At 30.2% G+C, this 66,132-nt stretch overlaps 3 protein-coding genes across 3 annotated transcripts; all 3 read right to left on the bottom strand.

The window, feature by feature from the left end:
* Positions 1–26,053: 26,053 nt before the first annotated feature.
* Positions 26,054–27,629, bottom strand: LOC148299686 (lewis-type alpha-(1,3)-fucosyltransferase-like). The gene has a single exon (XM_088275817.1). It carries the CDS (start codon positions 27,285–27,287, stop codon positions 26,124–26,126), a length of 1,164 nt encoding a protein of 387 aa, XP_088131943.1. The 5' UTR covers positions 27,288–27,629; the 3' UTR covers positions 26,054–26,123.
* A 2,180-nt stretch (positions 27,630–29,809) lies between these two features.
* On the bottom strand, positions 29,810–31,479 carry LOC148299685 (lewis-type alpha-(1,3)-fucosyltransferase-like). Its single transcript, XM_088275815.1, has one exon. The coding sequence runs from the start codon at positions 31,477–31,479 to the stop codon at positions 30,319–30,321; it is 1,161 nt and encodes a 386-aa protein (XP_088131941.1). The 3' UTR covers positions 29,810–30,318.
* On the bottom strand, positions 29,810–33,555 carry LOC148299684 (lewis-type alpha-(1,3)-fucosyltransferase-like). Its single transcript, XM_088275816.1, has one exon. It carries the CDS (start codon positions 33,553–33,555, stop codon positions 32,407–32,409), a length of 1,149 nt encoding a protein of 382 aa, XP_088131942.1. The 3' UTR covers positions 29,810–32,406.
* Positions 33,556–66,132: the final 32,577 nt, after the last annotated feature.

Here is a 66,132-nt window from a genome sequence, read left to right as displayed (position 1 = left end):
GCATATCTGGCAGACTCTATAAGAGAAGGAAAGGGGATGAGCCTTCCGCTTCAGGTACCAGTCCAGGGTAATATTGAATTTATATCAAAAGTGAAAAAATCACTTTTATTTATTTGATATTGAATCCGGGTCCTCCAGAACGGTAACCGAGCGTGAAAAAATACTCTTATTAGGAATTGAACCTATGATTACTAGCGCGGTATGAAATCACGATAATTTTACCATCATTAGTCTGCCGCCAAAGTGGTTAGCGCATTTAGTTACCGTGTTGGGGTCCAAAATATAATTGTGATTTTTCACTGTCATATTTATTTTATATTATCCTGGACTCGTACCTGAAGTACAACTCTCGTTTCCTTCAAGTAATAAATTATTAATATAACAACACATCAATGCGATGCAGTGCTCTATGCAGCATTGAAAATGGAAAAATAAGAATAATTGTAATTCAGATGATGAAAACGCTAGAATGTTTATTTAACTGTCAAATTATTATATCCTTCACCATCTAGATTAGCCAGAAGACAAGAAAATAATCTACTGCAATAAATTGATTTGAGAGTACAAGTTTCGTAATAAGCTCAATCGCAAAAATATTACTTTATTATTCTAAAAGTTCAATTCAAAAAGTACTTTTGGTGAAAATGACATAACAATGGTGACATACAAAAATAAAATCTTCGAAGGGAAACATTTTTATGCTTCATGCAAAGTTTATGCCTTTAGATATGCGCCTACTTGGGTTCGAAAATCTCTGTTGAGGCAGGGTATGATTGGTCATGAAAGGAGGGGTGAAATATTAAGGGATGTACGAACATTACATCAACGTGACAATTTTCAGTAAAAGATTGAAAGTTGTAGAAAAATTTTGGCGAGTTTAAATACCAGAAGACAATAAAGACATTAATTTTTAAAATAAATGTCTCGTTAAATAAAACGAAATTATTACGAAGAAAAGAAGTCGTCATAAAAAGTGTTTCATCATATGACCATTTAAAGCAAACAATCAAAATCTTATGAAATGTGTTTATTGTAATATAAATGATTGTATTAAAAATAATAATAACTAATTATAGTTATACAAATCGTTATAATGACTTTACTTTTAAAATTTACTAAACGTTAATCATTGAGCATTATTTAATATACTCCTTGATATTTCAAAGCGTTACTGATTAGAATGTTTAAAAACTTGTATCGCTTGTTCAATAAACATCATTAGGCGCTCGTTTCACGAAACAATTTCCTGAAAATAAATGAAAAACTTCTAAGTGGTAATTCACCAAATTTGCGCCGTAAATACTGTCGTCAACTTGTCCTTTGTCGTTGGAAGAAAACACCCTAAAACGGGCGTAAAGTTGATATTTATTAATATTTCGGCGAGTGCCTGAGAAATTTTAGATTCAGTTTGGAAAGCCAATGAGTAACAAAGAGTCGGTGTCATTTTTCACGATGCTCCGTCTCTCCCGAAATGAGGCCTCACTAATTGGTGACTTGCTGAAAACTGAAAAAGTGTCTGAAATTCAAAAGTTAGAAGTGACGCCGGACGGCGTGGAGCGCCGAGACGCCTGGCAATTCTTTTTTATGACACCGAGGTAGCGTTTTCTGTATGACTATCTCTCAGATTTTCTCAAAAAATGAATGTTTTGACGCAAGATTACGCTATGGAGGCGACAAAAGTCATTTTGCTCGCGAAAATTTTTCAACGGTAAAATTTTATTCGAATATTATTATTCACTCGGAAAAATGTTAAACAAAAGCTCACGTATATTTCTTGTAGATTTTTATCATTTGGTTTCAGAGTGAGACGGGAATTTCTATTTATCATAATATTGTAACCAAACACGAGAAATAATTTTCGTGTTTTACGTCAGCAAAATAATAATTGTATCCGTCGTGTTAGGTTATGTTTTATAATAATTCACCTTCCATGTGAACACGTCAAGAAAGCGCACGAGCATACGCCATCTACGTAATTTGATCAAATTTTTCAATCGACAAAAATTTATTTTCCGTAAATTAATTTATCCATTGTATATTTTCCCATTTAATGGCGGATACATTTAAAAATTAAATCAACAATTAAAACCGTGTGTATAGTATTAAAAAGCATGTGATGTAAACTGAAACATTTTTCTCTGACTTCGCCAGTTAAGTTTTATGTAGTTTTCTCATCATCAAGATAGATGTGAAGAAATTCCCATAAATAGCCCACAGACGACCCTCATACCTAATCCTCACGCAAAGTGATTTTAATAATTGGAAAGAATGAAATTCCTTTTTCTAAATGAAATAAGTCAAGTACACTAAAAGTAAAGCAAATTATAATTGCAATTCCAACAAAAAATGAGGGATTTTAACCGTTATCATCCAAAACCATTTTTTCCAGATATTGCATTTTCACCCTATGAAAATGATGTCCCAATATATATATTTTAGTGCTTCAGGGAATGTATTAAGCACCTACGTGTATGTTTTCTATACAACTAGTCAGAGCATTCAAAAATATTATTTACTTCGGAATGAATCTCACCTATGTCCAATTTTTTTTCAATGCTTTAAATATCACAAATTCTCATCTAAGGTCATCTTTTATTTTTTTTTAAAAACTAAAAAAAATGTCTTTTAGAAAAATATATTTTTTGTTCTAAGCAAAGTATGTATTTTTTTTTACTTAAATTCAGCTAAATATTTTTTTTACAAAAAAAAACGACAGATAGAAAATTCATGCAACATTAATATTTTACAAAAAGCAGAATTGTAAACGTTAAACATGTGTTTCATATCATCAATTAAGCTAGCAAACAAAAAATAATTGTTTAAAATATGAAATAAATTTTCTTTATTTAAAAAAAGGTAGAAAAATTCAAGAAAAATGAAGTTTATGGACAGTTACGGATCAACAAAAATACATTTATGATTCAAAAGTATTTTTTAAGATATTTTACAATAGCATTTCACTCCAAGATGGGTATTCAAAATACGATTAAGCACTCAAAATAAAGTGAATATTTCAGACGTTTCATGAATAATTCGTAATGTATATAATTGAACGTCATTTACAAATAATTTATAAATTAGAGATGTTTCAAATGACGAAGCATGTATCGTATAGGAATGAAGATGGAAGTTTTACCCTAAATAGGGGTTGGAATGGTAAATAGAATAAAAGTATGTTAAGTGATAATTTAAACCAACCAAATGCCTAGTTGATAGCCTTAGAATGGTTAGACTTCCAACTTATTAAAAAATTAATAGACGCCTCGTTTTAGTTTTGTCGCCTAAAGTAAATTGAATACATTGAAAATTTATTTAAGCTCGTGATATGTGGCTTACATAATTTTTTTATTGCGTTAAGAAATTTTAAAAAAGCCGTAGTTTGAGAATGTTATAAAAAATATTACATAATAATACTCTACGGAAAAGAGCATGCGTCTGCTCGATTTTTCCTACTTTGTTAATTTAATTTGGGAAACGACGCGGAAGAAATTGCGAAGAAAACTTTTTGATTAATAACTTATACAGATGTAAGATCTTTTTGGTAATGAATTTCCGAATAAAACGAACAAAAGATAAGAAATATCGTCAAAAATTATCCAATTTAAAGGAAGTGACGTAAAAATATATACTCTACTGAGAATTGTAGAAACTTAAATTACTCAAAGAACAAAGAGACGATACGAATTATTCATCTAGTATATTTATCTTATCGCATATAAAAGATGGAATAAATATAAAATTTTCAATGTCATGATATATCAGTTATTATTCAGAACTGACGATGGAAGCTTAGCTTCCGAAACTAGTAGTCTTTAATGAAACTCAATTGGTATAAAAACAATTGTTTCTTTTATTATTTATTCATGATATGTCAATAAATTATTATAAATGTCATGTCGATAAAAAATAACAAACGTTTTTTTTAAATCAGAAAATACAGGACTTCCCCATACAATTGAGCAAAAGAAGGTGTTCGTCCACATACATATTATTTAAATTTTAATACAAAAATTCATTTCCAAATTCATCCTACTTAAACCCTTTTTAAAAACATAAATGTAGTCATAATTAAAATAAACTACCGTAAAGTGGGTATACATTGCACCAAAATACTGCATTTTTTCAAAAAATTGTCTATTCAGATCAGGTTTTTTACTTTTTCTGAGGTTTCAACTATTGCAATGTAAAAACACATATACCTGTAACATGTCTGACAAATTTTTAAATTTTTATCTATTTTGCCTATATTTTTTTTTAATATTTATATTTTGGTGCAAAGTATCCCGGGGTAAAGTACAACTTTGCACCATGATATTTTCTCTACACTTTTCGTACTAGAATCCAAATTGATGCAAAGTAAAGGCTATCCTACAAGTTTCGTTGCACCTTATGAAGGGTTTTGGCTCACAGTTCGCTAAATGCAGATTATAATATTGTATAATTATGGAAAAATAAGACAGTTGATAGAAATTTAAAAAAAAATATTGAAAAATCTAACAAAAATGATTTTTTTTTCCAATACTGAAGGTTTAAAATTATATAAAATAAAAGGTGGATATTAAAACATATCGTACTACATAGGTAATAGGAATTAAAATTAAATTAGGTCTAAATATGGTCAAGTTCCGGGACGGTAAAGAAACCCCTTTTGGATTGCATTTTCGGTTCTTTTATGGAACCCACTACATCCTTCCAAGAATATTGAAGAAAGTCATCCTTCATCGGCCACTTCCACGATTTGAGACTCTCCTGCATGGATTTAACAGCTCTGTCTTTCTTTATTGTCAAAATCTGTCCCGGAAATTTTTCTCCTTCATAATGAAATACAACATATTCTCCCACCTTCTTTTTTACTGGTCCTAATGAAACGGAAGAACAAATACGATAACTGGTTTCAGTCATCGTTTTTGTTCTTCTCCCTCTTCCTCAAAGCTTCCGTGTGAACTATTATCAGTTAATGCTAAATATGCTGGAAATTTCGATGCGGAAGATGGGATCATTGATGTAGTTGGTTCAGGTAGCATTTGTGTCTCGTCAACGTTCATTTCGACATTTGGATCGTGAGCAATGCTCTTACCTGGTTCTATCGGTATCGTTTTCCTGCGTTTTAAGACTGAATTCTTTGGGTTGAATCTGTTTTCTTCCAAAAACTGTTGAAAACTCTGGCGCACGTCATCGTCATACGCTTTTAATGGCAACCGATTAAGCAACTGACTAGTTTTAGTAACAGTCAAGGTTTTATGTCTTTGCAAAAATGATCTTATCCATTCAGAGCCTGGTACGTTGCTCTTGAATATTCGTATTCTTCTGCCAAATCTATTCAAATAGGCTATAAGAATGTAGCGAATGTTAAAAACACTCACTGGGAAACCGTACTCATTCATGTCTACTATGCAGTTTACGAAAGATTGCTCTTCGCCCTTGTCACATATCGGAGGTTTTCCCACAGGTTTTGTGTGCTGACCTTTGAGCTTATAGTTAATCGTCTTTCTGGGGATTTTTAAAATTTCTTCAGCCTTTCTTTGACTGATTGTACTATTTCGAATGGCCTCCAAACACTGCTCCACTCTCTGCTGTTTGTGTGTTCTTGACATTTTTGAAAAAAATATACCATCAGGAATTAAGTAAGTACACAAAACCTATAGATATTTAGCAAAAATGTCAAGTTGTATTAGCCGTTTTAAGACTTTTCATCAAATTAATTAACTATGGCCTTTTGTAGATACTTTGCACCTGGTGCAATGTTACCCCAAAAGTGGTCAATACAAGTCAGTTCTTAAAAAAATATTATTTTTACATAAACTAGACAACGTAACTAAAAAATACAGCATTTGAGAAAAGCAGGGCTTACCTACCTACGATTTAGAGACCACTCACTTGTTGTAACTTGTTTCAGTATACTGATTACACTGGATTTTTTCGGACACAATTTTCAGACAGAAAACTTTCTTTACATTCGGACAGGAAAAACGCATTGAAGCAATAGCGACCGACTGTTACTTCTGTAAACCAAAAAGTAAATTGAAGTGCCATCTATCAGAAACAAAAGAAAGTAGAATGAAAAATGACATGTATCAGAGATGACCAGCTCCACAATTTTTTTACAGAAGGTGGTGCAAAGTATCACCCATGGTGCAAAGTATACCCACTTTACGGTACTTGAATGGATTCAATATAAAATTATTTTCATAAAAAAATTATAGAATCATGGGTTTCAATCCTGCGCTTCATCAGTAGTCCAGGCTTTAGTGTGTAACATCGATAATATTTATTTTGACCCCTACCCCCTTCTGAAAATCGAACCTAAAACGCTAAAAGCTGAACACCATGAAGGCGGACTAAATAATACAAATGAAATAAAAAGGGAAAAAGTATTAAGTTGTTGTTTTACTAAATAGTGAAACCAGAAATATTGGTTAAACTTTGATACATCCCCAAGATTATTTTAAATTCTTCGAGTAAATTAATTGAGTCATCGATGGTCTTCATTCATATGCATCAAACACGTCTCTCGAGAGGAGGAATCAAATTAGGGTAAATTTGACCCCATAAACGGCCTAGAGGTGGGGTCAAACTGACCCCTAGGTGGGTTAAATGTGATTGCAAGATATACTATACAACTCGTAGGTTCACAGAGTGGATTGAAACAGGGATGTAAATCAAATTCTACTCCATTTTGGTAGAAACAAGAGAAGATCAATAAGCAAGTCGTAAATGTCACCCTTTTGTGAGCGTTTGATATTTTAATACCATTTTAAAGAAGCATTTTCAATCTCAAGTAAAGAAAAATATAATAAGAAAAATGGACATAAGGAAGAATTAGCAATTATTCTACTATTTCTAATTGCATTTTTTATTGATGGAACTAAAATATTTTTTTTTCTATTTTTAATTAAATTAGTAAAAGTTTTATAATTAAATTGCTTCAAAAGATGCAGAATCCATCAAAATACTTGTCAGAATAGATTGTACGAAATAGTGGTATTTATCAAGTTTAACTTAAAGATAGATTTAGACAAAGTAACAGACAAATTAAAAAAAAAACCCTTATCCGCACCCAATGGTGCATAGGGCACTGCGTCATATAAACGCAGTGTTATCTTGATCGTTTACACATGAAGGAAAGGTGAACAGCCTTCCGCTTCAGGTACCAGTCCAGGGTAATATTGAATAAATATTACAGTGAAAAAATCACTTATATTTATTTTACCCCCCTTGGGAATCGAACCCGGGACCTCCAGAACGGTAGCCGAGCGTGCTGACCATTACACTACGAAGGCGGACAACAGACAAATTAATTCATGAAAAAAAGTTTGTATTATTAACGCTATCAATATTTCGAATATGTTCAAATCTCGATTAAAATATCAAAGACATGCATATTGTACATACACGACTTCAAATAAATCAAATTGTTTAATTTTACTTTTTAATTTGTCTATAGTTGTGCATATACAATATCCATGCCTCTACGATTTAGAGTCACAATTTTATTATATTTTATTATATTCAAAACATTGATAATGTGAATGCTACATTTTTTTTGTTTTATTTGCACCGATAAAAATTTACAACAGAAATAGTGAAATTTAAATATATAGGCAGAATGCAGAAATTATAAACATTTACATAATTGTATAAACTGATCGTAGATATTCGATGACAGGTCGTAAGTACACGTAGAGGCCCAAAAACTCTAAAAAAATTGGTCAATCAATCGATCCTTCATATTATTCACGTAGACTGAAATTTCATAATTTCAGAGGTTTACTAAAAAAAAAATTGAGGTGAATGTGGTTAGTATACGTAATAGAAGCAGAAGACGTCCGAAGAAAACCAATCATGATAAAGTAGTTCAATTGTTTGAAGGTGGTCAGGTCAGGAGTCGGAATAATCGGCTGGTATGTATGTTTGCAAAGACAGGTTGGTATGACGTTCTTTTCTCTCTGCCTACCCCTGCAGTGGCATGATGACTAATAAAATTTAGAAACTTGCGCTTTCTTTTGTTTTCTTTCTTTTTTATTTAATATATTACTTGGTATTGTAAGTATACAATTAGAACTATTGTAAAACTATTAAAATAATACGGGAAACCGTAAAATCATGAAATATATGTTTTTCTCATACATTACTTTAAGTAATACGTGTTGAAAAATCAATTCATAATTAAATTACCGTAAATCTCCTACAATAATACCAGACATGTATTCTCACACTTTATAAGCAAGAATAAATTCAAACAACTCGACACTGACTAGAACACTGAAGAAGGGTGAAAATCCATTAAAAAGAAGAAGAAGAAGACACCTTCAATAAAAATCCAAAGAAACGTCAGAAATATCACCTAATCATAATATCTATCTTATAATCTTTTTCTTGAACCATCTTCCTCTCTATCCTTAACTCATTATATTTATTTGCTTTTCTCAATAAATAGTATCATCAACATACATTATTGTATTTATCAAATCATTTCTATCGAACTTTTTTTCAATTCATGTTTAATTTCATCTCACTCATGTACACAAATACTATCTACCCACTAATTTCAAACAGCCATATAGGTAAAGTAGTAAACCTTGGCCACAAGTATTATTCTGTTTTTTTTGGTTGGTTGGAAGATATAGTTTCATAGTAAGAAGCCCGCCTATCGCCTTTATATTTATTTTTTAATAAATCACCAAAAATACTGAAAAAATAGTCCATTTGCGCATATTTTTAATCGTTTGATTTACAATTGTAATAAAGTACAATACAAATTTAATATATTTTATTAAACATTTTTTAATGGCACAATTTTTTTTTCAACATCTTAACACATATGAAAAAAAAATAGAATTCTGGATATTTACAGAGTTTATGAGCTGTCATAGGCTGGTTAAAGTTGTACTTCTTCATCTTTTCTGAGATATAAAAAAGTTAATATAACTCCGAAGTAAAGAAAATCCAGGTTAGTGAATAAGTATTTGGACACACTCAAAACTTAGTGGAAAAAATCGATATTGTTTATGGATTCAAATTTAAATAAATAAATCTACAACAGAGCATCTTTGATTCTTTTTAAATGCTTGCATCGAAGAATTAATAAAATAATAATATGCTTGGAACAGTATCTTTATAATTCATCGTTCATTTTGTGTAATACCACTTTACAAAAACACTAAGTGAACGATGAATGATAAATAGAGTTTTATATCAACATACCACAAAACTAACAATGCTTTTAATGAACAAAAAAACATATTTGTAGAAAAATAAAACACAAATTGATCATCTTTAAATAAAACAAGATTGGTTTTCTAATGAAACTTTGGTTCAAATATTACAATGTTTTTTAGAAATAATTTACATCAAATGCTTTGTTAAAATTGTTGAAGCATGTTTAACTGGTGTTATACTAAAGTTTCAAGAGTTGCCGACGGCGACATCAGAAATATCAGCCGTTATCAGTCAGTCGGTCAATATTAGGTTAATCACTTTATGTGTTAACAGACATGTTTTTAAATGATGACTAAATACCTAATTAATTTATGGTTCATCGTAAAATTTTACACATACTATCGTAAAAGTAAGAAAACATTTTATTTACATAGAACAGGTTAAAAAAACATTATTTGGTAATGATATAAATATGTAATACTTTGTACCTACTAATATTAAATTTTGTAAAGAAAGATAATAATATGAATAAAATAGATTATTTTATGTTAAATATCTATACACAAAATATTCCGTAATGCGTTTTTTAAGCATCATAAATTGTTGAATTTGTTTCATAAATTCGACATTTTTTTATTATTAACCAATGTTTACTAACCAATGTTTTGTATGCATTATATAAAATATAAAAAGTTTGATGTATTAAATATTTACATTTTATCGGCCTTTCATATTCAGTTTAACTATGCTCGAAAATTGGCTTGCAACATTCTACCTTTATATTTTTTTTGACGCTAGGTTATATGATCAAATTAATTTTTACCTCTCGAATATATCTCTTTGCATCCAACACAAGTTAAGTTAATCACCAAAATAATAACAATTATTCACTATTTTGCCGCTTTTTTCTTAAAGCTATCACTCGATTTAATAAGTATTTTCACTGATATTTTTATTCGAATTGATCGTTTATTTTGCACGTTTTATCAATTAGATCACAAATGTTCGCGTGTCATTAACACCACTCAAAACCATGTGACAATCAAGTTATTACAAGTCATTACGGATTAGATCAATCACCGAATAAAATCGCGGCTCTAATTAATTGTCAACCGCCGGTAAGGGGGGTGGAATTAGGGGAGAAACGAAGGTAAGAGCCTCCCGCATATAGCATTATTACGTCACTGAAATCGGGCACTGATTTTCGTAATTTCGTCCACTTTGCCACGGTTTGAATTAGCAGGTTTTACGAGCATGCGCACTGGGGGTGAAACTTCACAAGGGATGTTCACCAAAGGTTGGACGGCGAACGACTGAGGGTGTGCGCACAGTATCCCGGGCTTTCCCCTCCCCCTTCATCCGCGCGGTCCTCTTTCCTCAGCCATGAGGACGAAATTCCGGGATTTCGAACTCCTTCGAAGCCTCTTCGGAGACACTTAACGTTGTGACAGGTTTATATGTGATTAGCGTAATATAATGTCGGTCTCCTGCAATTTCTTACCATCTTTAGCAGTACCAATTTAAGGTCAGATCGAGTGATGCGAGCACGCTTCCTCGAAACGTTTTATAAAAGCAATTTGATACAACGCAGAGTTCTCCCTTAAGTATCTAGAAAAATCCTGTATTTTTTATTAAATTCTCAATATCCACCCGAGGGTAAAATAATGATAAAATATTATAATCAAATTATGTGAAGGATGAAATGTCTCTCTACATGTAATAATTAATTTCATTATGAGTGTAAAAGATAGGTTAATTTTACGGATCAAAAATATATGACCTGACATCAAATGAACCTAGGTTCGAAATTTCCAGTTACACCTCTGTTACACTCTAGAGATAACTCTAGGGAGATATACGCTGTTTATTGAATCAACGTATTTTCGAAATGATATTATGCTTAAAAAACTTCTCATCATCTCCTTTTTGTTCAGCGTTTCAATTTCTCACAATAATTTTCTCTGAGTTTGTATGTACATATTTATATTTATATGTTTACATATGTATATATATATATACATATATATATATATATATATATATATATATATATATATATATATATATATATATATATATATATATATATATATATATATATATATATATATATATATATATATATATATATATATATATATATATATATATATATATATATATATATATATATATATATATATATATATATATATATATATATATATATATATATATATAATATATATATATATATATATATGTATATATATATATATATATATATATATATATATATATATATATATATATATATATATATATATATATTTATATATATATATATATATATATATATATATATATATATATATATATATATATATATATATATATATATATATATATAAATATATATATATTTACATATATATATCTAAATATAATAAACGATAGTGATTTTAGGCTGTAATATTTATTGTATATTACCCTGAACGGGTCACTGAAGCGCAGTAATAATCACCTTACCTTCATATAAGTAACAATCAAGATAACACTGCATCAATATGATGCAGTGCCCAACTCACCATTGGTTTTATTTTATTGCACCACTAGTTTTAACATTAGCTTGACGATATTAGAATTACGGAAATCGAAAAAAATAAACACAATTCTACTAAAATAATTCGAAGAAAACCGAAAAGTATCAAACAGGATTTTAGACTCCCACAAGTTAAGGATTTATTAGGTTTCATTAGGAATGTTTTTCTTGGAAGTTAGAACTTGTTCAAAGAAAAGGGAACTTAAGAAAAATCTAAGCCAATGCCCATCAAATATATGTTCACTTTCACTTTTGTATTTTAAAAGAAAACTATTCGAGAAAAAAACATATATGTACGTTTACAATATATTGTGGGTGTACTGGCAAAACACGTTAACTCAAAAAAAATTGACTTCAACATGCATATTTTAAAGTTTACAACGGTGTATAAAGTAGCAAAATACACTAAGTAGTTAATTGTGTCATATTAATGTAGTTTATGAGTAAATTCAGGGATTATTTAAACAGGAATTTAAAAGTAAACGTTTTTTGCCAATATACTATATAATCATACCAGAGCATGCTTTATTATTATTCTTTTCACGAGGGTTACACAATGATGTAAACAGAAATATATATATTTTATAAAGGTTATCCTTTACTGGCACTTAAAGCGAATTTGTTCATGTAATTTCCGATCAAGGTAACGCTGCATCACCTAAAACGGTTCTTTTTGCAATATTCGATGCATATTAGGGAAGAAAGATAATAAAAGGATAATGATCAACATATTTTTTTAATTCTAACATCAAATCTAATTGGATTCATATAAAAACTCCCGAGAAATATGACACCAAATTATGAAAACTTTCTATATTAACTGTACTTTAACAATTTTCTAAAGTTTAATACTTATTTTCAGATAGCGAATTACTTTTTATGTATGTATGTAAAAACATAAATATTATTTCATTTTCAATGTCACGATACCCTAAATAAAACGCCAAAACACGCAATTTCCTGGTTAATAAGAACACAAACTAAATATTTTCTTTCGTTCAGTGTTTTTATTTTTAAAATACTTATTTGGTGCTTTTAAAAGTTTGAATTAATTGCCTAACCGCAAAGTCTTCTTGAATTAAATTAGCTTTAAGCTCGGTGAATCATACACAAGCAGACGTACTTTATGAATAATATTAGCAACATTGGATCGCGCAAAGATATATGGCGTTCCATCCCCTCTTCTTAACACTGCGGAGAACCAAATATACTGCAACAACAGTAGTGACTAGAATGAAAAAAAAAACAATTTACAGATCGTAAGATCTGGTAATATTGTATTATTTTCACCTATCAATTTATTCAACTATCAAGATAACACCGCGTTTATATGATGCAGTGCCCTGTGCATCATTGGATTTGTATGAGGATTTGAAGAAGATCTATGGCGCTCAGACTTGTGGAAATAGAACTTATGTAAAAATAACAATTAATTCCAATTATTATGAAATCAGAAATCATTATTCAGGCTTTGAAAATTAGTAATAATATTTTTAAATAGGGCAATGACAAACTAACCTATTTAGACGTATATTACAGAGAACGAACATGTTTGTGTTAAAAAAAAATCCGAGAAACAAATATTTGGGAGTGGATGAACCCCTTAAATGTGAACGTGTTGACGACATTAAGCCGGCCAAATAATTGGTAGCGCGTTATACCGACTATATTTAATACATTCATATACGTATGTACTGCAAATAGTGCGAACCAAGTTCTTATCAATTATTACATCAAGCATTATATTGTACATAATTAAGCTATAAAAGAAAATATAAAAATGATGTCGGGGCATATTAATGTTATGTGCATTGATAATCGTTGACGTATTAACACAAGGTCAATTTTTTAAGGAGATATACTTATCACATACCTAATTGTAATTTTAACTTTTGAGTTTTTCCAAATATTTGTTTACGAATCTGGATTATCTCCAATTACAGGAGTTATTTCAATGTTATTTTTTGACAAACAGATTTAAAAATAAAATCATTCCATAGATGTCTCTAGTGAAATTTTAGTGGTTTAAGCACTTTGTTTCGAATTTGAACAAAATATATAGGTATAGAAGTTCCAAGAATTTGAGTTTGGTTGTCAATCGTGGTAAGAATTGGTGAATATTACACGTGTGTAAAGTGATCACTTAAACTAGCCTATGACGGTAGTATGCCCCGTAAATACCAAAACTTCCATATTCTTTTTAACCATGAGATGTCAAAAAATAATACTTGTAATTAGTTTTGTCTGTTCTCTTTAGGGAGTTGAATCGTAGACCATGAAGATCAGCATTGTGAACCGGTTAGAGGCATTCGAAATGTGGTTACATCGCAGAATGCTACCCATTTCATGGTCCGATATGGTTAGCAGCGTGAATGTGATCCAAAGAGCAAGAGTAGGAAACAGTTGCCGACTGAAATCAATGTCTGGAAGGTGTCCTATCTGAGGAATGTGCTAAGAGGAGAGAGAATCATGGAAGTGTGAGGTGACATCTAGCGAGATCCTTATGAAATAAATTCATGAATCTTTTAAATGTTTATATAAATACTCGTATATTGAGGATGCTACGTGCTTTGTTTAATCATTTTTTAACCAGTAATAAATAATTGTAAACAAACAGTAATAAACAATATTTTGAATACCTCTAAATATGTGTAAAAACACTGTATTGGATTTATATTATTTTTTGACATTTCATCAAAGATTCAGAAGAATATGGAAGTCTGGGCATTTAGGGGGCTGACGACCGTCATAGGCTGGTTTAAGTGATCACTTTACACACGTGTAACATTCACCAATTCTACCCATTATTGACAACCACACTACTCAAATTCTTGGAAGTAATATATATATCAACCAATTTAGAAACCTTGTTCTTGAATCAGTAGAACTTCACTAGAGACATCTATTGTTGAGATGTTATAGTAAAAATAATATGAAAATAACTCCTGTAATTGGAGATAATCCAGATTTTGTGAACAAGTATTTAGACACACTCAAAATGTTGTATTGGATTTATGCTCAAACGACAAATTTAGTACATATTTGTGTTCTAAGAAAAAAATTGACCTTTCAAAATAAATTTTAATATTTAAGAAGTATAAATTCACGAAAATAGTGTTTTTCATACATTCAAAGGCTCCTCATACTGGTTCTTTAAGTTTATATTACCTTGAAAAGTTTTCCTTTATTAGTTTTAACTAACATCCATGAGTCAACTGATAGACTTTCCTGTTCCTCGATTTCATTTCCGCTATCTCTTTCTTCTCAAACTCCACTTACTGAATTGTAAGGGAGCTATAGTACCGCTACCCTACATACACAAAATAAATATTTTACACGGTGAACCAGAAAATTCACCCTTATATTCTTTTTCTCGGGAACCCTTAAACTGATGTGACAGGGAGTTCAGTAATGAGAAATTATGACAATAAAAGTGAAAAATTCCAACTGCAATTATAATATATATTCACGTTATATTTTCTAGAAGTAATCTATTTGTAGTAATCAAATCCATGATGAACTTTCAACGTCGAACCATAATTATGAGCCGAGTGTGATATCCTTAGGGACAGAAAGTAATCACCTTATCATAATTCAATTACATTTCTACACATTCTTATCTTGAGAAATCCAAATTATTTTTATCACTGTTACGTTTGATAAAAATATATGATAAGTGTTAATATTTTTGATTGCGCTAATTAAAACATACTAAAGATTACAAATTATTTTATAGTTTTACGTTATCTTTGCAATTTTTTGTAATCTTGACTATTACTTGCCTTCAATGGTGCATAAAAATAGGATAATGTTGATTTAGTTTGTGTTTGATTTGGGTGTTTGATTTTGAAATGATTTATCATGTATTTCGAAACCAATCCATGTGGTTGATCACAATAAACCGATAATACATTATCGAACAGTGTAGATAAATAAATTAATAAATCAACATTTATTTTCATATATTTCTTCATTTAGAAATGTATTCAATCGGCAATTTAAAATAAAATAAAAATAATACAAACTCAATTAAGTCAAGTTAAAGTTTTTTATATAGTTTTTAACGTAGTTAAGACTATTATTTTTTTTAGCTAATCATAATGAATTTAATGATTTGGTAGTCACGAATAACTTTTTATAAATGTAGTTTTACACAAAGTAAACAATGGATGATAAGGAGTGTGTTTTATTACCATACTATAAAGTTATCAATTCTTTAATGTAAAAAATATGTATTACCAGTTTTTATAACATATATTTTTTTATCATTGAAATACAATGAAATAATTAATTAGCATTGAAGTGCGTTTCAAAAGTGAAATGAATCACAATAATGAAATCCTCAAACACGCTCTCTCACTGTTCGCCAATTCCCTAACAATGGCAGCAATTTACCGAACGCGTACTGCACTTATTAAAAGTTACCCTAATTTCCACGTGATTATGGGGCGTTTAAACTGGGCTTAAAAACATCTTAGTCGGCACATCGATTGAAATGATCGTTATTCGCATAACACAATGGGTGTTAAATCGGTGATCGGTGCCAAATTATTTTAAGGGTGGTTTTCACGCGCCTGCGTACACCCCCCTGCACACTCGTCCCATACCGCGAGAACGCATTGTGCCCAGTGCTGCCAGATGAACTTGTAAAAGCAAGTTTTAAATTATTTTTTTTTATATGAATTTTTATATTTTAAACTGTTCAATATTTTAAATCTCAAATCTTTTTCTTTTAACTAAGTTATAATTTATTTCATTTTTAATTAGTTTTAACGTTTTGATTCATTGTTTATACCCTGATAATTATTAACAAGAATAATACAATAAAACTTTGTAAGTTACTCCAAATAGTATTATAATATTTCATCAAGCATCATTTTTCAACGTGGACCCTTTTTCAATAAACATTATAAAAAAAAGTAATTTTTCAAATTGTTTTTTTTTCTCTTATATTTTTTTAATAAACTAGAAAAATTTTCTACGATTTTTCAAAGTCTACCTTTGGCTGTTCTTTTCTTTTTTGTACTTATTTTAACCCCTTTATTTACGTTATTTTATATAAGAACTGTCTTTTATCTTTTGCTCCTTCATCTCCTTCATCTGTATCCCCTCAGATGTATAACATTCTAATACTCAATGAACACTTACCTAAGACGAGTATAATTAGCAACCAAGCTAACAGTACGATGATCATGTCCAGTGCTCTACGCACCATTAAATGCTAATAAGATTTAAAAGATATTTTTTGATAATTTATATTAATTTAAAATTACACCTACTAACGGGAAAAGTTTCTTCATCACTACAACTTTTCTTAATGTTAAATATTATAGAGTTCTTATTCACTTTTTTAACTTGGTTAAAAAAAAACATAACAAATAATGAATTCTTATTTTGAAGAACCTTTATCGATGTTTATAATGACGCAAATGATTTTTGCTTTATCGTTAATATTTTTAACGATTTCTTATTTTTTCAAGCCTGACAACACTTTTATTGCTGGTTCTCTTTCCTACTCAAATGAATTGAATCATGCCTTCCCTTACTTTTTTAGACTCTTCTTCCATCGAATATTTTTCATACATTATTTATCCATTTTTGTACGAATGTGGTATTGAAGAAATTTTATAGATTTATTTATTGATGTTGTTTCCGTGTAAAATAAGACTATGCGTAGTAATATAGTAGAAAAAAACGAAAAAAATAGCTATAGAGCGCCTTTACGTATTATAAAGTACACGTGTATAACATTGAATAAGTATATTAACATTTTTAAAATACGTAAATCAATTTTTATAGCAAAGTTGATTTTTTCCATTATCCTTTAGCTAATTTGTTCATAATAAATTACACGGTACACATAAAATTATTTGAGGAAATATTAAGTTTTCTCTTTTTGGGAATATTATTGGCTCGAAAAGTACTTATCTATACAAGGATGAACATATAAAATAAAGAACAATGCATTACCATGTAATATCGTAATTATTTTTTGACATCTCATCAAAGATGAAGAAGAATATGGAAGTCTGGGCATTTACGGGGCTGACGACCGTCATAGGCTGGTTTAAGTGATCACTTTACACACGTGTAACATTCACCAATTCTACCCATTATTGACAACCACACTACTCAAATTCTTGGAAGTTCTTTATATATGAACCAATTTAGAAACCTTGTTCTTAAATCACTAGAACTTCACTAGAGACATCTATTGGTGAGATGTAAAGATCTATTGGTGAGATGTAAAGATGTCTCTAGTGAAGTTCTAGTGATTTAAGAACAAGGTTTCTAAATTGGTTCATATATAAAGAACTTCCAAGAATTTGAGTAGTGTGGTTGTCAATAATGGGTAGAATTGGTGAATGTTACACGTGTGTAAAGTGATCACTTAAACCACCCTATGACGGTCGTCAGCCCCGTAAATGCCCAGACTTCCATATTCTTCTTCATCTTTGATGAGATGTCAAAAAATAATATGAAAATAACTCCTGTAATTGGAGATAATCCAGATTTTGTGAACAAGTATTTGGACACACTCAAAATGTTGTAATATCGTAATTATTATTGCTTTGTAGTTAGGAAGTGACATCCAGATATCGATATGGTCCGCAAAATCATTGCCGAAGTGTTGCATTCGGTGTATAGGAGTATTGAATCTAGACACTGTCCGGCTGTTATTAATATAAAATATTTAAAATTGATACATCTATCCTAATGAAGAAAAAACTTTTTCTACTACAACCTCTCTGTATGTATGTTTCGTGAATATTTACCAGTTACTAATTTTAGATCCACACATGATATTTATTAAAAAAATAGAGCTCCATACTTATTTAGTTATATTTTTCCTACATGATTTATATTAAATCTAACACTCTCCTTTTCATTTATCGTTAACTTTGTGTAATACCACTTTAAATAAATTTAACTTAATTAAATTAATTAAAGTAGTATTACACAAAGTAAACGATGAATGTTAAGGAGAGTGTTCTATTACCATACCACAAAGATAAAAATGCATTTTATATACAAAATATATACTTACATACATCTAAAACTGATTATATGATTTTTTTAAATTGGTCCAAGTTATTTCCTTTTACCAACACTTTATAAAATTGGAAATTTCAAGAATTCCATGTATTTTTTAAGGAAATGGACATCTTGTTTTATGCGAGAGGCGAAAAATAAAAACAATTGACCCATTCAACCAATTTCCTGCATCCGCCTCGTATTCTGAATTCCCAGTACCCATTATTTCCGATACATGCTCTTTCCACATCCCTTCTAACTCGATTTCCCTTAAATTGAAATGTTTTTTTTAGAATATTTAAATGTCTACACGTTTCTCAGAATTGTAAAAACCGGGAAAATAATATAAATAAATACAAGCTGTATTATCAAATTGAAAGAGCCTGATTGTTTTGTATTCTTCCTTTTATTAGTAATTGTTGGGTTTCCTATCTAGTTTTTATGATTATCGTTTTTTTTATAGCTTATAGGAAACCAGGGGTTGTCAAAACATTATTTTAATGGGGTTTGTGTTGACTTCGTATAATTAAATGCATTTTTAATATCTAGAGTCGATTATTGTAACGGTGTATACAAGGGTCTACCAAATAATAAGTTGACTGCATTCAGTGTTAAACGCAGCAGCGGGACTGATTTTTGCAATTTCTAAATTCAGTCACATCACTCCACCACGTCACCAACTGGACTGGATACGCTTTCCTAAAAGAGTTGAGTATAAACTCTGTCTACTCATATATAAATCTTTATTTTTTAAATAAAACACTTGAATATACCACTTTAATGAGTTTTATTTATATTTACGACTAGTTTCGAAAACTTACAGATGTTTTCATCTTCTGGTACAAATTAAAACCAACGAACAAAAAATATATTTAGGAGTATATATAGGTTTATAAATATATGAAAGAGAAGGGGGGGTTAAGGAACAAGATTTTTTGTAAAAGGAAACATTTATAATAATGGTGACGTATTTTGAAACAGTATATTATTAATTAACGTTTTATCTGAATTGAAATTTTTATGTATTTCTAAATTATCTAAATTTCTTAAATGCGGGACCGATGGTATGGAATGCTCGCCAGTGGTTATTAAATAGTGAGAGTGAGATTATCTTTAGAAAAAAACCAAAAACCATTTGCTTGGTAAATCATTGCCAGCATCATCCTTTTCCCAATTCATTTACAGTGAAGCGTCCTTGAGGTAGGATTTTACGAAAATGGCGCTAAATAAATTATCCAAATTTAATATTATTAATATATTATTAAATGTATAATATCACTTATCTACATTTAATGGTGCATTTAACACCACAGTTCATCGTACAGTAATGTCCTAAACGCAAACTACATAATTTCATCTTAAATTATATCTTATGTTTGGAAGTGAAGCATAGAGTTTTTCAAAAGAAGGATGACAGTAGACTGAATGCAGTCAAAATACATACTCTCAGACGAATGTGCTTCAAAACGTTGCATGATAGATTTTCGACTCATGGGCAAACTACCAAAGAGATGGATCGACAGCTGGGAGTCGACATCGCAGGAAGCTAATCCCTCTTTAAAACAGGCCACAAGGCCTACATCAAGCAGAAGAAGAAGAAAAAGAAGGAGATTTTCCAATCAGACCCGGAACTAACATAACGACAGCCTCAAGCTATCGCCACTTTATTATTTCACAGTCTGAAGTCTCTCCTCTTTTAATGCTGTCTTTATATCAATTTACTTGTTTATTTCTCAAGTACAAAAGACAGATATACAATTACGCATTCTAAGTATGTAACGGGCGACACCTCGTCTCGCCTCGAGAGATGGATGGGGGTCGCCGAAGGGATGCAACACCCCCCTGGGAGACGTAAGGGTTCTCCTCTGCGAGGTTTGTAATGAGATCAGTCCTTCCCTTAGGCTGGAAACTGGAGTATTTGACATCCCTTGTCTGGGCAGCCAGACGCTAGGGACAATACCGTGTCGTTTTGTGTTTGAATAACATAATTCAATCATATTTTTTATCCTGTTATTTTTGAAGATATTTACCAAAGTAAACCATTTAATTGTCGCGAACAAAAATAATTACATATCTTAGCCATAAACGTTTACACACATATATGTATATATATATATATATATATATATATATATATATATATATATATATATATATATATATATATATATATATATATATATATATATATATATATATATATATATATATATATATATATATATATATATATATATATATATATATATATATATATATATATATATATATATATATATATATATATATATATATATATACAATATATTATTAAAATTAAACACTTAAATAATCCACTTTATCGTGTTTTATTTTTATTTACGACTAGTTTTGAAAACGACAATTTGTTTTCATCTTCTGGTACAAATTAAAACTAACGAATAAAAATATGTTTGGGTGTATATATAGGTTAATATAGGTAGGGGGTTAAGGAACAACATTGTTTGTAAAAGGAAACATTGATAATAATGGTGACGTATTTTGAAACAGTATATTATTAATTATTGTTTTATCTCAATTTAGATTTTTATGTATTTCCACATTTTCTAAATTATTCATGACTCAATTTTTTAATACCAAGGAAGCGTCAAGACGTTACATAATTTTACTCTGAATCTTGAACGTTATTTTATTTATTGTTTTGGCATTTACTTTGTGGTAAGACACGATGAAATTTTTAATGAAAAACACTCGTTTTTTTCCACATGAGTTTATATTTTATGACGACTAGTTTTGGAAGCTATGCTTCGATCTTCAGATCTAAATGTAAACTACATTTAGACCTAAAGATGGAAGTATAACTTCCGAAACAAGTCGTCATAAAATAAACTCAAGTGGTAAAAAAAAGTGTTTTTCAATTAAAATTTCATCTTGAACGTTATTATAACATCTCAACCAATCTACCTGGTTCTATTGAGAATTCAAGTTAAAACGCTTATATAGATAGGCACGCTTCAATCCAAGTGTCGAATGAAACTGCGGAGAATAAACCACCAGGGACACATACTGCCACACGATGCCATGATCACCTACGGGATACAGGCGTCACAGAATTCTGATGTTCATGACTCTGGTTCTAACCACCTCACACCGCTGTAGTCCTGATACTTTGATGTTATTATTCATGCATTTTTAGGAGTTACTTCAGCTATGCCAAAACTTTGAATTAGTTTCTTTTGTAAAAAAATACCCAAGGGGGTGCAGAGAAATTATAAATTTAATTGGATGTTGCGATTTAGTAAACTAAAACAACCAGTGAATTTACTCCATACATAATTCACTAGATATTTCGAGGACCCCTACGTAAAGTACTCTATCTGCAAATTTATTACTTAGAAGATTTTTTCAACGTATTTTTTTTATTAACTAACGGTTTAATCTGAAATCCTAAACTAGTATTATTCATTCAAAAACACGATGAAATAATGTATTAAATCCTTTTATAACTTTATGCTTTGTCAAAATTACGTAGTTAGCGTTTTAGGAGTTCTGTTCATTTCGAAAAGTCGATGTACATAGATAGCGTTTTATACGCTTGAAAACTAGGCTTTTTTTTAAATGTTTATTTATATTTGTAGATAACGGTTAGTTGATAACGTACACTAAATATCTCAGAAATTGTCAAAAATGTTGTTAGAGCACTTTACGTAGGGCACGTCAATTTAAATTGAAGCACAGAGTTGTCAAAAGTGAAGGATAGAGGGATGAAATATGACTGAATGCTATAGAAAAGCTATCTCTCAGACGAATGTGCGGGAAAATAATGTGGAAAAGATGTTTGAACGATATAATACAAATAAAAGAATGCAAAGCTGAGATAAACAGTATCGAAAGTATAAATATATGTATATTGAGATATATTGAGATTGATGTATATTGAGAGGTTTTGACATTTCGCTCACTCCTTTCAACAACGTCATTTATCAAAAATCGTAAATTTTAGTTGTGCATGTTTTTGAAATGCCCAGAAAATGTACTTAATGTACAATATCCCAGCAAAAGTGGCATATTCTTAACTTAATATTTACCCGCTACATGCATTGTTTTTGCATTTTGAAGAAAAGATATTGTTTAATAATTTTTTTAATAAACTAAATATTTTTCAAATGTTGAAAAAACATTCAGGTTTTACCTAAAAAGATCTGTTGCATAGTAAAAATTTCAATAAGTTGCTTGATATTTAATTAAATGCATTTTGTTATATTTTTTAATTTTAAAAACGATCTCCTGAAAAAACAAGTTTTTTGTTGTTGAAAGGAGTGAGCGATTTGAAACAAATGAGAAAAGAACATTAAAACAAAATAATGAGCCAAATTCAGTAGAAAAAAGAAGCGGAATAAGATTGTAACCGAAGATACATCGGTATAATTAAGAATTTAAAATACTTTGAAATGATCAGATCATGAGTTTAAACAGTTATCGGCGATGCATGAGGAAATGCGTGAATATGGAAGAGGCGAAGTTTGTTTGCTAAGACAGAGTGTTGGTTTTTTTATCTGCAAAATGGTCTGATATAGATATGATATGTTAGCTTTTATAATAAACTAAATAATTTCGCCTTTTTTTACATATGTGTATATATTGTGGCTTCCGCCACGTATATCCGCCTCCGTAGTGCAATGGTCAGCATGTTCGGCTACCGTACTGGAGGTCCCGGATTCAATTCCCAGTGAGGGGTTTAATAAATAAAAGTGTTTTTTTCACTGTAATATTTATTCAATATTACCCTGGACTGGTACTTGAAACGGAGGGCTGGTCACCTTTCCTTCGTGTGTTAATGATCAAAATAACACTGCGTTTATATAATGCAGTGCCCTATACACCATCGGGTGTGGATGAGGGTTTGAAGATATTATGTACCACATAGGTTTAGGCGATTCAGTTGGCTTGGCCATGTACTCCGCATGCCTCCTGAGAGCCTTAATCAAGCTTGCCTCTTTTACAAGGCATCAGGTTCGCGCCGCCCAGGACGACCACTGCTGACAATTCGTCGGCAGTTCTCGTCAGAACTTCGGGACGCAGATCTGACTTGGGAGGATGCAAGGGAGCTGGCAGCCGACAGAAAAGCCTGGAGACAGTTTGTGGACTCCATATGCTCCACCTAGGGAGCGGATATGGTTTTTATTATTATGTACCACATGTTAGAATTTAAAATAAATACGAATTTGTACTTTGAAGTTTTACTTATCGGTGGATTTACATTGATAAATTTGATCATTAAGAACATTTTTGTCGTGCGAAGTCAATGAAAAGGAACAATCGATTTTCTTTTAAAGTAATTCCTGTGTCTAATATTTAAGATTTATCGCATTAAACTTATTTAGGTATGCCTAAGTAAATATTAAAGAATGCGATGAAAACGGGAGAAACGCAAAACTCCTCCCTGAGATAATTAAATTTAATGGTTTCTTCTCGTCTTAATTCTCCGCAGAGGAAGAATTTAAAAATCTTTAAGATATCATGTAAATTTTTTCGGGCAAAGTATCTCAATATTGAATTACTCGAAAAAGGTTTTCCGAAATTATATTTCTGCTTTGAGGAAGATAGCTCAGACATCTCAACAGTTTCAAAACAAACATAACTTTGTAATATTGAATAATAATAAAGACATTTTTGTTTGATGGGATAACAAGAGAATCTTCTCTGAATGGTGGAACTCAAATCAAATGCTAGATTAAAGTTGGACAATATTTTGAGTGTGTCCAAATCTTTGTTCACAGATCTGGATTTCATCCACATAGAAGTTATTTTTTATCGATATCTCAACATTAATGAAGAAGAATATGAACATCTGGGCTAACGTGTAACATTTACCATTCTTCCATTCATTTATTACGACAACCACACTACTCAAATTTCAAAGATGGTTTTATCCCTCAATTAACATCTTTCTTTCACATATTAGTGCTTGGCACTATCTATGCATATAATTTACTCAAATCAACCATAGATGGACGGATAAGGTGAGTAGAGAAAAAGTTAAGGAACCAAGAAAAGGATGATACTATTGATCACTTTACACACGTGTAACATTCACCAATTCTATATACAACATTTTGAGTGTGTCCAACTACTTGTTCAAAAAATCTGGATTATCTCCAATTACAGGAATTATTTTCATATTATTTTTTGACATCTCATCAAAGATGAAGAAGAGTATGGAAGTCTGGGCATTTACGGGGCTGACGACCGTCATTGGCTGGTTTAAGTGATCACTTTACACACGTGTAACATTACCAATTCTACCCATTATTGACAACCACACTACTCAAATTCTTGGAAGTTCTATATAAGTATTTGGACACACTCAAAATGTTGTAAATACATTTTCTGGTCAAATTATAAGCTTAATAATAAAAATGAAAATGGTATTTTCTGGCGCTCCTCATGTGTGTGATTATAATCCAGGTTTTGGATCTCACATACTAATATAAGAGTTTCTGCTTAATAAAAAGCTTCTTTACATCTCACCAATACATGTCTCTAGTGAAGTTCTAGTGATTCAAGAACAAGGTTTCTAAATTGGTTCATATAGGTATATAGAACTTCCAAGAATTTGAGTAGTGTGGTTGTCAATAATGGGTAGAATTGGTGAATGAGCCTGCGATATGTACAATGTTATGCTTAATGAAATAGACATCAATAATTTTTCTTTTAAAACGTTTAAGAGAAATATTTTTGGTGTCTATTTGACTATTTGATTATTTATTAAAGAAAATTTCTATTATTTGATAAAAATATTTAATGTAAGTTATATGTAATATTATATAGTTATACTTACGTACATGGCAGTTTACTTTTATTTTTAGATTACTTTTAAGTGAAAACCTGTTATTGGAATTTTATTATTTTTATTTTATTATATTTTGTTATTTTTTTGTAAATATTCTGTTGGTTTTCCAATAAATAAATAAATTAAAATGGCAGCGCAATCTGTTCAACCGAATAGTAACACACGCAAAAGTAAACATTGCTCATAGCGGACAGTGCATTTCTTTACAGACTTCAGATATCACTAAGCATTATCAATGTTTTCGATATCGCTGTTTTTTTATAGATTTTTAATTTCCATTGCAACACAAACATTCTGAAATCAAAAATATTGGAAATGTGTGTTTTCTATTTTATTTATTATTCACTAAACCAAATTGAGTTACAGCAATGCATGGCAAGGTAAAGCTAGTTAAAAATAAAATAATCCGTATATTTCAATACAAAGAAAGAAGAAAAAAATACTTATTTTGTTGTAATTTAATATTCAGAAACGTAGGTATTACATGACAATAAAATAAATAATATTATTTTGTCCCTATTTATTAAAATTCTTATTACATAAAGGGTTTCCTAAACCTCCATGAATCCAGTGATTAAATTCTTTGTATGTTTTAGGTTCTCTTATCTTATCGTGCAATATACCACAAAGTTTACAAAACGAGCTCTCAGCAGGTCCAAAGATAGGTCGATAGTACCTTTTCCACCAAAAATATTTCACGTATTCTTGGGGATTCTTTATCAAATAATCCATTTTCGTTGCTAACTGCTCCGGGGTGTATTCCCGAGCATCTATGTAGGAATGAGGAGGAAGAAATCTCATCATATCTGCACCGTTCATGGTAACAGGAATAACATCATTAGTAATAGCGTTGTAAATTTTTTCAGTCGCATAGTCAGCACAGTTTGAGTTTTCGAAAGACATAAAGAAATAGTAGTCATTTTTGAGAATGTCGAAACATTCTGTGTCCGAATTGCATTGAAAAGTACCACAAGCTCCATATATATCAACAGTGGTGTAGTTCTGCAGCTCTTTCATATATTTCATTCGGTTATTTGGTGTTTGACATTTTGAAACTAACCACGCCGCTGTTTTTGACTTTCTTTCGTGAATCTTCGTAAAATTTTCTGGTTCTTGCTGAAGAAGATATTGTTTATAGACAACATTCGGGTCGAGCCATTGAGGGTGAAAATCTGGAGCCACAACATCGCCGAGATGATCAGTCATTATGAAATAAGGTTCGGTAATATCGGCGTCCAGTCTATAGTTGATCGTGAGATTGAAGAAATTGTTCATCGTGCTATAAACTGGAAAAATTTCTGGTGGCTCCATACTGTAGTAAACATAGTACTGGGATGCTGATCTTGGTGAAGGGAAATCACTCGGTTTTGTAATGTAGAACTGTGGTCCATGGAAAACGACAGCGTCAAATTTATCGAGGGGCATATAACTTTTGTCATTGGTAATAAAACACTGGTTAACCTTGCATTTATTTACAATGAAGGCATTATGACCTAAGCCAAAACCGTAGTCGAACTTACTGAATAAAGAATTGTAAAAAAGGATTTTTTTCAAACTATTAGTATCATTTGACGATTTATATCCCACATTTATTATGGTAATAAGATATATTATTATTATTACGAGCGAAACTAAGAACACACATCGAAAATTTAGTTTTGGGGGACCTTGTGAAAACATATTTTCAAGGTGAAATCCACTGTTTAATTTTCTGAAAATGTTCACATGTAAATAACACAATAAAATACACCATCTTTAAATTAAAATAAACATCTTTCTGGATAAAAAAGTAGATAATCAACGAAAAGAAAACAGGGTAAGCATCAGTCTTTGGTAGAAAGAATATGTCTTCTTCCAAATTAGTATAACGGCGTATGGTTCTGTAGGCGCGTAATGCATACGAGGCAATACGTTAATTGCTAAATATAATTACTCAGACTTGTATATTAAATGTAGGTTTATTACCGAGACATAAAATACAATAAAAATGTGTCAGTTTATTTAAAGAGTTAGACTCAAACTGATCGTAATAATTAGTAGTGACTGTAATGTTACAAAAAAAAACAATTATAGGGTGACTCCAATTTCGCTTATACTACTTGGCTATTTTTTTAACAATTATTTACCCTAATTTTTTAATGTTTTTTTTTTAATTCGACATTTTTAAGATATGTTATGTATAATATACGAGATTCAACTTACGAAGCGTATTGAGCGAAAATTTCAAAAACCAGAATCGCAACATTTTTAAGTGTGTCCAAATCCTTATTCACAAATCTGGGTTTCTTAACGTAGGCGTTATTTTTACATTTTGACATCTTAACATAGATGACATGAAATGTTAATAAATTAATCTGGTCAAATTAGAAGGTACATAAAATTTGAATATCACGTTTCCGGGCGTCTCCCAGTATGTAAAATAATCCGATTAGGATCATCCATACTTTTAAATTAAAGGGCCTCTGCCCAATAAAACTTTTCTCAAACAAACCATAGATGGCTCCGGTAATCTCAAACAAAATGCGTCATGAGATTTATGATAAATTTAGGAGTTCCAAAAAAATTGTGTAGTGTGGTTGTAAATCATGGGCAGAATGGTGTATGTTACCCGTGTGTAAAGTGATCACTTAACCATTCTTTGACAGGTTGTAAAAACTCAGACTTCCATGTTCTCCTTCGTCTATGCTAAAATTTAAAAATGTAAAAATATATCCTAACTGCAGAACACTCAGATTTGTGAACAAGTATTCGGACACACTTAAAATGTTGGACACAATAAAACTACTGCTGGTTCGTTTATTCAACATGCTAGTAACCATCCGGTTTTATCCTAATCTGCAAATCAGCCTTGATAAAGAGTTTAAACAGCTGTGGCGCAAAGTAGTCCACCAATGATGTTTTATTTATTTTTTACTTCTTTTGAATATTATATTATATATGTCTGCCTCCGTAGTGTAATGGTCAGCACGCTCGGCTACCGTTCTGGAGGTCCCGGGTTCGATTCCCAGGGGGGGGTCAAATAAATATAAGTGATTTTTTCACTGTAATATTTATTCAATATTACCCTGGACTGGTACCTGAAACGGAGGGCTGATCACCTTTCCTTCGTGTGTAAACGATCGAGATAACACTGCGTTTATAGCAGTGCCCTATGCACCATTGGGGTGCTGATAAGGGTTTTATTATTTATTATTATTTGAATATTGCGATCTTTTGTCGCAGATTTGTCGGTGCCTTTGAGATTCGGAAATAAAAATCATTAGATCTACTTTTTAATTTAGTATTTTTTTTAGTAATGTAAGTATATAACTAATCATTTTGATGTGCAAATATGTAAATCGTTATTTTTAAATAAATATATTTTTTAAATATTATTTTGAGTAATAAAAAGACTTTGTGTTTTGATCCACTCACATTTGTATTAACCAACTAGTTTCGGCAATAACCTGTTGCCCTCTTCAGGGTTTAATTAATGACTTTTAATTTAAGCCATAAATTTAACCCTGAAGAGGGCAACAAATTGTTGACGAAACTAGTTGGTTAATAAAAATGTGAGTGGATCAAAACACAAAGTCTTTTTATTTCTCAAAATAATATATCAATATGATCAAGTTAATGCTTTCAATATTCAAAACATATTTTTTAAAACTATTGTTTACAGAGATGTCCGTCTTCATAGTGTCCTCTTTCGTAGTTAAGTGGTCAGCGCGTTTATTTACAGTACTAGAGGTCCCAGATTAACTTGCTTTTTCACCCTTATATATTTATTTCATATTACCTTAGACTTGTGCCTGAAGCGCAGAGCTGATTCCTTCTCCTTCACGTACTTAAGATCAAGGTTACACTGTCTCTATTAGATAAAGTATACTGTGCACCAATGGGTTCTGATGCGGGTTAGGAAAAATGCAGTGGTAAGCACATTAAACTACCATGCTGGAGGTGCCGGGTTCGATTCCATGAGAGCCAAAATTTAAAATAAGTGATTTACCTTCTCATCTTAATTTAATATCACGCTGGACCGGTACAAGAAGCTCTGGAATGATCACTTTGCGTGCATGCAATCAGATATCAAGATAACACCTTGTCAATATAATGCAGTTCCCTATGCACCATTGGGTTCAGATAGGGGTAAGAAGAAGAAGTTTACACGTAGATGTACAGAATAAATAATCAATTGTGAAAATAAGAAATAAAAATATATGAACATTATATTAGACATTTATTGACAAGAAACATACATTATCATTTATTTAAAGCATATATTAAGGATCATTAATTTATATCATATGGTTCACTTGGATTTTTTTAAATGAATTTTTCCATTAATTTTATTTACTTTATAGAACGATTAACTGAGAAACGATATTGTCTTATCTTTGTCGCCGTGAAAAGGAATATTTTCACCGATTTTGAGCATTATTGGTAAAATTAGAAAAAAAATACAAGTTTTTCATGTGCTCTTAAAATAATCGAGAATAAAACCTTTTGACTGGGCCAAAAATACATGGATCTCGATCTTAAACAAAAATACAAACACATTGTTACTAGTTTTGATTTTTACTCGTTTGAAAACTATAGATTGGGGGTAAATATCCCGGTTTAGGGATTAGAGGAATAACATCTATCATGTGAATGTAAAAGAAAATTAAAATATTGAAATTATACTTGTCTTTTTGTATTTACATGTGAAGAAAACAAACAATTAATTTTTTTATGAACTAACGAAAAAAGGTTCTAGGCATATGGGATTTCCATATCCGCCATAAATCCAACGAGTAAACCGATTGTATGTTTTAGGTTCTCTTAACTCATCATGCAATAGTTCACAAAGTTTACAAAATGGATTGACATCAGGACCAAAGACGGGTCGGTAATATCGCTTCCACCAAAAATATTTGACATACTCTTCGGGGTTTTTGATCAAGAAGTCCATTTTTGCTGCCAACTGTTCCGGAGTGAAATCCCTGGCCTCGATGTAGGAATGCGGAGGAAGAAACAGCGTCATATCAGCGCCGTTCATTACAATAGGAATCACATCATTAGTGATAGCGTTATAAATTTTTTCACTAGCATAGTCAGCACAATTTGAATTTTCAAAGGACAAATAGAAATAGTAATCATTTTTCAGCGAGTCGAAACATTCAGTATCCGAATTGCATTGGACGTTACCGCAGGCGCCAAATATGTCAACAGTAGTATAATTCTGGAGTTTACTTACGTAATCTCTTCTTCGATTTGGTGTCACACACTTTGAAACAATCCATGCTGCTATTTTAGTCTTTCTTTCGTAAATTTTTGTTAAGTTTTCTTTATCTTGTTGAAGGAAATATTCTTTATATTCGACTTCCGGATCGAGCCATTGAGGGTGTCGATCAGGAGCAACGGTGTTCCCGAGGTAATCTTTGATTGTAAAAAAAGGTTCCGGGATATCAGAATCCAATCTATAGTTAATTGTGAGGTTGAAAAAATTATTATGCGAAGTGTAAACTGCGAACAAAGATGGTGGTTCCATACTGTAGTAAACATAGTACTGGGAGAATGATCTTGGTGATGGATAATCACTTGGTTTTGATGGATAAAACTGTGGGCCATGAAAAACGATAGCGTCGTATTTATCAAGAGATGTGTAATTCATATCAACGGATATAAAACACTGATTGATTTTGCACTTGTTGTAAATAAAGGCATTTTGACCTATACCAAAACCATAATCGAATTTACTAAACAAGGAATTGTAAAAAAGAATTTTCTTTAGTCCATCGGTATTGTGATACTGCAATGGTTTAACAACATTCATAGAAACGATTACAAAGTATATTATTATGAAACTGAATAAAATTAAGTAAGTCAACCAATATTTATTCATAGACATATTTGAAATAAACAAGTGATTAGTTTTGAATAAAAATAAAAAAAAAATTTAACATGGCAAATATAGCATGTAATTATCATGTCATAAAATATTTACCGCACTATTTGCACCCTTTCAACACTAGTGGAGGAAATAAAAGACTAAAATAACTAGAATAGTCTCTATATAAACCAACATATGAGCTAAGCGAACTACACTATTTGAATTTCTTTAGCTTGTAAGGTAAAACATTTTCGTGCCGAGTGATACAGTCGCCAGTTACTTTTACGAAATAGCTTTATAATCGAATCGACGCTTATTTACACAATTAAATGAAAATGACTACGAAACCGGTGACTCATACTGCCATAACTAAAATGAACCAGGAGTTCTACATGTATAATTTATTACTAAATGTTTTATCTCATAAAAAGAATGATAAATCGCTATCTATCCATATATGCCGATAAAGAATTAGTCAGTTTATAATTACGTTTGTGTGAATAATGTTTGTACGTGTATGTGTGCGTGTGCGTTTGCGCATTATCGTTCAGCAATAAGTTAATTAAATAATATTTTTTTTAAAACTATGTTATTGTACAAAAAATATGTCATTCTTATTTAGTTCATCACGTAAAAAATAAAAAAAGTATTCTCAAAATTATTAATATTTAAAGCATTTACTTTGTGGTTTGTCATTTTTACTTATTTATTTTTTTTACAAAAATGTTAGTAATATTAGTAGATAACCACTCAACGTAAAAAAAAGGGAGTGGTTATATACCTGCTAATTTTACTAACATTTTTATAAAAATATATATAAAGTGAAAATATAAAGTAATATTAATTAGAATGTTTCCCCTTTAGTATTTTTAAGCAAACGCCTTGGTCTTCACTGTCAGATTGAAAAATTAAGTCCATCCTTGAAACTTTTATTTTTATGTAATATTATAACATCTTGTGGCATGTTGGATTTCCAAAACCTCCGTTAATCCAGCGATCGAACTGGTAATATGTTTTAGGTTCTCTAGACTTATCGTGCAATATTTCACAAAGTTTACAAAACGAGTTCCTAGATCCACCCAAAAGAGGACGATAGTATCTCTTCCACCAAAAATATTTTACGTATTCTTTAGGATTCTTGATCAAATAGTCCATTTTTGTGGCCAACTCTTCAGGGGTGTAATTCTTGGCCTCGATATAGGAATTTGGCGGGAGAAATTTGATCATATCCACTCCATTCATAACAATAGGAATGACGTCATTAATTAATGCATTATAAACCTTTTCACTAGCATAGTCAACACAGTTTGAATTTTCAAATGATAAATAGAAATAGTAGTCATTTTTCAACATGTCAAAACATTCCGCATCTGAATTGCATTGGATGTTACTGCATCCTCCATACATGTCAACTGTAGTGTAATTCTGCAGTTCTTTTACATATTTCATTCTGTTGTTTGGTGTATAACATTTTGAAACTAGCCACGCTGCTGTTTTAGTCTTTCTCTCGTAGATTTCGGTGAAATTTCCCTTTTCTTGTTGAAGAAGGAGGTTCTGGTAGTTAGTTTCTGGGTCAAGCCATTGGGGGTACCAATCGGGTGCCACTATGTTGCCAAGGTTATCTGCCATGCTGAAGAAACTTTCTACAACATCTGCATCCAATCTATAGGTGATTGTAAGATTAAAGAAGTTGTTGTGTGTGTTAAAAACTGGAAATAAATCTGGTGGTTCCATACTGTAATAAATATAATACTGGGTTGGTGACCTCGGTGATGGGTAGTCGCTTGGCTTTCTTGGATAAAACTGTGGCCCGTGAAAAACAATTGCATCAAAGTTATCTAACGATGTATAATTTACATCAGTTGTAATGAAACACTGATTCATTTTGCACTTATTTACAACGAAAGCTTTGTGGCCTTCACCAAAGCCGTAGTCGTATTTTTCAAACATTCCATTGTAAAAGAGTATTGTCTTAAATCCATTTTTATCTTGAGATTGAGATGTTTTTGTTACCCAATTAATGAGATATGTAATGTATATTATTATTAATACAACCAAACTTATGAATGCACAACGATAATTCATTATATTCATTTTTTACTTGCTCACGGATGTGCAATACTAAAAATCAAATACATGTTTAACTTTTAAGCAATACGGCTTTCACTGTATGACATAATAAAAAAAATAATGCAGTTTATCAAAGTAAATTTGCACAAATATCCTAATATGTTCCAAATTTATGAAAACGTAGAAACCCCGCGAGGACATATAATTTTTGTGCTAACAGTTTCACAATATTGTTGAAGCAAACAGTAGAATAACAGATCCACCAAGGCAAGTAGTAGTTCATTAGCTCCAACAAGTTGTCAAGCAGTAGACTGACAAGTTCACGGTATGGTTGAAGCTATCAGTGTATTAACAAATCCACCAACCGGTTGAAACAAGATAGTGAAACAGAGGGTCCACTGTTTTATCGAAGCAGGGACTAAACAAGTAGATCCGCTATGTAGACGCAAAAGGCAGTAGACCTGCAGGTACTCCTCTATGGGGTTGAAAAACAAACTGAACTAGCGATTGCTGTCAAGTGGTTGATGCAAATTTGAAGGTAAATATGTATTTATACATGCAAATAAACACAACTAGTCTCACAAAACGATCTTACTGGTGAAGAAAATATTCAGTAACTGAAGTCACTGCTTCAATCCCAAAAAAAATTTTCAACAGACAAACTTATCACTAAGCGCATTCACAAGCTGGAAATCGTTTAACTCATGCAATTTACAGCATGTTCAAATATCAAATATCGGGATTTTTTAATATTATTTCATAATTTTTAACACTTGTATAAATTTAATATGAATCATTTGTCAAGAAAAATTTTCACAGCTACGTAAATATATATATTGGATGACGTGTATGTTTTCTTCCATCGTGTAGTAGTCAGCACATTTGGTTAACATGTTAAGTGTCCCAGGTTCGATTTTCAATGGGGTAATAATAAAAATAAGAGTTTTTAACTCTAATATTTATATAATATTACCCTGGACTGGTACTGGTAGCGTAGGACTAACCACAGTGCCTGGATATAATAAATGATCGATTTTACAATACATCAATTGATGCAATGCCCTTTGCACTATTGTGTGAGAATAATGGCCAGTAGTAGCAATTTGTATTTTTTTTTTAAATATACAAGTAGAATCAATATTCAGTAGAATCTGGATTTAATATTTATGTATTATGATAGAATGTGTGTAAAAATAATAAAAACATTGATCGCGAGTTACTTTTAAATCCATTAACGGAATTGGCTGTTTATTTTGCTGATATCATATTTTATCCCCTGACTCGAGACATATGCGTATTTCTTTTCCGCAATTTGGACAATGTGTTGTGTTCAAAATTCTAAATGTTACCTAATTGGCAAATTTGCTTTGCTGAACTGAAGACAGAACAAAATATTATTAATAAATTATCAAAGATTTCATTTATGCATCAAATATCAAACCTGTGTGCGAACCTTCATGACATATGGGATCGATAACAGAGCGGACAACGTGTCACAAATAACGCGCTAAGATTGTCAGACTCTAAGAAACATATCTGGGAAAAGTCAATTATATAGAATAAGGAACGTCAGGATTAAGGAAATATGCGTGATTCGTTAGGTTAGGTTAGGTTAGGGGAAGGCAACGAAGGAGTCAATAGTATGCGCATGTGAAGAGAATGGAACCATCCAGACCCCCCCCCCCACATTACACTGTACGGCCAACCCCAAGGTAGACGATACCCGTACAGACCACCAAAAAGATGGATTGACAGCTGGTAATCGACATCGCAGGAGGCTAATCCTTCATAAAAACAGGCAATTTTAGAAATATACAAATGCATAATTATGTCTACAATCAAAAATTTTGGAAGCAACTTTACATGTATTTTTATATGAATAAACTAACTATCACACCGCTTCTCCGCAGGGGTAGACAGAGAGAATAAAACATCAATCTGTCTTTGGAAACAATCTTCGCCTCTTCAACATTCATGCATCTCCTCATACATACCCGCCGATTATTTCGACTCCTGACCTGACCACTTTTGAGTATTTGAAATACTTGATCATGCCAAGTTTTCATCCATAACATTGATTTCGTAATATTTTGATGTCATCACAGTCATCGCCAATTTTTTTTAAATATTTTGAATGACAATTTTTTTGGCAACGACTAATTATTTACGTCATTGTTGTTCAGTATAAACGGGTTATAAATAAATAAATAAAAGGGATATATTCGCATTTCTCGTGACAAAGACGTCCTTCAAATCAAATTGACCCATAGGGGTCCATATATACCACTTAGGGAAACTATTGTTAATATGGTAGCATGATACCAATCAAAAAGTACAAACGTAATAGCGATTCGTTACAGTCACCTATTTACCAATTAAGAATCCTAATTTCCCATTCCGAGACGGAAACGTTTTTCTAATTACACAAATGAGAAAAAAATAAACAGACCATCTGAGTTATCTTTGGAAATACAATATCTCAAATGGTCCTGGCAGATCATTCATCTTATCTGGGATTTTTCCCATCCTGAAGAAAAATGTATCTTTAATTACAAAACCAGAACCAAGGGATGCCTCTGGAATGAAGGGTTTTACGTCTGTGTGTTTCTTTGTCCGTTTCTCCAAAATTAAATCGCAATATCATCCCCTCGTTTCATACATCAATTAAATTGAAGGAAGTAAATGGACTACAGAATATTTAAAAATAACTGATATTTGATCTGGTACCTCTTTACCATCGATGAACAAAATCATCTTAACATACTCGTATACCGTATTGAAAAAGAATATTTCGATTAAAATATTCATGTTTTCAGTATAATTCAATATAATTTAATTTTTTGGAGAATAAATCTGAACTGCTTAACATACTTATTATACTTATGTGTATTTTATTATATGCAGATTTATTACAAAAATCGTTCGTTGTTGTAAAAGAATAAATTTATGCCAGATATTTCATAAGCGAATTATTATGTAAGCATATTTTTAAAAAAAATATTCAAAAATTTGGATATTTGTTCTAATCACTTACATTTTGTATAAATATAATAATAATAATAATAATAAAACCCTAATCCGCACCCCAATGGTGCACAGGGCACTGCTTCATATAAACGCAGTGTTATCTTGATCGTTTACACATGAAGAAAAGGTGATCAGCCCTCCGCTTCAGGTACCAGTCCAGGGTAATATTGAATAAATATTACAGTGAAAAAAAATCACTTATATTTATTTGACCCCTCCTGAGAATCGAACTCGGGGCACAACTGAAAATTGACGATTCTTGATAAATGACGCTGTTGAAAGGAGTAAGCGATATCATATAAGAATACAATTAACCCTTTCCGGTCCTATGTCGAATGTCATTTGACTTTTTTTTTTATCAGTTTAGTGTTAAAATAGAAGCAAACTTATTTTTTTCTCATTCGTATTTAGTGTAAAACGTAATAATAAGAGACAAGATTGTGTACATTTAAAATAAAAATTAAATTCTAACACAAATTTAGTTTTATTAAAAAAAAACTTGGATGTATTGTTTAACCATGTAATGCTGTAAATTTACTGTGGACCTGGTGGATTAAAAAAAAATATGGACCGGAAAGGGTTAACATGTACCTACAGACTTAAAAATAAAATAAAATAAACATGATAACTCACTCGCACCGCATCGAAATATAAGGTGCCCAGTAATATTTTTTTGAATGTCACTATCAAAAACAAAATTAAAGAAGAAGAAAAAAATCCCTCTCCAAGTACAAGAGCACTTTTTAGGAGAGACTCAGTGCAACTCAAATTATAAGATTGCTTTTACTAGAAAAGTATTGAAATTTTATTTTATATTTATAAATTATAACTAGCTACATATGTATATATATATAGGGTAGACTGGGTACGGTTGAAACAATTTTGCTTATATTGTCCATAGTATTGTTCTTTACAAGTCAAGCGATGATGAAGATGCATTAAATACAAGAGCGTGTTTCTGTCTACTAATGGGAAGTATAATTTCAGTACCCGGTGTGTTATTTTTAGTGGCAGATCAAATTTAAAAAATATATCCGATTTGTTTCTACCGTCCCCATACCAGGGGCAGTTGAAACAGTGATTGGGGTCAGTTGAAACACACGCAAATAAATCAATATTTATATTGTAAGACGTTTTATTCATTATTCATTTTTGTGTTATAAATAATTATGGCACCGCATGACAATATTAATCAGTCTACAGATATGTAATGAACAAAAACAACTAAAAACAATGGCATTAAAAAAAAAAAACAAATCGAACGAAAATAATCTGTGAATAAACTAAAAGGAAACACTTCTGTCATTTTGATTAGTCATAAATCAAGCGGAAATCTAGCTTTGGGATCATTCCGAGTCGCAATTGTGGCAAACATAGCTAAGACCACCTTTTGTGCAGTCTTCTTGAGCCCACAGTTTACAAGTGGTGCACTGTATCCACTTTTCACCGGATCTGCTCTCTGAATACAGTGACAGACAAACAAGACAATAGCACTCGTCCTCTTTTGATGATGATTCCTGTTGCGTATTATGATTATTTTTTCCTTTAACGATCCTTCTACTTTTTCCTCCATCCAATCTTTTCTTCACTTACTTAGTTTTCATACGTTTCAACCTTATTTCTTGCTCCTTTCTTATCTCTTCTTTCTCTGTTTTTTTTAGTAGCAAGTGTTTTGCAAGCTCCTGCTCTTGCTCTTTATTAAAAACTTCATTGTGGGATTCATATCCCATTTTCTTCTTCACCAGATGCATCTCGCTTTCGTATATATCTAATGAGCGAACAGTGGTTTAATCCATGCTTTTCCGACGCTTTTCGCAGTGAATCTCTTGCTTCAACCTCCTCATCAGCGTATGTATACCTCGACAAGTCGACCTCTCCTCTCGAAGTCTTTCTTACGCGTACTCTCGGCATCTAGAAAACAGGAAAACTGAAAAAAATATATTGTTTCAACCGTACCCACAAAAAATGTTTCAACCGTCCCCAACCCCTCCTTTAGGTGGAAAACAGAAAATAGCAATGTTAACAATAATGGCACATTAAAACTAATCACCATATCGTGTTCTACAAGCTTCATTTCAAACACGAAATCATACTCAATAATATCGTTTCAATAGAAACCGTAATAAAAGGAAAATTCTCAGATCAAAAATACTTACTTTTGGTTATCAAAATACAATAGGACCTCCTACAAGCAACTGCACAGTGCGGCGAGCGATGCAAAACTGATATTTGTGTTTGAACTTGTTGTCCACTTTGTTCGTCCCTTGGACCCTTCACCCTACCGCATACGGTTTGCAAGATATTTGCTCTGTTTCAACCGTCCTTTGTTTCAACCGTACCCAGTCTACCCTATATATATATATATATATATATATATATATATATATATATATATATATATATATATATATATATATATATATATATATATATATATATATATATATATATATATATATATATATATATATATATATATATATATATATATATATATATATATATACTTTTATACCGGTTTCGGAATAACCATTTCATCATCAGATCATTAAAATGAAATTATTACGGTCTAACATTTATACAAAAATTACATTTTGAAAAAGAGAAAGGTGACAAATGAATCACAATGGAAATACTTTTTAAAAGTGGACTTATCAAAGTAAGTTAAATTTACTTGGTTATTTTTTATTGGTAAATCTTTACAAGTAGCTTTACTTATTTTTCTAGTTGATCTAAACAATGACCAGTTTTACATACGTGTGAAATTACTATACCTGTTGATTCGTTTAAATTATGCTCCTCAAATACAAATTATAATAAAAAAATTGTCGAACAGCAACATTTTTACAAAATATCCGTTCATTCCATTTTGATGTTTCAAATTTTAAAATTATTCTTGAGAATTTTTAGTAAATATTCAAATATTCTATTTAGATTCCTTTTGCAAGCAAAATATTATTTCTTGCTACTAATTCCAGTCCAATCAGCTTTAACAATCTTATTTCGCCAAATCCTTCGAATCTAATGGATTAGAGGGTGTGTAAGGAGGAGGGCAGGGAGGTAGAAAATTGGAGGAGATAGGGGTGGAAATACCAAAACAAGCACCTGGTCCCTTCCTCAGAAACGCACCACAAAAAATAAGACAGAAGCGTGGGTTTATCACCAAGAAGTAGGCGCCGTTCCTTGCGGATTCAGCCCGCTTGTATTTTTTCGTAGATCCTGAAGTATTGATGCATGACATTAAATTTAGAGATTTCAGATAATTGTGAAGTTTTATGATTATTAAAAGTATGCAGATTTTTATGTTACAAAAGCATTATTTTTCAAATCCGCCTTCGTGGTGTAATGGTTAGCGCGTTAAGCTACCGTGCTGGAGGTTCAATTCCTCCAGCACCGCAATTATTTTGAACTTCAATTTTTTTTTGACCTCTCAGCATAAATGAAGAAGGATATGGAAGTCTGCGTATTCATGGGGCTTCCGACCGTCGTAGGCTGGTTTAAGTGATCACTTTACACACGTGTCAAATTCAACAATTACTCAAATTCTACGACAACCACACTACTAAAATTCTTGAAAATTCTATGTATATGACCCAATTTCGAAATATTGTTCTTGAATCACTAGAATTTCACTTGATATATTTATTGGAGAGACGAAATAGGCTTTTTTATTGAGCAGAAACTCTTTCATCTAATATGTGAGGTCTGATTCCTTGATTATAATCACATACACGAGAAACGCTAGAAAATATCGTTTTCACTTTTATTAATTTTTTAGCTTATAATTTGACCAGTTAATTTAAATGCAACATTTTGATAATAATAATTTTTAATCCGATAAAATCCAGACTTATGAACAGGTTTACACACTACACACTCCAATATTTATTTAATCTGCCATTATACATCGGTAAAAAAAAAGAAATACATTTTTTAAATAAAAAGATTGTTACATCGTGTTTTTTTATGATTGATGATAGAAAATAAATATTCCTTTAGCCTTTAAATAAACGCCATCTTTTATATTTTTGTCTATCTTAGTGACTTTCACCCCATCCGGAGCTTCCTTCGCGCTCCTGTGGAAATATCAGCTTACTTTACCCCTTTCAATTTGGATTCCTGGAATTGGCAAGAAAAGGTTTAATGGTTGCGAGGATGCGTGAACAGCCAGGAGATGTGAAACGAGAGTATGGCAATTATCTTATTGGATTATAACCTGCGCAGGATTGAAAATATATAATATCCCTATTCCAGGAAAAACATATTTGTTTCTGAAGATATGCTTTTATAATTGGGGTGACATGTTTCACACATGGTTCCACGATAAAGAATGTAACTTTTTTTTTAAATAAATAGATAATTTAATTTACAACATTTTGAGTGTGTCCAAATACTTGTTCACAAGTCTGGATTATCTGGAGTATTTATTATTTCTTACACGTGCGTAAAATGATCACTTAAACCAGCCTATGAAGATCGTCAGCCCCGTAAATGCACAGACTTCCATATTCTTCTCATCTTTGATGAGATGTCAAATGTAAAACGTTATTTAATATGAAAAAAAATATTTTCTCGTTCATAAGTTTTTTTTTGAAAAAAAAGAGAAATACTTGTGTTTTTTATTATTTACACAAATATTTCAATTTCATACTATTTCTGTGATCCTGAGCGGCTCATTATTAGAAATGGGTATCAAATTGTGGTAGAATGGATTCGAACCGAGAAACTCTTACTCAAGAGTCCGCGACACTAACTACGAGACCACAACCCGATAGTATAAACAATAAACAAAGAGTGTATGTCTTTCTCCAAGCACAAGAGCTTAGTTTTTTTTTTGGAGATGAACAGGGCAAATAGTATTAAGATATGATAACAGTAGAAATGCTTAGCTAATGAGTAAAATTATAATATTTTATTGTAAGTTTAGTGTATTAATTTAAATATGTATAATTAATAAAACGACCGGGTCAAGAAAAGATAAAATCGTCGGGTATTTATGAGGAGATGCATGAATGTGGAAGAGGCGAAGAATGTTTGTATAGACAGGGTAGTATGGCTTTCTATTCTCTCTGCCAAGTGGCGTGATAATTAGTAAGTTAGTTATAATTTACTTATTAAATCGTTTTTTAGTTCCACAACACCAATTTTCCTATCCATAAAAAAATGCATTTACTTAATTTTATTGTGAATAAATTTCTGATCACAAATTCTGGATTTTGCCCCTCTTGGCGTCCTTTGCTGTGACGGGAATGATGGCGCAAAGCACTCTCCCACCAGTTATTAAAAACGGTGAAAGATATATGATCGTATATATAGATATATGATATATGAACAATGATTACTTAATATACAAAGTTTATAATATATTAAAAGGAACAAATAAATAATACCTTATCTAGTTATAAAAAATTGGTTTTATTTTCTGTTACATAAATAAATGTAATGATCGTCTTTGTTTTTGTTTCTCAAATAAATACGCGAAGTAAAATATAAACAGTTTTCTTTTACGCTTTTCATGTTATTCGTTTATTTTAACGAAAGAAAAAATACGCTGGGCGTTTTTGAGGCAGGATAAATATTTTGAGTGGAAAAACGAATGCAAATACTGCATACAAGCGAAAATAAAATACGAAGTGAAATATTTACGTATTTAATTTCTCTTGGGAATGTTTTCTTTTTCATTTTCATCCCTTAGGAATCACCTGCATCCTATAAATCTTTCTGTTACTTTTTTCTTAACACAACCCTTAAGGCACCGCTGAGTAAATTCCTTTTTTGTTCTTCCTACGAATGGTTTTATTGTAGGGACGAAATTTAGGGCTTTTCAATTGGATATTGCATTGTTACAATATCCAACTGAAGATTATTTGTCAGAATACGCCAAAAGGGTAAGAAATTGTCAAATTACATTTTTGTTATGAAAATCAATTGAATTTGTGTAGAAAACAAGTATTATTGTATATATTGATATATTGATTTGATATGGAATACTGATTGAAACAAAAAAGTTTTTGTTAAGGTGGTACATTCGTTTTTCATCTGAAATCTGACTCTATGTATAAACATTACATTTTAGGTGTATCCAAATGCATACTCACAAATTTGGGTTTCTCACCCTAGGAGTTATTTTAGCATTTTGACATCTGAACATAGATCAAGATGAATATGGTAGTCTGGGTATTTACAGGGTTTATGACCTGTTACAAGCAGATCAAGTGATCACCTTACATACGTGTTATAGTTTTAAATCGTGGGTGTACTGGCAACAAACGATAACTCGAAAATATGCAATTTTGACTTAATGATGCATATTATAAAGTTTTTAACATTCTATAAACTGGCAAAGTACACTAAATTGTTTGAACTTTCATGTACCATATATGTGATTTTAAAAGTAAATTCAACTTTAGGTTCAATAGCGGGTGTTTTATTCAGGCTAAAAGCTTTAAATAACAGCGATTTTAGAGTTAAACTTTTTTGCCAGTATACCCACGATATATTCAATTATTTTGTATCAGTTTCTACAAACTCATAAAGAAGTACCTACCCATCATCTAAGGATTCTCACAACATTGGTTAAAAGTCATTAAAATGTATATATAAATTAATTATCTCCAAATTCTGGTTTGTAATATTACATAGAACGTTCTAGGGGTCCAAGATGGACTGAATAAACACATCCACAGGCCCAATCCCGAAATTGAATCTTGAACCCAACCTATTTTAGCACTTATGGTGATGTCGGGCAGAATGTAGTGACCTTTGTAATGGTATTTGCCCAAGGGCTGGACCTAACACTCTTACACATCGTTAGCATCGGGATTCAATTAATAAAATATTAAGGCTTCGGGAAATTTACAATATTCAAGACTTCAGTGAAACTACTAGTACGTGAATGCTTTTTCCTAGCACTGAATTTACTTACAAATTCAAATTCGAGGAAAAGTCTCTCATTACAAATATAAGACCTAAGTTTAATTTAGCATCAAACCTTTATCAATAGTTTTATTAATATTAAGATTTTTCTGAAAAAATGAGTTGAAAATTAAATTTTATATTCGATATAACTAATACAATTCCTTTCTTGAATGTTTTTTTGCAGATACATTGTGGCACATTTTATAAACTTTATAAAATTAAACAACTTAAAAATAACATTTGGGAGTTTTAAAATATTTTTAAATCATATTTTTGAAATCATATTTTCATATGGTGTACGGAGTGTGTGGTAGTTTTTGGTAAGGGAATGTAATTAACTATAAGTATTTTAATGTTTTAGAATTTAATAAACCCTGATGATAACTAGGTTCTTGTGGAAACCGGTTGTTCAAAGTGTACTGATAATAAAAAATTGGTTAAAACAAAGATGTTTAATTTTTCAAAGTTGAATACAATTCCTAGATTTTCAAAATTTTAATATTTACAGGATATTTGCGAAAATATTTGACGAAGATATAAGAATGATCGAAGCAAATAAAAACGTGCAATAATGGTGGTATAAACCAAGAAAAATTAAATAAAAGTAGACAGTTATTATCTCAATTTTTAAAAGCCAAAAAAATCCAGTGCTATTGAAAAATTTAAAACTTACCCCAAAAAAATATATCAATTAAAGAATCATTCTAAAATAACGAATGCGTATTGATACCACGTCTAAACATCTTAAAAATAAAATTTCAGTCTCAGTAACGTTTGAAAACATATGATTTTTTACAAAATGGTTGACATTCTTTCGTGAATATCCTAAAACCTCCTTTATTTAAAATATTAAAGAATTAAAATTTTTCAGTTAATACAGTCATATGAATTATTTTCATTTTCAAAATTTTACGAAAGGCTATATAGCCTGTTTTAAAACATGAATCTGTTTTTTTATCCTTGTTTTACTTAGAAAATACCACTCTTTCAATCATATTTGATTGTTCATTTCTTTAAGTTATAAAAAAAATAAAGAACGACAAAGAAACGCAAAATATAAACAACACCGTCTTTGAATTAATGCCAAGATTTAAATTAAACCAAAAGGATAATATTTTACTTATTCAAGTATTCATTGTTTTCATAAAAAAAACAATCCATGATTACAAATAAGGAAAAGTTTTTGCTTTTCTTACTAGCTAGTTAGGATTTTTAGAACCTGAATTTATACGGGTGAATGTTTAACAAATATATTATTTATTTAATAACGCTTTGTTTAAAAATATTTTTTCTTTCAATAATTATGAATTACCATGAGGTTGGGTAGGCTGTGATGCGAGCATAGACATCAAGCCAGGGGTCTGTGGTTCGATATCTTCTTTACAACATTTATTAAATTAATTGATTCGGCACTCACGTTGTCATAAAAACAAATTCCCTTTTAGTTTAAGGTTAACTTGGTAAATACCACTTTTTCTAGAAAAAGTAAAATAAACACATTTGGAAGTTAAGTCAATTAAGTAAATAAGATTGACTAGGTGCTCTTTGCATCGTTTAATGGTTTGAATTAAAGAAGATAAAAAAATCTATCTTCGATGCATTTTACTTAGGGATTTTTGTTATGTTTTCACATTTGTTTTGAATTATATCTTTAATATTCACCACTTATGGTTATTTAATTATTAATCAACCATTGAGTTAAAACCACGTCGATTTTATTCAGTGCTTCTTGCACCATTGGGTAAAAATTAGATTCAGAATTTCCTCTTTTTTATTAAAAAAATAAAGATATGTGCGGCAAAAAATGTAAGATAGATGTTCGAATAGTGGAGTCAGGAAAGAATGCAAAGCTGAGATAAGTATTATCGAAAAAAAGTAAGAAAGGTGTGTTAAGATGGTTTGGACATATGGAAACAACGGTAAAACAAATTCATGAGGTGAATGTAGTTGGAAAAAGAAGCAAAAAAAAACCGAAAAAAATGGCATGATCAGGTACGTCAAATACCTAATAGCGGTCAGGTCAGAGTATGTTTGAGGAGATGCATGAATGGAGAAGAGGCGAATAATGTTTGCGAAGATAGAGTGGCGTGGCGTTCTATTCTATCTGCCTACCCCTGCGGTGAATTACCATGATGATTAGTTTGCTAGTTTTATTATAAAGACAACTCTTAGTAAAGTCGATTGAATTTGAATTTTTTTTTTTCTGTTTACGTTCAATACAAGGCATATTTAAGCTTCCGTAGAATATCTAGTATAAATGAATCAAACCACCCATTCCAATATTGATCTGATCGTGAAATCATAAATAAAATTCAAATGCTCATAAAATAAGCACAAATTCACACAGAGAGAGGGACAGCGTTCGATCAACCCCGTTTTATTGCTGCTCGAATTTGTGACCTGACATGCTCTGCGACACGACATTACCTCGTTCACCTTTAAAATGTGATTGCGGTACGGTACAAACTGAAAGTAGGTAAGCCCCCTCATAGTGCGGCATTCCCACTTCACGGTTTCGGTTATCCACGGGTCAAGAATTAAAATATTGTTTATACAAATGCAAAAGTGGTGTCCCCTAAATCACATATATATAAAGCAAAAATAAGAAATAAAATAAAAATTCTATAATACAATATATGTCGAGGTACTGACCAAAAAGTTGCGTTGTAAAAAAGTTGCTAATATTGCACAAAAATATTTTTAAATGTGAATCTCTTCTCTTTATTGTATTCTACCGCAATCTTAATTAAAATATAATCTTAATTAAGATAAAACGTGACTAAACCTGTGTTAAACCAATATGAAATCATTAAATCGTACCAAAGCGTAACAATTTTACAAGTTAGAATTCCTGATTACCTACTTAAAGTAATTTACAATGGAAGTGTGACATTAATTAAATAAAAAATAAATAGCTTTTTTGGGTATTTTTTTTATTAGTGACCGGATTTTGACGTTATTAACTTCACAATGCTTTTGAAACACGCTGTATATGTAAATAAATAAATCGGTAGTTAAAATCAATGCGTTTTATTTCAATCATGTATTTGTTTTTATTCGACCCACTGAAGGGAAATTTATTATTAAAATGAACAAATTCAAAATTTATTAAATTGTTATAAATTTATTTTCAAAAAAACTGCTTGTGAGTGTAAAAAAATACATTAAATTCTTAAATATTTGTATGTTATTTCTTTACAACTTGTATTTTCTTCAGAAATATCCTTCAAATGACTGTTATCATTTGTAACAAATAATTTTAATAATGAATAAAATTACAAGTTTTTTTTTATTTCAAACTTTTGCCTTTTTATTCTTTGTTGTCTCTCGAAACACGATTTCGCAAATCACGTTTTTTTTCAACCTAAGGACCGTGTAATGCAGGGGATACCTGTATAGTCGTAAACATCCCCTCAAGTAAGTGTTATTAAATATTCAAGGGTTGAGGACGGTTTTTGATTCCTCGGGGATGAAAGGGTATCAAACGGAGTGACCAGATGTTACGGATTGGAGGAACACTTTCTAAGTGTCCTTTCGACTGAATAATTATCCTGACAGTAAGATTACTCTAGTTTTAAGTAGTTTTAAGGTGGAAAACGCGCATTTACAGCCGTAATCGCACAATTCAAGTAAAATGAGCTTTGCTTAGCTTATTGGCTTATACATTATTTAAATGTTTAATATTATTACTATTGTTTTTTTAATTTTTTTATATTTTTGTGATCGAGAAAAATATTTGTGTTTTTTTTATTATTTACAAAAATGCTTGGATTTTTAACTATTTCTGTAAGCCTAAGCGGCTCATTATTTAAAATATGTATCAAATTAAGTTATTTATTGTAACTGCAGATAGTTTGAGTGTTTGATAATGTCTTAATAAGACGAAACGCGTCACGTATTAATATTTACATAAATAAATGCAGAATTCAATCTAATAAACCTTGTTTTATTTTGGATATATTACCCAACAAATCAAATTAAGTGTAGTTAATCTGTGATTTTTATACGAAAGAAGATGGAAGTGGAATTCCAGGGCTCACTACAAGGCATTTGCCTGGCTTATAACATCACTTTATACACTTGTGTAACGTTCACTATTCTGCACATTTAACATCTAGAAACCGTTAAAATTTGAATGATGCGTATGTTCAATAGACTTGGATTCCTTTCATATGCGAATAGAAATTTGATAGATTCGGAAGTGTGGCTGATGGTGGCGCCATCAATTACTTACTAAAGCTTACTCCGATGTTGACATGTTACCCAAATGGCATTTTCACATAATTGTTTTTTTTATCATTCAGTATTCTAACAAAAAGCGTAGGACTGCCTTCATGCAATTAAATTCATTAATTTCCATCTTTTAATGATAATAATAACACTGAGTCACTACGATGAATTGTTTTATGCGCCATTTAATGTGAATATATAAATAAGGGTTAGAATATTAATAAGAATAAGAGTATATTTGATTTATTTTAAGACTGTTTAATATTTCTTGTTTACAAAAATTCCATTGTACTGATGGAGAAAGATTTTAATTATTAAAAAATAAAAGTTTAAATTAGTAAGTGTATTTTTTTACATTAAATGTTTAAATTTGTTCAAATAATTAAAGGCATATTTAAAATATTTTTTTGTCAAAAACTCACCAAGCTGTGTCTTGTTGGTGAAAATGGAAAAACGCACTCTCTTGACCAAATACACCCTACGGTTGCCCAACATTATGCAAATCACTCGAGAAGTTTTGTGAACAATGCCGAAACGCGATGAATAAGGAATATCCATTTTGTGTTGACTAAAATGTTTCTCTGTATGAATACGAAGTCCTTCGATTTATTATTTTGGACATCCTTTATTTTCAAATATTAAAAAAAATTTAATCAATCTATTTAGTATTTGCTTTTAAAAACGTATTAGTCAATAAAATTACTTTTTTTTAAAGCAAAATATTTAAAAAATGAGACATAAGTCAGGAGAAAAAATAAACTCACTACCTTAAAAAAAAACTTTTATGTTGTATCGATTTTCGATATTGATATTGAATCGTCAGTAATACTTAGAAAATTTAGTCTTAGAGATTATATTAAGATTTTTGCATGATTTGTGCAACATTTTGAATGTGTGTATTTGGATACATTTGAAATGTTACCAATAAAATTACTGTTTAAACTATCGACTGCATAAAAAATTATATCATATTTCCAGTATGTAAAATAATCCACTGTCGGATCTTGCACATATCTAAATACGTATAACATGTTCTTTACTTAATAAAAGCTTTTTCAATTCAACAAGACTATTGTGAATTCAATTATGAAATGTCATGAGATTGATGATATATGTATTGCTTCCCAAAATTTGAGTAGTGTGGTTGTCAATTATGGGTAAAATGTAAATGTTACTCTGTGTAAAGTGATACCTAAACCAGCCTATGACAAGCTATAAGCTCTGTAAATGCCCAGATATCTTTATTCTTTATTATCTTTGTTGTAAAAATGTTAGCGTAAGCTTGAATTTGAATTTCATCACGAAATCGTTGTTTTCATTTTAACTGAAATCATTTCTCTCATTCTAATCAAAAACTTTAGTAAAATTTAAGGCTGATACAAAATAGTTACAACATTGTTTAAAATTATTGCCTAAGACTTGTCGAAAAGAGGCAGTGTTTCAATTGAAATGCTAGGAATTTCCTGTTAAATGTTTCCTTTAAAATAACGAGATATTGTGGACGCTTGTTATACACCTTGCTTTTTAGATAGTCTCACAGAAATGTTAAGAATTGTCAAATTAATCAATGAACTAGTAATAATTTTACAGTACGTTTTGACCTTTTCATGGATCGTTGGAGTCATATTGCATATCTTTGAACCCTTATTCGTACCCAATAGTGCAAAGGGCACTACAGCGTTTTCATTCTATGTTATCTTGATCGTTAGTTACACGACGGCAAGGTGATTTCTCCTGTGTTTTAGGGGCCAGTCTAGCATATTAAATAAATATTGGATTGTTAAATCACAAATATTTATTTTCACCCCCCTGGGAAATGAACCCAAAACCTCTACCACGGTAGCTAAACACGCTTACCATTACACCACGGAGGTAGACCAAATCCCTTATCACATATTGTATATAAGACACTTAATCAGATTGATCCATAGATATCTTTACACAGAGATCGATTTAATTATTCGTTTTTAAATGGATTTTTACGTCATTTTTTAGTATTTTAAACTTGTTTATCAATCAAGTGACTTTTTTCTGATATTAAACGTGTATTTCGATCATCAGATATTATTAAAAAATCTCAATCTTCCATTAAACACCCCTTAATAAAAACCCTTATCCGCACCCCAATGGTGCACTGTGTCATATAAACGCAGTGTTATCTTGAACGTTTTACACATGAAGGAAAGGTGATCAGCCCTCCGCTTCAGATACCAGTCCATGTCAATATTGAATAAATATTACAGTGAAAAATCACTTATATTTATTTTACCCCCCTTGGGAATCGAACCCGGGACCTCCCGAACGGTAGCTGAGCGTGCTGACCATTACACTACAGAGGCGGACACCCCTTACATAATCTGTAAGTTATAAAACGAAGATATTAATATTGACACTTAACATTATCTTCTTTCAAAGTATAATACGTGCGACATTCTCACAAACAACAAAACAACAGATACAAGGATATTAAATTTCTTTTGTCAAAATGTTAAAAAGTCGTCTAATATATCGATATAGCTAAGTTAAAATAAACAACAATGAAAACTCCACGTTTCTTATGAAAATATCAATATTATACAGCGTAAATAATAAAATAAAAATTTCACATTTATTGATATGTCTGTTTTTTTGTCATTTGTATTTCAAAGTAAATTTGAAAGTTTTTCAGATTGTACATTCAAAGGCAGGGTATTAACAAGTGCTTAAAGAATTTTGTTTTTTAAAAACATCATTACCTTCATAGTAACATTCATCATTTTTTTAGCATTATTTTTGACATCTAAAAAATATAATACAAGTCTTTTAAGCTTTATACTTAAATAAATGTTAATAACAAATACTCCATTAATATTCTTTTATTACATGCAATGATTTTAAATAAGTTATTTTTGACATCTCAACGAAGATGAAGAAGAGTATGGAAGTTTGGGGATTTACAGGGTTTACAATCGTCGTAGGCTGGTTTAAGTGATCACTTTACACGTGTGTTACATTCACCAATTCATCCTATGATTGACAACCACACTACTCAAATTCTTGAAACTAGTGAAGTCAAAAATAATGTTTAAAAAAATCCGGAAATAATCCAGATTTGTGAACAAGTATTTGGACACACTAAAAATGTTTTAATTCACCATTTTTTTTTTTTTTTAAATACTTTAACTTTTATTTTTGTTTACCTTAAAACAATTTTAGAGTCCCGGGAGCACAGACCAGAAACAAGAATTTATTTAAAATCCCTAAAATGCACACCAAGTCCTACCAAAATTAATTTTTAAATCGAATCTGCGATATGTGCAATGTAATGCTTAATGAAATACACAACATATATATATATATATATATATATATATATATATATATATATATATATATATATATATATATATATATATATATATATATATATATATATATATATATATATATATATATATATATATATATACATATATACATATATATATATATATATATATATATATATATATATATATATATATATATAAATATATATATATATATATATATATATATATATATATATATATATATATATATATATATATATATAGAATTTCCAAGAATTTGAGTAGTGTTGTTGTCAATAATGGGTAGAATTGATGAATGTTAGACGTGTGTAAAGTGATCACTTAAACTAGCCTATGACGGTCGTCGGCCCCGTAAATGCACAGATTACCATATTCTTATTCATCTTTGATGAGATATCAATAAATAATATTTAATGGAAGTTTATTGTATAGTTATACTTTTATGTATATAACAGTTATTTTTTTTTATTTTTAGATTACTTAATTAAAAACCGGAAAATGGAATCATTATTTTTTTAATTTTACAATTTAATGTTATTTTTGCATGTATTATTTTAGTTTTTCTATTAATAAAAAATAAAATAAAAAAAACAATATAAAATATGACGTACACACCTAGACTCAATTCTTACAAAATATTTTTCATACCTGGTGATTCTGGGCATTGAGTTAATTAAGCATTAATTTATCTTTGACAGACTTTTGATGTCGGTCCATACAGCGTAGGATGGTAGAAAGGTCTCGTCAAGAAAATTAGGACAGGTTTCTGGGACACAAAATATTTTAATCAACATTGAGTACAGATCATCCAAAATAAAGTCCTGAATAGGATTTTAGAGACCTGAATTAAACCATTTTACAGCGCTCCTAAAGTGAGCAAGGTCGAAGGCAAATTCGTGAAATTGTTAAAGATTGAAGGGGTAGTAGGGTAGCCGCCAGGAGGGTAGAAGACTTTGAGGGTGAATTCCAATTCTATTCGGCCCAATTTTCCTAAGGACCATGTCCGGACAACGTAATGATGGCGACTCATGCAGAAAATAAGGGTTATTTCAGTGTCATTTAGAGGTTCGCAGCGAGTATAGGGGTGTGATTTGGGAGCGAACGATCCGTATATCTGATCTCCACTCAGGAAGATTCTGAGTTATGGCCAAAGTTGGCTTTAAGTATTCGCTATCTCTGATAAATGTTTTAATTTATTTCGAAGTTTAAGGTTTTATTTGGTATCAAAAGCTTTTGCATAATTTTATTACAATATAATTTCGTCTAGGTGTTAAAAAATAGGAACTCGTTATGAAGGTTTTTTTAGTGTTCATTCAATCTATGTACTACATAAAACAATTTTAAAAAAGCTACGTAAAAAACCGCCTCCGAACTGTAATGATAGGCGTGTTTAGCTACCGTCCTAGTGGTCCTGGGTTCGATTCCTAAGAGGGGGGGTGAAAATAATTATTAGTGATTTTACACTCACAGGGTAATATTAAACATTTGTTTAATATTACCCTGGAGTGGTCCCTGAAGCGCAGAAGTGATCAACTTCCCTTCATATAGGTAACAATCAAGATAACACTGCGACATTTGATGCAGTGCCCTATGCACCATTGAGTGCGGATAAGGGTTAAGAAGACTTAAAAAGCATGTTATAAATTATATCTCGTTTAAAACATGTTATAATTTTTGAACATTTACTTTTCATTTACTATCAAACTTACAAAACTATTTTTTTTGTCTAAATTATTTGTAATTCTAACGCTATCAGAGTTGCGATGACAAACATATATTCATAGGTTTAAACTATCCATACATAAAAGGGGGAAGAGGTTATTTGTCAAACAAATACTCTGTATGTTTCAGTACTCCGTAGATACACAAGCGTTATATTTGTTCCAGAACTATTTTCATCTCAGCTGTGATGGAGCTACGTTTGATGACCGTCATTGTATTTGGTGGGTATTTTCCTTTCTATCCAGGTAAAATATGTATATATTTTTCACTAATCCATTGATTTTTTATTTTTACGTTTCAATTTTTTAAATATTGATAATATCAAAATTACAATATGTATTTTAAAGCATATTTTTTTTGGTAATCATAATTTCCTCTGTAATTAATGAAGTTTGAAGGATTTCAGCAATACAAACAATATATTAATTTTTTAATTAAAAAATGCAAGATTAAGTCACATTTAGCTTCGTCATTTGAGAGTTTTGTTTAAATCTATACATATGCAAGGTTTTTTTCAAAGTTTAAATGATTCAATTAGCTGAAAATTGAAGAGTAAAACTTTATATGCAGTATATTACTTACATTATGAGCTAGTTTATATTTATTTGTCCGCCTCCGTGGTGTAATGGTCACCGTGTTTAGCTACCGTGCTGGAGGTCTCGGGTTCGATTCCCAGGGGGGGAGGTGAAAATAAATATTAGTGATTTAACACCGTAATATTTATTTAATATTACCCTGGACTGGTTCCTGAAGCGCAAGACTGATCACCTTGCCTTCATGTAAGTAATGATCAAGATAACACTGCGTCAATTTGATGCAGTGCCCTATGCACCATTAGGTACTGATAAGGGTTATAAATAAAATAACCTTATATTTAGAAGAGTTTTAAAAAATACTAATTTTTTTCTTAACTGTAGCACCCCTACAAGAAAACCTTTCAGATAGATTCTAAGAGGCCTACTTTATAGTTGAGGAAACTATTCGACATGTTATTTAGGTAGAAACGTATAGATTTGGTAGGTTATATTAGGCACTATGGAATATTTGAAAGGTATTCATCTACGCCGTCTGATACATTAAAGTGCTTCATATGTTATATCAATACACTGTAATAGAAACTCCGGAAATGAAGACCCAAATTAAACGGTTAGATCACTTTTTTATTAATCGGGAAATAAAATTAAAAACTCAATTGAATAATTTCTTGAATGTTTTTCTCAGATACTTTGTGGCACATTGTAAGGGAAGTGTAATTAACTATAACCTTACTTTGATTATTTCAATGTTTTAGAATTTAGTACATAAACCCTGATGATGACAAGGTTCTTATTGAAACCGGTTGGATAAAGTACTTATACCAATAAAAAGTGCTTAAAAACAAGTTGTTTTATTTTATAAAGTTCAATTGAATAATTTCATTCATTTACTCAGCAGTCACTTTGTAGTATGTAATATACGTATAAATCAATTCGTTACAAAAAATAATGAGAAATATTATTTTTTGTATTTATTTTTAAAAAACAGCTCTTACCCCCTTTTTATCCTTTATCGTCCCAATAACTTTAACAGTAAGGCACAGAATCACATATGGTGTTAAAAAATAATTGGGAATGCATAAAAACACTTGTCATAACACATTTTTAAAAAAACAAAGGTATTTAACAAGTTTAACTTTTATTTAAAATCATTTAAATAAGCTTAATTTGCTAGAGTAAGAGTATGATAAATTAAAAATGATGTCTTTTTTGTCATTACTAAAATGATAAGTGACGTAATTTTGCAATATCTTGTATCTATTAAATAATAATATGCTTTTTTTCAGTACTTTTGACCTACTTCGCTCTGACAAATTTTAAAAACCGAAAACAGAAGAAGTGACACAGTTTCTATGAACCTTTTGCCAAAAAGTAGGTATTCTAAGCCCCCATAAACCTGGGGTGAATAAAGCATGCTGGCTGACACATACACAGGGGTTGTGAGCTTTTAGCAACTTCCTAATGTACCTAGATGTAGGGAGGGTGTCTTGGTGTAACCAAGAACCAAGAATGCACTGATTTTGGACCATGGCCAATTGGAAGGAGAGTCGGCGATAACTTAGTGGCTAGAATAATAAATGAAGATTGCAGGTTTCTTTTATTTCTGTGTTAATGTCTAACTGGAAGTTTGTCAATGCTGATAAATTGACATCCGTTGAATTTTTTCAAATTTATATAAACTTTACCACATTTTGAGTATGTCTAAATACTTGTTTACTAATCTAGATTATCTCCAATTGTACAATGTTATTTTTCATATTATTTTATGACACCTCATAAAAGATGAAGAAGAATATGGAAGAATATATATATATATATATATATATATATATATATATATATATATATATATAGATATATATATATATATATAAATATATATATATATATATATATATATATATATATATATATATATATATATATATATATATATATATAGATATATATATATATATATATAAATATATATATATATATATATATATATATATATATATATATATATATATATATATATATATATATATATATAAATATATATATATAGTTATATATATATATATTTATATATATATATATATATATATATATATATATATATATATATATATATATATATATATATATATATATATATATATATATATATATATATATATATATATATATATATATATATATATATATATATATATATAAATATATATACATATGTGTATATATTTATATTTATTTTAATACTTAATAATCGTACTGTAATTTATTTTTTTTATATTCATTTGTAAAAGACCCTTGTGCCGTTTAAATAAATAAAATATCTAAAAAAAACTATTACGTTGAGGAATGTGTTGCCTACCCTACTGAAGCACTAATTCATTTTATTTGATCATCCTCTGACCCCCTAAATTATCAATCATAAAAAATAAACATACCCAATACTTGATTGTTTAAATAAAACGAAGACATGCGACATTGTACTACAAACGTGTATATACATAGTTTAAAATAGGCGCGTTGTTAAGATTCGTATCTTTATGTGTATTTGGTCGACGAAACTACGTGTATAAATAAATTCGGTACACCTTGAAACAATGGCGAATACATTCTCGTTTAAGAATCGATTGGAGCGATAATAATATTCTGGACCTTTGGCCGTACTAAGGTGGTCGTACATTACTTTCCTTTCTGCCATTAATATTGGTTACGTACTAAGAGGCAGCTAAGTTATATCTTGAGGTCACGTGATTCGATTTTATCAGCCCCAGAACAAATGGCAGGTACACGTGGAATACCACTAAATATCTACGGACCTTTCAGATTCTGAACGTCTACCTAGTAATTTGATGAAGGGCGACGTCGACCGAGTTTTGGTTGAATGCATTGTTTATACAAATTAGGGTCAGTTATTTAAAACTCAATAATCGACCCCGGAATCAAGTACGTCTTATCAGATTAAACAAAAATTTATCTTGTCTGTTTATTCATCACCTCAAATCTCCTTAAATTATTCACCGATTACTTTTAAACTTTGACGGAACGGTGCAGTCGTGAAATAATTTAGTATTGTAAATTAAAATGTAACATAAAATATTATTTTTTGACATCTCATCAAAGATGAAGAAGAATATGGAAGTCTGGGCATTTACGGGGCTGACGACCGTCATAGGCTGGTTTAAGTGATCACTTTACCAAGTATAACATTCACCAATTCTACCCATTATTGACTACCACACTAATAACATATAATAGGTAAAATAATGTTTAAATATACATTTTTATGTGTTTTTTAATAAAATACAACTTAGTGATCCCAAAAAATCTGTGCTTGATTTAAAAATTGGTACATAAATTAAAATGTAGTTCTACAAATTAAACGCTATATCAACAAATAAAAGAATGTTTAATTTAACAGCATTATTACTCCAATGGCAGCGCCATCTATTGAACGTAACAGCAACATACACAACACAAAACATTGCTTATTGCAAAAAGCTTGCTTTTTGACAACTTCCATTATTTGGCAATACAAATGTTTTTTTATTATATTTTCATGAATTGTTGTTTCATAGATTTTATTTATTATTATGAGAGGTGCTTTCATATTATGTATTAACAAAACATTGTATTAAGGAGCTTTAAAAGCTTAATAATTATTACTTAGTAAAGCTAAGACTTATCGCTTACTTAAGTTTAGCCTGATTCAAAGTTTAAGACAGATTTCATTACTTACCCAGTTATAATACATATACGAGTACACTTCTCGCGTCAACTTTTCTTACATGATTGTTCAAATTACTTTACGCAAACTAATTTTATAATACTTAACTTTAAAACTATAATGCGATACATTTGGGAATGAATTAAACACGGATTAAAATTAAGAACCTCTTCTTCTTTTAATATATATATATATTTATTTTATAAAGCGTCTATCTTACAAACTTTTTAAGAAAAAACAACTGCAGTAGTAACCCTAGATTTTCTAATAATTTAATATTGCACAGATGTAAAACAAAATCAGCGTTAAATCATTAAACGTAAGCAGGTAATATTTTTTTAAATAAACTTCTGGAAAACTTTAAATCTGTATAAAATTATCAAACCTTTAAAACTAAAATGAAAATAAAACATTTAAGACTCACCCCTACCTAGACTCCATACCAAGGAATATTTTATTTTATTTTTATTTACTTCATTTATTTTTAATTTTAATTTTAATTTACTTTGTTTAATTTACTTTTCGAACTCCCTCTCTAAACACAAGTACTGGTAGAAACGTTATATTTGAAATGTATTGTATATTTACCAACTATTTTTTATTATTGAAATATGTATTTTGTTAACAAAAAACAATAAAAAAATACAAATCCGCAAACAATAGTGCATAGGCAGTGGCGTTAAAAGAGAATTTATAAAGATAGGTAGTGAAGTTAGATAGTAAAGTAAGCTGATACTACTTTAATATATTATTAGATTAAAACCAATATTTTTAGCTTTTCCACTTTATTTTTATTTGACCAGCGACCGAGTTTCGTCGTTACCGACATCATCAGACTGGTGATACTACTTACTACTTGTAGGGTAGCAAGTAGAGGTAGGTAGTAAAGTAAGCTAGGTACTATTTAGTAAGGTAGGGTAGGTACTGGCTGGTTACAACATACAGGCTATGTATTCGCAACGCCATCTCAGAAGATTACTTTGAAATAAATAAAAGAAAATCTCATTAATTGCTAAATGTACCTAAGGACGCTTTGTTGTGGCTCAGTCTGGTTAAAAAGTTAAAAATCTGTGAAACAATGCAATCGAAAACATTGGAATTGATAAGTGGCATCTGCTGACAAGTACTGCGACGTTCACCATGAGCAACGTTTTTTTGTGTTAGTTTATGTAACCTTCAACAAATGGCGCTGCCATTACGTTAAAAGTGCTATTCAAAATTTTTTTTACCCGTCACAGGTTTTTGAAAAAGTCGCGCATACGAATGTAGCGTTATTGTATTAAAATTTGATTGCAATCGCTGAATAACTTTAGGTTGTTAAAGATTTTGAACATTTCTGAGAAAAGCAGAAATGGCATTTTCATATAACGAGTCGCAATTTATGATGAATGCTTTTGATGTTATTTAAAACACTCGCATTCCGATAACCTATTTTGTTAACATTTGTCTAACTTCTGAGAATCGCTGCCAAAGGACGCACGTGATTCGTTCCTGATTGCGAATGAAACGTGCCACGTAACTACGTACGGTACACGGTGAAATGAAAAAAAAACTCTTAATTTTTTTTCTATGTTTTCTTTATTTATTTATTTATTTCACAGATACATAGATACAATCATAGATACATATTTATTTCATAGACACATTTACTATATGAATTACGGCTCTTTAGGCATGGCCTGTGTTGAGCCGAAATACTAACATGTTAATACAATTATCTTTTTTTTTGTTTCAATTTTTTTTTAATTATAAGATTATATACATTACATACAAGAGAAACAATAATATTTTATTACTTTATAAGTTTAAAAAAATATATTTGTGTTTTCGTTATTTACAAAAATACTTCAATTTCATACTATTTCTGTGACATAAGCGGCTCATTATTAGAAATAGGTATCAAATTGTGGTACAGTAAATTTGAACCGAGAAACTCTGACTCTAGAGTCTGCGACACTAACCACAGGATCCGACACAACATTCAAATAAGATTTTGAGTGTGTCCAAATACTTGTTCACACATCTGAATTATCTATGTAGCTTACGATCGTCATAGGCTAGTTTAAATTTTCAATTTACATACGTGTAATATTTACCAATTCTACCTATGATTTAAACCCCCTTAATTCTTGGAAGTCTATATGTATTATCCAATTTTGAAACATTGTACAAGAATCACTAGAATTTAACTAGTAACATCTATTGGTGAGACGAAGAAAATGCCCAGACTTCCATATTTTTCATCTATGTTGAGATGTTAAAAAATTGTATATGTTTTTTAAAAGTTTTTATAAAATTTTGTTTTAATAAGTTCTTTTTTTATAAGTTGCAATACAAGATATGTCAAATAATGGCGTTTCTATGATAAATACTAACTTATGTCCACTTTTTTAGTATGAATCTTGACAACATTTTAAATACTATACAAGCATTTAAAATGAAGTAAAGTCAATTTTTTTCTGAAAATTTTAATTATTAATTTTCATAATGTTTTGTAATTTTACATGGTAAATTAAATATTACATCTACGAATCTACGTCCTTATATGGTATGTTTCAAATTATTTTGAATTGAGTTTGTGAAATAAAATGATGATCCTACATAATACCACTTTTTAGTTTATTAATGTAAACAAGACATTTTTCGAGAACTACGGATGTTTTCATCAACATATGAATATACAAACTGTTTGTAATAAAAATTGTTTTTGAAAATATCTGTAGCTCTTAAAACTAGTTATGTTAGCATTCGTATAGTTAAAAATGTAGTCTTTTATTAAATTTAAAAATTAAACACTGGATGAGTTTTATTTCATTTCACATGGCTAGTTTCGAACACTAACAGACGTTTTCATATATAGATGAAAAGTAAAGCTTTAAAACAGTTTTACTTTTCACTTGTAGGTAGATTAATTCGTTTGTCAGTTTTCGAAACTAGTCGTGTGTAATGAAATAAAACTAATTAAGTTGTTATACAAGTGTTATTTTTTTCAAATAATCAACATGTCAAGCGGAGTCGTCACCAAGTTGTTCTTGGACTACCTGGAAAGTTAAGTTGTGGAGATGAAAAACTACAATGAAGGAGGATAAACGTCGGAGCCGGATAATACTTACGGAGCTCAATGCAGTGGAGTGAAGCGGCTGAACGCTGCTCTAACCTCTTTTTTTTCTCTCCCAAATAATGCATACCCGAAAGCAATAAAGCAAAATTGCACGAATCCCGTACCCGTAACATGACCTTGGATATATAAGCAGGGTGAAAAAAATGTGAGAGGGGGGAAAAAAAAAACATATCATTCCATAAAGTTAATGCCGAATGAATAAATAATCGTCGTATATTAGTGTTGTGTTTTTATACTGTATTTAATGTTGAATTTATCGAATTACGTGTCGCAAAACATTTTAAGGAAACGTGTTTTTTCTAAAGTAAATTTTGAATTGAAAATAAACTTAAAGTAATATAAATAATTTATTTCCGAATCATTGTGTACACGAGTTTATTTCCTAGTAAATATAATACACATTTCTTATTCAAAGCCTCGCATGACTTATTTACATACGTACAATTTATCTGTTTGTATAAAAATGAATTCTCTTAATATTTTTGAACTTTATGATTGCTTTCTCCAGTCAATATTATTTGGAAACAGGATTCATGGAAACGAGATTAAAACCCATTTGCTTTCATTTCAGCAAATAAAATAAAATAAACATCTGAAAATATTTACAAAGCAGAATGTTTTGTTAGATTATCAAATATAAATTTATCTTTCTTTTAACAAAAGTTTAAAATGATCTGAATGTTTTAACATTAGTATGATCAATATTTTGTTGGTTCAAACGGTCATGTTTGAAACTGTATCGTTTTTTAAATAAATGACTTTAACCTATTTTAAATTTTAAAAACTTTGAAATAAAACAAGTTTGTTAAAAAAAAATTCATCTTTATCATTTCATTTAAAAGATTTTTTATATAAAACTTTAAAATATTGTTTTAAAGTGTTCGTTATCGGATTTTTCTTTTTTATGTTTAAACTTTATTTTTGTCAAATTAACACAATTAGTATATGCGTGATCCATGGTTAGATTCAAATTCAACGTTGTTTTGAATAAAATAAACCTAGGATAATGGATTGACGAGTAGCTGTGTGTTTTAATTCCTCGATAAAAAATTACTGTTCCCAAATTGACGTAAAAATGGTGGCTATTTTGTAGCCATTTTAAACAATGGGCAGTGTCTAAATAGAAAGTAGTGCTAACGGCGAACAATGGGTCGGGATTAGGAGCGCAGAGCAGAAAGGGAGATAAACCCGTCAGATTATTCATGAGTCCCTGTCCGTACCAAATTCCCGTCATATTTTTACTACCACGGACACCAAAACAATGATGTCAACACAGAGGGAAGGGGTGCTGTATAATTACATTAAAATTAATCTCGAAACATGCACCCCAAAACTTTAAAATAATGTACAGTTTGTTTTTTAAAGACTTTTTTATTTGAATTTAGTACATAAACCCTGATGATGACAAGGTTCTTGTCGAAATTGGCTGGATAAAGTATACCCATAAAAAAATGGTTAAAACAAAGTTGTTTAAATAAAGTTAATAAAATGTGCCCCAAAGTATCTGCGAAAAACGTTCAAGAAATTTTAATTATTTAATTATTTGCCTTTTAATTATTTGTATATTAGATTCATGACTATGAAATACAATATGGGTCAAAATCAATAGGTATTATATCAGAATTCAACATTTATAGAATTTAAAAAAAATACCTAATCAACATTTTAAAATTGATAGTTGTAAGTAAGCATTTAACCATTTAAAAATATATAAATTCAACCCTTTTTTAATCAATGTTCATTATTTTATATAAATTAATTTTTCATAAATTTTAAACAAATTTTAATTTTCATCGGTACAAAGATGTAATAATAATATTCCAATACAATATTACCATACAATGATTTCGTTTTAATTTTTAAGTTGTAATGTCGACCGCTTATGTACATACGTTATCTGTATCCAATCAAATGAATTCAACTCCTGTTTTAGATCTGGACTGAGGAATTATCATATTGCCTTCGTATAATTAGCAATTAAATTTATACCGTGTCGATCTGATATGACGTCGTAGGCACTATTTAAGAGCGGACAGAAGCCAAATAATAAGAAGAAATTTTTAATTTGAAGGATGTTGTCGACATTAAAATGACCAGTGCTAAATAAAAAAAAAACATGTAAGTTAAATATCTAATTAAAAATCACTGCTCATTTTACTTAAATCCGTTTTGAAAGATTTGTATACAAAAGGAACAAAACTGGAATACGATAACAGAATAATGCTGTTTAAGAGTAAATGTTTGAACCAGGCATGAAAGTTGCGAAACTTTCAAGTAAAGAACTGCGATTAAAGGAAGCAATTTTTCGGCCCGTAAGAAACCTTTGTTATGTGCCACAGTCGAGATCTAATTCACCCTGTGAAAAGTATTTGCTTCCAAAAACAATACATATTATAAGGGCAAAAAGGCGTTTACTTTGTATTATTTTTCCACGGTATTCGAAACGTTTGAAAACTTTTGTTTTCTAGTATGTATCAAATACTGTCAGAGAAAACTCGTAGGCAATTAAGACGAAAAGGATAATCCTTGACTGAGTCCCAAATACGTTCGGCTTTCTAAATTCTAGAGAGAGCCCTATTTCTATCACGTTATCCTTATAGAACAATATAGATTAGGCAACTAAAAGCACCCTGTACGTCGAAACATTCGTGTTATGTTATTCAATATATTCTAGGATTTGTGTAGCTATTTGTAGGCAAAGCCGTTTACGATTATGAACATTCCATTTTTCTTATATTACTTTCTTAGCTTTTCAAAGGGGATTTAAAAAAAATACCCTCTCGTATACCATTCTAAATTATTTTTCTTTTTCCTGGTTTCCTCCCAACTTATTGTCTTTACAGTATTGCTGTCAGCTCTCTTCGTCCTCAGGTCGTAGGTCCCTCTGTCATGGACAACGTCACCTAGGCCATAACTTTTGAAAAACTCAAATGTTTTTTATTATCTTTTGAAACGAATCATTACATAAGTTTCTTTCAATTCTCATATCAATGTTACAGAATTCTGAAATTTCTTAAAAGCATCCCTCGATAACTAAAAAAAATATACATATAATTAAATTATTTGAAAATATGCGTAAATTGATATGACTCTTCACGTTAAAAGCAGCACTGAATTTTTATGAGCGCATTATACAAATTCATGTCGTAAATACTTCGTGCTATTTTCACTAAGACCTATCGCGCACGTCAGTTTTTATTTATTCTCATTTGAGTCACGATGAACAGCAAGGACGACAACTTTGCGTACAATGAAATAAATCATAATTGACTATCAGTGGATGGATGTACACTTAATTTGCATTTCCAAGTTTATGTGAAAAATACTTTGTGTAAATAATATTTTTTGAATAAATATCATTGAAATGTAAACAATTAGTAATGATTAAATATATTTTAAAACAATAACTTTAACAGATTTGTAGAACCGAATAATAAACCAATAGCTCGTTACTTTATCAGGTTTTTAATTAAAGAATTGATCGATATTTTTAAGTGCCATCACATCACTTCACTCAAAAATTTAAAGTATTTGATCATGCCGTCTCTTTAAGCCTGGTTAGCTTTTAATTTGATGAAAATCAAATATTTTGACCAATTGTCCTTAATTATAGCTGATTTAAAATATAAGAAAACTTAATGTTTTTACTTAAAACCAGAAAATTTCTTTCATAGTAGTATTTCATACCATCATTTTTATTGAAACACCAAATTTACAACTGCAAAAAACTCTATACTTGTATATGCAAAGAATCCAAAACAGTTGGAAATGGTTATTTATGGTCACAAGAAAAATAAATTTATCATAAACAGCACTGCTTGATCCACTAGTTATATTTAAAATAATAAAGCTGTACAACGAAATTTATTTTCATGCGACACAAAAAAAACTCTAAAATTTTAATATAAAAATGAACGTGCGTTAAAGGTTTAATTATATGACGTACGTATATTTAAATCATGCACTACTAGAAACGATGTCGTTTGATCGTTCACAATATTTGATTATCAAAAATTTCATGGCAATTTTATTAGATATTTTATGGGGTGAATTCTACTAAAGCCAAATAAATTAATTTACTGTGTGTTGTTTTGTTATTCAATATAACTCGTACTTTATTTTATATTTAAGGCAAATTTTCATTTGATTTTCAATTTAAACACTGAATACTTGATGGCGCGAAAATTTAAATCGATTACATATCTTACAAAGATTTCATTTTATACATCAAGTTATTAATAACCGTTTTTAGTTGTAATCGTAATATGAAATTGACCAATTTATTTTTCTTTAGTAGCTGTAACGGACAGCATCAGACAGGTAAGGGGTTAAAATATAACTGAATGAAACTGAACTAACTAAAATAAATCCTTTTTCACTAAAAAATTATATTCTTCTCCGCGACTAATCCAAGAATCACGAATCACGAGAAATCTAGAAACAGCCATGTTAAAGAAATAAATCAATTTAATAGATTTATATTATCCACTGACACTTCGTGATGGAATTGCATTTTTAATTTATTATTAGATTAAAACCAATAGTTTTAGCTTTTCCACTTTTTTATTTGACCAGCGACCGGGTTTCGTCGTTACCGACATCATCAGACTGGTGATGTCGGTAACGACGAAACCCGGTCGCTGGTCAAATAAAAAAGTGGAAAAGCTAAAACTATTGGTTTTAATCTAATAATAAAATAAATCAATTTGATCAAGAATTAAACGATCAAAAAAAGACAATATTGCATGTAAAGGTGTCATATAATTACAAAATATAATTAATAATATAGAGATTTTAACCTGACAATAAATAATCCTCAAAGAACCGAAGGTGATCAGTAGATATTTTTCTTTTAAATATTGTAGATGTCTTAACTTGAAAAAAAGCATTTTTGGTTTTTCTATGAAAGGAGATGGTCCTAGCATCCCAGGACTTACGACCTGGTATTTGACTAGCTTAAGATCATTATCATTATCTTTATTGAACATCCACATTGCATAATTTTTTGAAATATAAACATATGCAGTGATGTTGAATTGTAATTAGTTTTATTTAAAAAAATGGACGTGGCGCCTTCAATTGAAGTTATTTTTGAAAGATTATTTATATAAACAATGTAATCGAGTGTCTGATAAAATAAATATTTATAATATACATATTTTTAACCTTTTGAATATTTTTTTATCATTGAGTTTTATCTGCACAAAAAGATGCATACGGTACCCGTGGGTATAAACCTGATCATTTATTATATGGAGGCAAGTAGATCAGTTCTACGCTCCAGATGCTTAGATTAAGGAAGGGAATATATATGAGATGGGACACGAATTTAATGAAGGAGCACAGGATGAGATATTACTGCCATGTAATAAAACAAATTGAAGTTTATTAAAATCAAAGGAAAAATTTCAGTAAAAGATAAGGTACTTAGGATTAAAGACCGGTACTCGTATAATCAATAAGAATATTACACTCTCCTTATCATTCTTTGTTTACCATTTAAAATCAAATAGTAGTATTCTTAAGTGGTATTACATAAGTGAACAATAAGGAGTGTGCTATATTACAATACCACAAATTTAACAATATTTTTAATTAAAAAAATGATTAAAAATGATAACCACTTCTGATTCTTTCGTCTATATATGCCAATAAACATATAAATAGATACTTAAGATTCCAACGCAAATATTTCTTTTTGTCAAACAAATTATTTTTTGTGTAGAAAACCGTTTTAAATAAGAATTGAAAATTATAATGAATTTGTTTGTTTTAGAACCAAGACATTAAAATTAAAATAAAATAATGGTTGATCTTTTGTTTGCTTTGAAAAAATCTACATTCATATTTAAATGTACGTGTTAATTGACAAATTAAACATTTTCAGTAATGGAGTTTCTGAAATATTCACAAACAACTACTCATTAATTTGTTAAAGCACGTGCTGTTTTGATCGTTATTGAAACTTTGACGTCTTTGTTGGAAGTTTTAAAT

This window comes from Brachycentrus maculatus, unplaced genomic scaffold (assembly GCF_059751285.1).
Source record: "Brachycentrus maculatus isolate JH-2025_06_01 unplaced genomic scaffold, ASM5975128v1 h1tg000998l, whole genome shotgun sequence".
NCBI lineage: Eukaryota > Metazoa > Arthropoda > Insecta > Trichoptera > Brachycentridae > Brachycentrus > Brachycentrus maculatus.
The sequence above is the reverse complement of the archived record's forward strand: the minus strand, read 5'-3'. Positions and strand labels throughout refer to the sequence as shown.

What these genes read in the sequence shown, in the direction of transcription:
- LOC148299686 (XM_088275817.1), bottom strand. Translation starts at nt 27,287, where the DNA reads ATGTTTTCACAAGGTCCCCCAAAACTAAATTTTCGATGTGTGTTCTTA.
- LOC148299684 (XM_088275816.1), bottom strand. Translation starts at nt 33,555, where the DNA reads ATGAATATAATGAATTATCGTTGTGCATTCATAAGTTTGGTTGTATTA.
- LOC148299685 (XM_088275815.1), bottom strand. Translation starts at nt 31,479, where the DNA reads ATGTCTATGAATAAATATTGGTTGACTTACTTAATTTTATTCAGTTTC.